General features: G+C 40.7%; 3 protein-coding genes and 1 long non-coding RNA gene across 15 annotated transcripts in view; all 4 read right to left on the bottom strand.

The window, feature by feature from the left end:
- The window catches only part of LOC308388736 (uncharacterized protein), a 13,465-nt gene extending 11,885 nt beyond the window's left edge, over positions 1-1,580 (bottom strand). For both annotated transcript variants that reach the window (XM_080869612.1, XM_080869613.1), the window contains exon 1: positions 1,465-1,580. The gene's annotated coding sequence lies outside the window, so the exon portion shown is untranslated. The remainder of the gene's footprint in view (positions 1-1,464) is intronic.
- Positions 1,581-15,716: 14,136 nt separating this feature from the next.
- On the bottom strand, positions 15,717-71,487 carry LOC308388529 (uncharacterized protein). 11 transcript variants are annotated; one of them, XM_080869302.1, is made up of 12 exons: positions 71,057-71,487; positions 68,798-68,877; positions 52,091-52,126; positions 51,544-51,810; positions 50,767-51,033; positions 47,400-47,507; positions 47,237-47,252; positions 16,930-16,988; positions 16,720-16,770; positions 16,582-16,638; positions 16,057-16,116; positions 15,717-15,922 (listed from the first exon to the last, which is right to left on the bottom strand). In XM_080869302.1, the coding sequence occupies exons 2-12, from the start codon at positions 68,832-68,834 to the stop codon at positions 15,840-15,842; spliced, it is 1,041 nt and encodes a 346-aa protein (XP_080725428.1). In that variant the 5' UTR covers positions 68,835-68,877; positions 71,057-71,487; the 3' UTR covers positions 15,717-15,839. The 11 variants fall into 11 exon arrangements, 1 of the variants encoding a protein (XP_080725428.1); XR_013970114.1 differs by lacking the exons at positions 15,717-15,922; positions 16,057-16,116; positions 16,582-16,638; positions 16,720-16,770; positions 16,930-16,988 and adding exons at positions 44,458-45,756; positions 45,877-45,957; positions 46,694-46,750; positions 46,832-46,882 and having other exon boundaries at positions 47,051-47,252; positions 71,057-71,453; XR_013970115.1 differs by lacking the exons at positions 15,717-15,922; positions 16,057-16,116; positions 16,582-16,638; positions 16,720-16,770; positions 16,930-16,988 and adding exons at positions 44,458-45,957; positions 46,694-46,747; positions 46,832-46,882 and having other exon boundaries at positions 47,051-47,252; positions 71,057-71,453.
- Positions 27,610-31,255, bottom strand: LOC308405054 (uncharacterized protein). Its single transcript, XM_080895456.1, has 8 exons — positions 30,898-31,255; positions 30,310-30,393; positions 30,088-30,186; positions 28,357-28,629; positions 28,172-28,276; positions 28,082-28,097; positions 27,934-28,001; positions 27,610-27,810 (listed from the first exon to the last, which is right to left on the bottom strand). The coding sequence occupies exons 1-8, from the start codon at positions 30,965-30,967 to the stop codon at positions 27,734-27,736; spliced, it is 792 nt and encodes a 263-aa protein (XP_080751582.1). The 5' UTR covers positions 30,968-31,255; the 3' UTR covers positions 27,610-27,733.
- Positions 36,353-40,506, bottom strand: LOC308407417. Its single transcript, XR_013973670.1, has 3 exons — positions 40,372-40,506; positions 37,135-37,346; positions 36,353-36,427 (listed from the first exon to the last, which is right to left on the bottom strand). It is a non-coding gene; the product is annotated as an uncharacterized lncRNA (long non-coding RNA).
- Positions 71,488-72,089: the final 602 nt, after the last annotated feature.

Genomic DNA, 72,089 nt, shown 5'->3' with positions numbered 1-72,089 from the left:
TATATAAGTGCATGAAACTGCGTAAAACTCAAAACACACCTTTTCTCTTTGGCGTTTAACCCAGTGTGAGTTGTCATCTGTGTTAAACTTCTTATCTTTTGTGTGACCCTTGTATTCTTGTTCTCTTATTTTTTTCTTTTTGTACAACACTTTGGTCAGCTGTTAGTTTGTTTTAAAGTGCTTTAGAAACAAAGTGAAAGTTTGTCTGCATGGATTTTAGTTTTGACAGCATTTCTTAGACCACATTTTTTACAACTGTATATACTTTATATTCTGTGTATTTATTATTTCACTCCTATTGCCTGTTCTTATTGACCTTATCTTCAACGTATGCTGTCTGGTTGCTTGTTAATTGTCCCTTGGGAAATAAAATAAAGTCTTCTTTTTCTGAATCTGATCCTCATTTTAGATTCGACAGCATTTCTAGTAGAAATTGGCAGATGAGTTAAGGATGAATTTAGGCTGTGTATCATCTCTGTGGGCGTGTCTTGATTTCCAGATTACATACGATCAATTAGTACTCAATGTTGAGGAAGTACCAAGTGTTAAGGAAAGGCACAGTAATACTACACAGCTGTGAACAACACATATTTCAAAATAAAACTCAATAAAACAGCATTATTAAAATTCATTGTGCTCATATGTAAATTAAACAGATTAATCAATTAATTAATGCATTTATTAAAGACAGTGTTACTGGGCTAATAACATAACACTGTTATGTTTGCACACTTTGCGGTTTCAAATACTGATCTGAAAAATGGTTACTCATCACATGTCATAAAAAAGAAGAACAAAAACCCTCCAAAACAGTTAGTCTACATGACGAATAGGTCACCCAGGTCATTATTAACTCAGGAAAAGACTCTGGTTTAACATTTTAACATTAGTAGGCCTATTAAGAGGAATATCAGGAATTAGCAGCTTAAAGGTTTACCAGGAAGCAACCAGTGTTGGAAAGGTTACTTTAAAATGTATTCCACTACAGATTACACAATACATGCCCCAAAATGTATTTTGTAATGTATTTTGTTACGTTACTCAATGAGAGTAACGTATTCTGATTCTGATTACTTAATATATTATCATGCTTTTTACAACTACATGAATGTGCTATTGCTGTGTGATTTATTACTATTCATGAAGGTTATTCCCCATACTAATACCAACTAGATTTTAAATAAAATGAGTGACATTAGGTAAGGCTGCACTTTTAGCAGTGATCTTGTATAGAAAACTATTCCGCGCTTATATAAAACAGGTCGGCGGCTCCTAAGGGACCTCTGGCTAATACGTCGGGTTCTGTGTCGGGCTCGTCACCGAAAACTAGCTTTACTTTGTTGTCTGTGTCAACTTTGCTAGCGAGAGACAGAGAGAGGCGTTGAAAGGCTGCTCCAACGGGACTTATTGTTTCGGAGGAAAACACAAACACAGTGTACAGTCGAGTCTTAACAGCTTACTTACACTCGTCAGGCACTCTTTTTGGCTGCAGTGGTTATTATTATATTTACATGGTCCCATCTGTTTCTTGTCAGTGACAACTTGTACTTTCCGAAAACGTTCCGACCTTTTTCTCCCTCCCTCGCACGCAGACATCGGGTGTGGCAGTTTATGCTCCCTGCAGCACGGACTACACTGCCCATGAGGCTACATTCTTTAGGGCTGTGCCTGTAACACTCTGCCTATTGCCTTCATATTAAATCATATTTTGAATAATATTTTTTAAAAATATTTCTGCACAGTAGAGGTGATCTGGTCCGCGAGATTGAGACACAGGCACTAGAGCCTCTTAATGCGAATTACCAAAAATAAAGAGGGCATAGCCTAACATATGAAACAGGAAAAGACTGCCATGTAATCTATTTATTTCAACTGAGTAACAAAGCGAAAATATAAATGTGCCTGTTTGATGACTTTGTTTAAAAGTCAAATTATGTAAATTAAATGTTATTTAACTAGTGTATTGTGCCAAGTTTGGTGGTGTTTTAGTACTTTGTCTTGTTTCTGCACATAAAATGAACTTGTCTTTTTGTGTATGTATGTGTGTTTTTCAGCATCAGTCACTACTGAAACAGCAGCAGAGATCCAACCACAGCAGATAAGTCTACAGCACGAGGATGAAGATCAGCTGTAGTGTAAAATGTGTTCTCCAAGGGTAAAAGAAACAGCGCACCTGCTGGAAGAAAACCAAAAACTGAAACAAGAACTGCCCAAAAAGAAATTAGACAAGGACTTCCTGAAAGACAACAACTCTAAAGTAAAGTTCTACACAGGGCTGCCATATTTTGCTTAACTAATGGGGGTGCTACAACAAATTAGCCCCAGTTTACCAGATACTGACAGAAGAATTTCTCATGTTTAGATGCTCTTGTTGACTCTCATACGTTTAAGACTAAACCTACCTTAAAAAAAAAAAAAAAAAAAAAAAGACTAAACCTACCACTTGAACATGTTGCAAACCTCTTTGATATTAGCTGGACAACCACATCCACTGTGTTTAACATTACTGTGAATGTACTGTACGCCCACCTCAGCCCATTGGTGCACTGGCCTGGAAGACATTGCATACAGGCCAGTACGCCACACCAGTTTGTTGAGATGTTTGGTGACCATGTGACAGTTATTATTGACTGTTTTGAACTTTTCATAGAGAGAGCACAAAATGTACGCGCTAAGACAGAGACATACTCCACATACAAAAGTAGGCACACAATGACATATCTCACAGGCATCACACCACAAGGGACCATCTCTTTCATTTCTAAAGGATGGGGAGGGTGTACCAGTAATAAACGTATAGCTAAAACATCTGGCTTTCTACAGAAGCTTTCACCTGGGGACATAGTGCTTGCAGACTGGGGTTTTGATATTAAGGAAAGTGTTGCCTTAATGGGTTCCATTTAAAAAATCCCAGCGTTTACCCAGGGTCGTAGTCAGCTACAAGCAAAAGATGTGGAAGAGACACGAAAACTTGCACATGTCAGGATCCATGTTGAACGAGTTATAGGTTGTCTACGTTCAAAGTACTCCATACTGAATGACACCATAAGTCTAGGTTTAGTGGTGCCGTGTGAAGGTGAAAAAATGACTTTGCTGGATAAGATAGTCGCTGTTTCATGTGCGCTCACAAATATGTGCCCAAGGGTTGTATTGAAGAAATCAAGTGATGAATAACTGTTTTCCAATATGTTGTTTTGAAATGTTTTTATTTTATGTTTTTGCATTGTTGATTTGTTTTTCACCGAAGCAGCTAATAAAGCATGATGGAATACAATTTAGCCTCTTTGTTGTAAGATTCTATAATAAAATGAAACAATAATGCCAGTTATAAATAAAGACAATAAATGGAATGAATTATGAAACACTTATTTCATTTCTATTGAATCTGAAAATGTTGTGTAACACTACAACCTGAAAAGACGAATAGATTGCGTTGGCCTGTACAGGAGAAAACATTTTAACGACAGCTGTAAAATGAAATAGTCCAAATCAGAAAATAGATACAGCAAAGTAAACTGGTCCTGGGCTTGTTGCAGGGATCTGAAGTTACTAAACACTCACACTTAGGACCATATAATTATAAATACGAGCGTGATGAAAGTCGGGCAGCACGCTAACGTCTTTAACCCACTCTGTATGCTCGTATGCGTCTGACCCTTTCACTCCTTTGATTTTTTTTTCCTCGTATCTTTTTTTTGCCTTTTCGTCAAGTCTGTCTTTGTACGGACCTGCCGTGTTCTCCGTTGTTTTGTACATAACTGTTTTGGGGGAAAATAAGTAGGGATTAAAACCGTAGAATTAATGATTACCGGTGCTGGAAATGCTAGCGCTTGATGCAGTGTTTTGATTTTGCTGCCACTCGTACCTACAATGCAGCGCGCAAGTCACGTGGTCTGTCGATCTCTATTATGAATACCACCTTTTTAAACAGTAACTGTAACAGAATAGAGATACTCATATTTTGTATTTTAAATACGTAACGCCGGGACATGTATTGTGTTACTTCCCAACACTGGAAGCAACAATAGGAATCAATCATGATCCCATTTTTTTCACCGTGCAGACTGCATTCTGGAGTCTTGTACGATCAACTCAGCCCAATAAGTGACAGTAGCTGTATCCCAATTCAGGGTCTGCAGCCTTAAAGGCTGCATTTTAAGGCCAATTACGTCACAGTGGCGCGCCGAAGGCTGTCCCAATTTAAAGGCTGCTTGAAATGCAGCCCTCAAATGCGTCCTTCATTTCCCTGAATTTTAAGGCTGTGGCGGTGTAGACTTCGTGGCCCCAACATATCCCAGCGCGGCAGTCGGTGTGGATAATTTTGCCACAGACAACAGAAGTGTAGCGGCCGAAGAGTAAAGTAAGTACTGAATATTATGCCACTTATTTATGTGCAAATGTTTAATAATGGGGAACATTAAAACATTACTGTTGGCCACATGTCGGCAAAGTTATTTGCCATTAGCGATGTTTGTACTTTCAGCGTTTACTTGGTTTTAAAGCCTTTAAAATAGAATAATACAATAGCTGACCTTAATCTCACAGGGAATGTGATGATTTATGGATAATTAAAGTCAGTCATATATCCACAAACACAACAAGCTGAAAGTCAGTGATGCTGCGCGGTTTGCAGTCCTGAATATCATGGCACAAGCAGGATTCACTGCACTGTTAATGTGACTCTGTTATATTGCTGCCTCTGTTCGGTGGTGTCGAGGCAAATGGGCTTTAATGTGTGTTTGAACGAGCTGACGGTTCACTCGTTAAGCTGAAAGACAGATGCTTTAATCACAGGAGTCACACATGTGTCCACTGTACCATCTGGGTACAGTGAAATATGCAAATGAAGAGAGAGGTTTAACATGGTAAATGGCCAGTCTTTTCTAGTCTAGTCCCTAAGGACCCCAAAGCGCTTCACACTACATTCAGTCATTCAACCATTCACACACTGGCGATGGCAAGCTACATTGTAGCCACAGCTGCCCTGGGGCGCACTGACAGAGGCGAGGCTGCCGGACACTGGCGCCTCTGACCACCACCAGTAGGCAAACATGGGGTTAGTATCTTGCCCAAGGATATTTGGCATGCAGCCAGGAGGCAGCCTGGGATCGAACCACCGACCTTCTGATTAGTGGCTGACCTGCTCTGCCACCTGAGCTACAGCCACCCCACAATAACACAAACACTAAATCCTCCTTTGCATCCTCCCATATTTAAACCTAGTGGGGGGTTACTCCCACTAGGTTTAACCTAGTGGGGGGTTACTCCCACTAGGTTTAAATCTGGGACTCTCCACCATTTGACCTTAGAACTGAAGAAGCTTCTCGGATGAGAGGTGAAACGTCTTCAAACAACTTAAAGAAGTCCAGACGCTTTTCTTTGCAAGCTCCTTTGACTACGATGACCTGGATGACTGAGAACCTTCACAGACATATTGCCATACATTTTGGGAGGAACACCCTTCAACTGGTGCAGGAGTATGAAAGCGAATCAAGGAATCTAGCAGATTATAGGAACCATCTCTGTTTCAACCTAAGATGCAGACAAAGCAGAGTTGTTCCTAAGAGCCTGCGCCTTGGATCCACTGTCAAGGGATACAGAGCAGACTTGATTCTACAGAGAGCACAAAATCACCTTTTAAGTGAAAGGATAAGACAGGTCCATTTCACTACAGATGCCCTCCAGATCAAGATCAGCCAGACTCTGCAGGAACTGGAAATCCTTCTAGCCTCTCCAATCTTAGAAGAGGTTTACAAGTTTGTGGACAAGGCTCAGCGGGCCCAACACTCTAAAGGAAAAGAAAGACAACGCAGGAAATTTCACACTTTGCTTTCAAAAACACACACTCCTCATTCTGAACCTACACAACCCAGAGAAGAAAACACACCTGAAGACCATCAGGAGAAATGGGTGAAGAACTTTTCAGACCGGAATCTCACTGAACCTGAAAAGAGAGTATTAGCCAAAGAACTCAATTTTGCCATTTTGCCAAGGACAAAATCATTGACCGCCTTACATATCACCGCCTTTACCCAGGGGATGCCATACCCTGCATTTACAGACTTCCTAAAATCCACAAGGAAGCTGTCCCATTCAGACCCATAGTCAGTAGCATAAACTCAGCCACTTATAACATTGCTAAACACCTTGCTACCATCCTTGCTCCTCTCGTGGGGAGCACCCCACACCACATCAAGAACTCCACCGACTTCACTGTCAAGGTCCAGAAACTTACCCTGGATCCAGATGAAACCATGGTGTCCTTTGATCTAGTCTCTCTCTTCACTTGCATACCCACCACGGAGGCCGTGGAGACTGTCAGAAAACGACTACCTTGGAGGACAGGACCAACTTCACACCCGATCAGATTTGCACCCTGTTAGACCTCTGCCTCACCACTACATATTTCAAATACAACGAAGGCTTTTACAGACAAAAACATGGCTGTGCCATGGGCTCCCCCGTGTCACCTATTGTAGCCAACCTTTACATGGAGGAAGTAGAAAGGAAGGCTCTTGGCTCTTTCAAAGGAAGAGTACCCAGCCACTGGTACAGATATGTAGACGACACCTGGGTCAAAATCAAGACACAAGAAGTGGAATCCTTCACTGCGCACATTAACGCTGTGGATAAAAACATCAAGTTCACCAGGGAAGACACAAAGGACAACTGTTTGCCTTTCCTGGACTGCGCTGTACACATTGAAGAGAATGGCAACCTCAACATCGAAGTTTACCGGAAGCCCACACATACGGTGCTCCCCACCATTTGACCTTAGAACTGAAGAAGCTTCTCGGATGAGAGGTGAAACGTCTTCAAGCAACTTAAAGAAGTTCAGACACTTTTCTTTGCAAGCTCCTTTGACAATCTTTACTGAAGCTCAGTATTAGACACAGAGTTCAATCACATGTGCTGTACCAGTGTACCTGCACATGTGATGTGACAATAGAAGTGATTTGATTTGAGAGTTCAAACTCACTGCTGTAATAACTAATAATGATTAATATAATAACTATAATATTGGCCATATCATATTTTCACTGACTTTAGTCTCATGAACAACATTAACTAATTGTTATTTACTAGCTAATCTTATATGACTGTTCAGTACAGATATGAAGCCCAACAATCATGTTTTACATTCCTGTGGTCTCAGCCTCAGATGCTTATTAAATCACACAAAGCTCATGTAGAAACAAACAAACAAACAAAATATGTTCTCCTTCATTTCTGTCAACCACCGTCCCATTTCACAAGCCTCGCACTTCCGGCCTTAGCGGTCTTTGAGTACGCGGCCCTTGAGGACCGTTGAGGCTGTGTACTTTAAGGCTGCAGACCCTGAATTCGGATACAGCTAGCGACAAACCAACTTCTTGGATTTAACTGCAGAAGAAGAAAAAGAAGAAGAACTGTTAATGCAGTAGTTCTTGTCTTCAGTGCCCTCTGCTGGATCAGCAATTATCATATAAACATGGATAAAAAGAAACCCAATCCGTTTGAAAGCAACAAATGTCACCACACACTTTTGTTATGCCTGAATGGCAACATTAATTATATTAAGACTGACAGCAAAGTAAGTTATTTGCTGTACTGTGCAAAAGTCTTGAGCCACCTCTCATTTGTGTATCATAAGAAAAGTAGAAATAGGTGAAGCGATTTATTTAAACATGTTCAAACATACAAAGAAATAGTGTATATGAGACAAAAACAAAGCATTAGCATTTTTTTTACCATTTAAATTTTTATTGGATTTTCAACTTGAAGAATTGATAGAAAAAATGAATAAATATAAATTAAACGTGATCTGTTGGCACAGGGTTCAGGGTGATTGCTTTAAAATAATCCTGTAAGCTGTAACTAGACCAACCATAATAACACAAAGTGTTCTTTAAGATACATTCAGTATTGGGGTCTCTCTCTTTCCTGAAAACATACATCAGGAGTCAGGGGGATTGTTTTGCCTAAGCAATTACTCAAGCAATACTATTTTAGCCCATAACAGATGAACACATTCGCAGTCTCATATAGTGCAGAAATGTTCCTAATTCTAATTTACATTTCCACCACATGTTGTCCTTCATCAGTTATGTTCTATGTAATCACACAGTATCTGTGTATGATTTTGTGTTGTGTAAACTTCCCTCTTGCCTCTATAACAGGAGCTGGGAGCCAGGTCTTCGGTGCCGAAACATACATGTGTGTCCTTTCAATAGAAGTTTCCCAGCATAAACTATCACAGTGTGTTGGGTCAATTTCTACACTGCCAGCCAATTTTCTTATCCCATGTTTATTCCGAGGTCTTTTTGCCACAGTTTAATACTAGTGGATTCGTCACCAGCTAAAAGTTTTGTTAATTTATAAAAATGTTATTGTGGTAATTTCCAGTAGTCTAAAATGGGATTTTCAAGGCAAATCTGGGCACTGTTTCTGATTTGTAAATATTTCAGTGTTGTTTACCCTCTAATTAATATTTACTCATTAATTCTTCATAAGATTAAAATGGTCAATTTTTGTATAGCTCTCTAATGGTAGATATACCACTAGACTGCCACTGCTTTCAATATAATGGTGTTTTCCCATTAAAAATGGTGGGATTCAACCACACAGGGGGCATACCTCTGTGAGTGGTGTGATAATTTTGTACATTTGATGTACTTTGGCCCGTAATGAGGATGGGGTTTTTCAATTAAATTTGATTTATACAACAACAGTCGCCTCAAGGCACTTTATATTGTACAATAGATCCTACAATAATAGATACAGAGAAAAACCCAATAATCATATGACCCCCACTTTGGCGACAGTGGGAAGGAAAAACTCCCTTTTAACAGGAAGAAACCTCCGGTAGAACCAGGCTCAGGGAGGGGCGGCCATCTGGGTGAGGGAGAAAGGGTTTTACTCAGAGTAAATGTGGAAGTGGAGTCGTACTTGGAGCTGTCTGGAGATGAGGTGGAGGAGGCTCAGATATTAGAACAGGAAGGTAAAAATTCAGATGGAGGACATACCAGGTTGTGAGGACACTGACATAGGGCTCTGAAGCTGTGGGATTTGGTTTATTCTACAGGACACTGACCTGTGAAGGGAATCTTTCTGTGGCAGCCTTGTTACATGTTGGGAGCATTCTCACTTTCCAGAGGGCTTTATTCTTTCCCTTCTTATCAGAGACATCACAATAGTTTCTTACTTTAATGGACAGCCTGATCTCAAATAATCAGTCTTATCTTGTTGAATCAGCTAAAACCAGAAACCAGTAGATTCAGATCTTGAGTTTCTGAATCATGTGGTGGCCAAATATCTGCTGAACAATGTTTCACTTCCAGATTATTTTTAGTTTTACTGCCAGCTTCAGATGTCCGGTTCATTCTTTTTAGTTAACTGATTTATTTATTTCTAAAACATGGTTGCCTATTTTCTGTTTGATGGTTTTGAACAGCTGTATCCTGCTTTCATGTTTTATGCTAAAAAACAATTTCAATTTATTTTTAAAGTTAAAACTGAAGTGATAAGGATGGGAAATGTACAGTTTAATGCACTTTTAGCAGTATTAAATACAATTAAAAAGATAAAAGGAGAACCTTTAAACTTGTAGCTGCTGTGTGTGTATGTGTGTGTGTGTGTGTGTGTGTGTGTGTGTGTGTTTAGTCAAGTGAAAATGTTCTTATTTCCACTTCTAGATATCATAATGACTAAAAACATCAGAGCCCTACATTAATCAATCCTTATTATGGACAGTTGGTGTCATCAAGTTTTGTTTTTGAAGAGGAAAAATGTCTGCAATTTCAATAGACTTGTGCTCTCTACAGGAAAGGGCAGAGCAGGTACCTGCTGCGGAGACTCAGGTTTTGGAGTGAAGAGCTCACTGCTGAAGACCTTCTATGACTCTGTGGTGGCCTCAGCCATGTTTTATGGTGTGGTCTGCTGGGGTGGCAGCATCTCTGCCGACAGGAAGAGACTGAACAGGTTGATCAGAAGGGCCAGCTCTGTTCTAGTATGCCCTCTGGACCCAGTGGAGGTGGTGAGTGACAGGAGAATGGCGGCTAAGCTGTCATCCCTGTTGGACAATATCTCCCACCCCATGCAGGAGACTCTGACAGCACTGAGCAGCTCCTTCAGTGGCAGGCTGCGGCACCCACGGTGTGGGACGGAGAGATTTCGCAGGTCTTTCCTTCCTACTGCTGTCAGACTCCACAACAAAGACTTTTGCAGCTGATCAAACACACAAATGTGCAATAAGGCTGCTATATGTGCAATTCTTTTTCTGACAAAGTTGTACTTTTGTATTTTCTTACTCAGTTGTATATAGCATTTGTATTCTATTTTATTCTATTGTATATAGTATTCTATTTTATTCTATTGCATTCCAGTGTTTTATAATTTCTGCTACATAACTTTGCACTTTTGCTGTAATGAAACAAATTTCCCACCTGTGGGACTAATAAAGGTCATCTTATCTTATCTCTGTTAGCCAAATTTGGCATCAATAGAGAGCCCAGGATGTCCCCATGACAGCACAGCAGGAGTCATAGATAGCATGCCTGGTGCTTGATGTAGTGCTTGCAGACTGCTATCCCCAATAGGGGACAAAAATTAATTACTGGGACTTATGAGGATATGTGTGAAAAGTTGAAAATATAAAGACTTGACACCACCAGAAGGAGCCTTCTGTTTATATCATACTGGGGAGCTAAAAAAAAGTTTTTATGGGTTAATAAAAGTCTAATTTGTTTGAACTATGGAAACCTACTTTAGAAGAGCATAAAAAATATTCACAGATTCTCTTTAATCAAAACACATGATCTCTATAGTTTGCAACAAGCTCACCAATCAAAAAATTGAGCCTACCATAGCATAATAAAAAATTTGAATAGGTATAATGTGAAGAAAAGTACTTTTAGGCTCTTCAATTAAATAATGAACCTTTAAAACATTTACTATAGTTTTCACTAGTCATGTTGACAGTGGATTTGAACTAAATAAGCAGATGTGAGAGAAGTGTTTCCCTCGAAGATTCAAAAGAAAATCCAACCAGGTCAACCAACATGAAACAGACACAGGCTTTCATACCATTTCATACATTGAAAATGGTGTTAATCTTTAAAGCAGCAATGAGCTGTTTGTAATTATACACTTAAATCATCCTGTTTTAAAAAAAAATAGGATTTGACATAAAAATCACATTTAATTTAAGACATCAAAAAAATACCACAGATATGCAGAACTGCAGCTCGTCTAGTCTGATTTGATGAACTGTATTTGTGATCCAGCTGAAATACAATAAGAACAGTTTGAGAATGTCACAAATGAAATTCTTGAAATCGAAGAGTTCCCATTTGTAACTTTCATGGCTCATCATTGTCATACTGTACCTGGTCCAGCATCTTCAGATCCTCTAACTGTCTCATTTCACTAACTGTCATGTCTGCTGTGGCAGATGGTGTGGAGTGGAGAGAGTGTGGACCCAAATGCAAAAAATGTAGACGGAGAGGAATGTTAAGAGAAAGCAAAGAAAAGCTGATGGGAGAATGTGATAAACTAACAAAAACCTAAACTGGGGAAAGTTAAACATAAAGACATGAGGTGCAGCAGGAGTCATAGATAAAAACTGTAAAAACCTGGGACTTGGGAAACATGAGGGAGGTAACATGGATAAGGAGGGGATGGGGAAAAGTAGGGAACATGGACATGAGACTATAACTGACTCGATGTGACACATGGTACACAGGAGAGGCACCACAATAAAACCTAAAGACTAGAAATCACAAAATCCTAAAGATAACTTAGGATTACAAAGCTAGAATTAGAAATACTAAACCATGAAAAACACAAAATCAAGGAATATGAAAACCACTGAGTCCCCAGACCCAGGACCATGACACTGACTTTTTGTGACACAGACCTGTAAAAAACAAAACAAAACAGAAAATATTATGAAATTCAGAGATTAGGAGAACATTTTAGTAGCATTAACAAGAAATCTTACCCTTTGACTTTATGCAGTAAAGCAGAAAGAGCAACAGAACAGTGATCAATACTCCAGTAAACAGCCCAGCAATGAACATGAGAAGAGAAGAAGAACAGCTGTCCTCTGAAATCACAAACAGTAATAATTACTTATATAAACAGAGCAGTTACATTGTATTCACAACCTCAGTCACTCTCCACATACCTGTTTTATTTGTGTCTGTGTCTTTGCTGCACTTCACAGTTTGAAATGCAGACTTCTCACTGACATGATTGGAAACTGTACAGGTGACACTGGTCTCTCCATCCTGCTCCCTGATGATGTATTGTTGCCTGGGACCAGTTAGTGTTTGTTTTCCTACAGTCCACTTGTAGCTGACATCACCAATCTCCAGCAGAACTTTACATGATTCATTTGAGGGAATCCAGGTAGAACTGATTTTTATGACAGGCTGTTTAGTTATGGGCTCTAATGAGAAAACAGAAGGAGAGAGAGAGTCTGTGTCAGGTCAGGTGTTGCATCACAGTAGATGTTTGTGCAGAATTCAGCAAATTTATTATATAAAATTAGGCCAATTAACAATAACAAAGACAAGTATTTGACTCCAGGTATCTTGGTTTTGTTATATTTATCATGCCTGTCTGATGTTTCTGTGCCCTTATTCCAACTTGCTTTTCTCTTCTTGTGTCCAGTTGGTATTTCTGTTCCTGTGTTCTGTTTCTACCTGTTGTATTTTAGTGTCTTGTGTCTAGTTCTACTTCCTTTGTTTTGATGTGCTCCTACCTATTTCCTTTCCATGTGTTATACTGTGTGTATATATTCAGATTTTCCTTGCCCTTTGTTGTGTTCTGCCTCAAGTTGTTTGTGCTTTTCTTGTACGTTTGTCAGATTTTTCACTCCTTGCTAATGTCAAGTTCATTCATTTTCATTTCATTTATTTATTTATAAAGCACATTTGGTGGCTTTTTGAGTTGCAACTGTGACATTTACTAGTCGCATCATTGTTCTGACACACAAAACAAAGGTATCGACTAGGCTACAAACTAACTACACAACACATTTACTTAAGACTCCAAATAAGCTATAAGTCACAAATCTCTGACATCTCAAAACTCTCAATCTGTCTCTCTTTTGCTCTCTCTATGTCACTGCGAAACATTGAAACGGTCGAAAACACTTACGTTCCAGTCCTGCGCATGTGCAAAAGCGAGTGAGAATTAAAGAATTTGAAGAAAAGCTATCTGGAGCATGTACAAACTGCTATTAATCTTTTTTAGGGCTGTCAAAATTGAGAGCAATCAAAACAACTGCTGTATAATGCACTCCGCTATCTTTATTTAATTGGTCACATGACTGCATCACATGACTAAAATCCATCATTGTTTTAGAAAGTCTGCGTTTTCGAACGTCCACACTGTGACGGGACAGCTCCATTTTGAAATGTATGCATTTTCGAGAGCGTTTTCAAAACACAGCGTTTTTCCTTGAGGAAAACGCTGTCTCAGTGTGGACGGGAGGCCAAAACGGAGGCTGGGGAGAGTTCCACAGCTCGGGAAAACCTCCTTTGTTATACCAGTGCCAAAGACTCCACGTCCCAAGGACCTCAACTGCTACAGGTCGGTGGCTCTGACATGCCACCTGATGAAGACCCTGGAGCGGTTGGTCCTGACTCAGCTTCGGCCCCTGATGAGCTCTTCACTGGACCCACTTCAGTTTGCCTACCAGCCTGGCATTGGAGTGGATGATGCCGTCATTCACCTCTCTCACCTGGAGACCGCTGGGGGCACTGTGAGAATCATGTTCTTTGAGCTCTCCTGTGCCTTTAACACCATTCTTCCCACAGTTCTGAAGGACAACCTGGATAATTCAGAACTGTTCCTCTTCAACATTTACACCACGGACTTCTGCCTCAACTGTGCCCAGTGCTTCCTGCAGAGGTTCTCTGATGACTTCCTGATGACTCTACAATAGTCGACCTCATCATTGATGGGGGCAACAGGGAATACAGAGAACTGACCCAAGACTTTGTGGACTGGTGCCAGCAGAACTACCTCCAGATCAACGCTAGTAAAATCAAGGACCTGGTGGTAGACTTCCGCAGCAACCACTTAACATCCAAGGTATGGACATTGAGGGTGTGGATTATTACAGGTACCTTGGTGTTTATCTGAACAATAAGCTGTACTGGACTCACAATTCAGATCCTCTCTACACAAAAGGGCAGAGCAGGCTGTACCTGATGAGGAAGCTTAGATCTTTTGGAGTGAAGGGCCAACTCCTGAAGACCTTCAACGACTCTGTGGCAGCCTCAGCCATCTTTTACGGTGTGCCTTGCTGGAATAGCAGGATCTGTGCTGAGGACAGGAAGAGACTGAACAGGTTGATCCGAGGGCCAGCTCTGTTCTAGGATGCTCTCTGGACCCAGTGCAGGTGGTGAGTGACAGGAGAATGGTGGCTAAGCTGTCATCCCTGTTGGACAACATCTCCCACCCCATGCAGGACACTCTGACAGCACTGAGCGGAGGAGAGGATTACATAGGATCAAAATTCATGATGCAGGGGAAAACCACAAAAGGTGACACTTTCATTTGTGGTAAAAACAAAGTACAGCTCGCTGAACTATAAATCCCAAACAAAAGGAGCAAGAATTGAAGGCGTGTCCATGAGCCCGCTAAGGTCTGCTGAGGTCTGTGCGAAGTAAACTTCATCATCAGATGGTGAGTCCATGCAAATGTCCTGCCTGCATAGATAAGTCTGTGGAGAATTCACATTGCAGTACAACAACTATGAATGCACCCCGAGAAGGGGACTTCAAAGAAGTATCACAGGAATGACTACTCCAGCTTTCTATTTACAATTTAGTGTAATCAGGCCTTATAAATAAGAAGATAAGTAAAGATTTTTTTTCAGTTGTAGCCCTGCTTCTACACTGTTTCCAAAATAAGTAATGAAGATGTGAAGCTTGGATAATAAAAAAGGCATTTTAGTTTCTTTATTTGTCCTCCTTCATTCGTAAAAGCACAGAAACTTCAAACACAAATGAGTAGAAGTCAAAACTAGAATGAAGGCTCCAAATTTGATCTTATTTCACTTTGAATCTGGTGAAACTTTAGTCCCAAGGAAAGCTGCACTATATATAAAGACACAGGGGGACGCTGTTTACTAAGCATTTAAAGACACGCTAACACTTAACGCTTCTAAAGGGCTCAGTAAGTCTGCACATAACTTCACTCATGCTGTAACTACCACCACAAAACAACTGTAAGTGAAAACAACATTGCAGCATTGGCAGGGACAGCAATAACAGTTACATAAACATAAAAAATACAGTAATCACAGCTTAAAACTCAACATTAAACACACTGTTCCACAGGCACAGCAGGGAACTACACTCCAGCCACTCCCAACATGTCACAGTATATAAAGTGTATTTATATGGCACACAGAATCAGATAACACAATGAAAAATCTGCCTGCAGTTTTATAAAGTTTTATAAAATTAAAAAAATAATTTTTTTCAAATGATACTTAATCCATTCAGGATATAGAAAACATCAGTACAGATACTGAACTGAACTCAAAGCCACATCATCAGATAAAGCTCATTCATAATGAAATGGCAGCTTTTTAAAAAAACAGGCATGTTTTCTTCTCATTTCTTCTTTCAATGCTTTGTAAAATTCATATGAATTGATTCTGAACAAGGATAAGCAGAAGCGAATGGATGGATGTATAAAGTAAATTCTGTCCTGCATTCAACTGCTTTTGTTTGTTATTAATCTGGAAGAACATAATCATGATTATTTAATGGTTAAAGGTGATTTGGTAATGAATTTACTCAATTTAAAACCTATTTGATAATCATTACAGTCACAGGTCACAACATGAAAATTCCTTGTGTTTCTTGTGGTTTGATTTCAGAATAGACCGCTTTGTCAGTTGCTTCAGTGGCTGATTTTCCTGCAAATAAAAAACATTTTTAGTAACATCTTACTTCAAACTGACAACTTTACCCATTTATATAGTTTTCCCTGACGGATAAATGAAATGTAAAAGAGAAGAAAATATGGTACCTATTTTATTGCTTTGCTTACTTTTGTTACTGTTGCATTCAGCCTTACTGTAGGTGGCATCTGCGTACAACAGGCTGTCATCTATGAGAGGATGGACAGATCATCAGGGTACAATAGGATGACATTCTTACCTTTACAGTTACAAATCCACTTCCAACAGATCTGGGGCTCTGTACAAAGCTTAATGATAATAGCACCATCGCTCAAAAAATTTGGTATAGGGGCAAAATAAAGCTGGAAAAGGAAGAGTTGCAAAAAAAAAGCTAATCTTAGACAGGTACGATTTCAAAAGTTCACCAATCTGCAAATAAATTGTATTGGAAATTTTATTTTATTCTCTGTCATACTGCAGGCTTACTGGTGATTCATCAGATATTTAAAAGTCGAATGGAAAGCAGAGCCTTCAGCTTTCAGATCATCTGATTGTTGTGGTTTTCTCTGTATTACTGTAGGGCCTTTATCTCACAATAAAAAGCACATGAGTCAATTGTAATTTAGCCCTATATAAATAAAATTGGATTGAACTGAATTAACTTGAATTCTTACCTTTCTTAGTGAAGTTTTTAAGCTCAATCAAAGAATATGTGAAATCCCTGCATTCTGCTAAAATGAAGAATTAATACATAAAAATGAAACATAATCACAATGAGTCTGCATACTTATATGAAACTATAAATGCGTTACCCTTTTCTCTGTCATCGTAGTCTCTGATTGATTCATATATACAAGCATCACCTGCAAAAACAAGTCAGTGCTAGATTAATAATGAAATTTCTATATATGAATTTGATTATCTTTTAAATAAAAAAACTGCAAATATCTGAGTCAAAGTATAAAATAAATAAATTAATAAATAAAGCAACAATAGCAAAACTTGTCATAGTTAAGGCTGACCATGGAGATATTTATTTTGGCTGTGTTGAGCTTCATCCTGGTTGATCCTGTGTTGAGTCCTGGTGAAGCATAAAATGTAGTAAAACGTTTGATTTAATAAGAAACACAGGTTGTAATTCTACTATGCAAAAATGTGAAGTGGGAGATTTGAACCAACCTGATAAAAGATTTATCTGTAAAAAAGACAAGTACATGTTTTTCTTTTAATTGTTCTGGTGCTGTGACATTACATGGAGTGTTCAGGATACATCTGTGACTCTGAATAATTACATAATAATGGGATCATAATAAATCTCGTATCAGAAGGAAAAAGTCTCACCTTTTAACAGTTTGATGTGACACAGCAGCAGAAGAAGAAGAAGAATCAGTAAAATTCCACAAAGAAGTCCAGCGATCAACAGAGTAGGAAACGTTTCAGTCCTGGACTGTGCTGTAAGAAAGAATAACATTAATTATGAGGTGAGGTGCAACCAGGTAGAGTCAGATGGACTAAAGCATAATGTCTCTTATAATATTATAAAATAGAGCCTCACAAACAAGTGGAATAATCACAGTATGCATATGTAAGTGTTAAAAGCTTCTTTAGGCTGCTCCCTTGTCACAAAGACTCACTTGACATTGCAGAAATTTTTGAAGAGTCAGTTTAATATGATGGATACTTTGTAGTGTTTATGCCACAATATCCATGTTTGTGAAGCCCTGAAATCTGACCTGGTGCTTTGTGATAACTTATCCATGCTTATTTTGAATGAAGAAGGTTCAGCTTTAAGTTAAAGTACCCTCTGACTTCAGCTGCTCAGTATTTCAGAGTCGGTCTTAATCCCTCCTACAAACTTGACATATATTTTACTATTCTCCTAATGTTAAATTAGTTCTGTTTGCATCTTGTATGATCTAAATTACTTCATATTTTCTGTTCTGAAGGTAGTTCAGATCTACAGTGATCTATAATTTGTGTGGTTTCTAGTTATAATCTGGATTGTTTTATGTTGTAATGTAATATATTAAGCTCCATAAATTTGTCCTGTTTTGTTATTGTTGTTGTAAAGTGTTGGTAGGTGTTGTAAAGGCGGTGTGTAGTGGGCCGCCATGTAGTGATGAAAGGTGAGGCAAGTAAGCAGGAAGGAACAGTTTTCTGACCGTCATTGTGATAGTTGTTTCAGATATAATATCATAGAAATGTAAACGGAGCTACTACTGGAGACATATGTTTTCTACTTTTCGGGTTTGCTACCAAAAGGCATACAAGTGATCTAAGAAAAGGACGAGTCAGAAACTTTACGTCCTGCAGAAGTGGCAAAGAAGGACCGAAGATTGCCGCTACACCATCTATGGCTAGTGTAAACCAAGGGTTTTACAACAGTGTGGTCACCATAAGATTGCACTGGCCTGATGTTGTGAGCATTCAACATCAGTATACCTCTATGTAGGTTTCCAACAACATATAAGAAGCAATAAGACCAAACTGCTATGCTATGAGAACATCCTTCTTTTTGCTAAGCACAGAACGGTAAAAGGGTCCAAGCTGTATTAATACTGATGTAATTCACTTTCCTCCACTCTGTCCTCTCACACAGGCTCATAGTGCATTTTATCCTTTCAGTGCATACATTTTTTGCTCAATTGCATTATGATGCTTTATGTTATTTGTAAATTACTCCTTTCCATTATTTTGTGTGATGTCTCCTGGTTCCGACGACAACAACAGATTCACAAGAAGACAGAAGGCTTTTCATAATAGATACAAACAGAAACATGAAATCAGCAGAGAAAACTTAACACAGTATATTGATAATCATGAGTGAATGTATATTTCAAACTAAATTACTGAACTCACAGGTTATCTCAATGGTGACTTCATAACTTCTATAAGTGTAGTAAACGGGGTTTCCTCTTGTTCCTATGCAGCTGTAGATTCCTCCTTGAGATACTCTGATATCTCTGTTTTGTTGATCTTTGATTTGAACTTCAGAGGTTGTTTGGGTTCGTCTGACCCACTCATATTTCCATCCATCAGAGCTCTGCACAGAGCAGGTCAGTGTCACACTGCCCCCTACTGGTATGATTGTTGTTGCTGCTGTCAGTGTGGCCCTGGGTCTATATGCTGTTATGAAAAAGGATGAAACACAATGATGCATTAAATGTCTCTTCGTCATTTTTTGGTTTAGATAACAGAAACATCTTCACTTTAAACTTCATGAAGCTTTTGATGTTTCTTATGTTTCTTCTTTTCCTTTAGAAATGTAATTAAATTTAATTTCATTCATAATTGCTGTTGTTAAAACTCACACACCTGCTAATGATAGATTACAGAGTCTGTGAGTATTGTTGCACTGACTTTACTGTGAACGAAGTAACAGGTACAGTGATCTTGGTTAAAATTCAAGTTCAATGACAAATTTAATTAAATGTTCTCTATTTTATAATTCAGTTGAGTATTTGAACAGGGAACATATATTTGTGCTGTCGGTCACTGAAGACTTACCTAATACAGTTATGAACACAGTATTACTGTTCTTTATATGATGTGAGCTCACCCTGCTACCAGAGCACTGATATTCACCACTGTAACCTGTAGATTTAATTTCAAATCTGTAGTCTTTGTCTGTGTTGTAGGGCACAAATTCTAGACTGTCCTTCTTGATTTCGTAATACCAGTCAGTGTCTTCTCCTTCATTCATGTCACATTTGAAGGTAACAAACTCTCCAATGAAAAAACTGGACGAGCTGGGTTCAATAGTTAGCACAGCATCTAGAATCCAACACAACCACACAGTTAACAATCTGATACACTTTTATGCACGACACAATCTGTGACAGTACGTTCATACACCGTTCATATATATAATTTACTATTCAAAACACAAACTGTGTTTATATTCATAAAATTATAAATATAGTGATGAAGAATGAAATAAAAACAAAAATGTGAGGTGCTTAAGACTGATACAGTAGTTAAGATCAATATTTATTGAATAAATAAAAAAAGTTAAACTTTTCAGTCACCTTGAGTGTTTCCAGTGCAGAGGAGGATACAGAGCACTACAATAAAGACAGAAACTTCAGACATCAAACTAAAGGCACTCACATATGTCTGTGTAGGTTGTCAGTCATGCAGATCATGTATTTATGCTATATCTGAGTGTCTAAGGAGCTCGGTGAGAAACTGATTGGAAATCTTTAGGTTTCCTGAAGGTGTTTCATATCTCTGCTGAGAAGCTTCTTCAGTTCTAAAACCAAATGGTGGAGAATCCCAGGCATTTAAACCCTAGTGGTGGAATCCCTTAAGAAATCTGAATTCTTATCTGTTTATTTCTTCATATCTATTTGTGTTATTTCAGCTGTTACATTATATACGGTACACAGCACCTGGAACACAAAAATATGAAAATGCACAGAAACATTAATAAACAATCTTAATGTGGTGTATGTGTGTGTGTGTGTGAGAGAGAGAGAGGATGTCAAGTCTGAGTGTGTATGTGTCTTAGTCATGAAATGTACTTGATAATGAGGGTGGCAAGTTGCAATAACAGACAGACAGAGATGGATCGGGGAGAAGTGGGCCATTTGCAGCCCTCAATAGTACCAAAGACTTAAAAGGTTTCAAAATTATTTTAAGACCTTGCGTCACCCTATACATGTGGCCTACTGACATCACCTGATGCAAAATGTTAGTAGGGATTGAGGATCCCAAGGAGGGATCTTTGAACTGCATTGTAGGTGGCAGACAGTAAAGAAAACCACCACTAGGGTTTAAATATCTTCATTCTCAATCTATTGGTTTTAGAACTGTAGATGAGAGGAGGAGTGTCTTCACAAAACTTCAAGAAGTAAAGTTATCTTCTGTCCAAGCTCTGTAGACACTCAAATAGCTCATAAAAAACACATGTGGTTGTACCAGTGTCTACTATGATTTATATACATCAAATTATCACTGATGGAGAAACAAACCTTTCTTAGATAAACTAAAGCAGCTCCACTCTGATCTGAGTCAGTGCACTACAAGCTAATCCAGGCTACAAACAAACATGTTGGTAACAAACATGAGAGTCCTCTGATCACATGACCTGCAATGGTACAAATGACTGATGCTCTGTTCTTCTTACATGTTTATGGATCAGTATGAATCAAACAATAGGAGTCAGTGATGTACTCACAGAATAGGCCCAGCTCACAGAGCAAAGTGGCTCCCATCCTCACATCCAGCAGTGACACGTCTGAAAACTTCTACAACTTTCTGTAAAGAGAGAGAGTGAAGCAACAGCACAGCAGATACCAAAGAGCTGAGAAGGAAACAAAGATTTTTTTCAACTTCTTCTCTCTGCTTCCTTCCTTTTCTCACTGACATGACATACTTAACAGGATCTGACCACAGCATGACATGTTTATACTCTTTTATATTCATTTCAATTTTCATCTGTCCAGGGTGTACCCCACCTCTCATCCTAAAACAGCTAAGTCAGGCTCCAATCCACCTGAGAACCAGAACTTCATAAACAATTAAGAAAATAGATTCATAGAATAATAAAGTTTTAACTGATGCTGATAAACAGAGATGTCAATATAAAACTAAAACTACATCTGAACTGACAAAGCTGAGCTTGACTCATTTAGTATTTCATTACACTAATGCAGATTTTTTTTAACATGAAATTGTGGTTTGGTGATAAATTCACCCACATGTCGTGAGCAAGCTCAAGCTAAACAGAAATAGTGTCGTTAACCAGAAGTGGGCGTGAGGCAAGAGGAAGTCCTGCCCCCTCTCTCAGATTAGAACGCTATGACCTTAAAAGTGCTGCTGTGTTTATGGTGATGTCAGCTGGGCTAAGTTCCTGAGGCTCATGGGTAACTTGAAAATTGTTGGCCACATCAGTGTGACAAAGTTTCACACTTTGTACTTTATTTTTTGCAGAAGAATAGGAAGAAAATAAAAAGTAGAAACACAAAGTTGCTTCACCCACAGTTACACCTGTTTATTTTTATTTATATTTATTCTTAAATGGGCACCTGCTACACACAGAGCTTAATACAAACAGGACAACTCACTGGCAGTGAGTGTTTTCCCTTTTCTGGCTTCTGCAAACCCTCAAAGTGACAGAAGCTTTAATTTCATTTGAAAAAAAAAACCTCACAAGAGATACCACAGAGTGGGTTTTTTTTGCAGAACTTTTCTAGTTTTAATGACTATTAAAAGTTAAAAACGTAAGCCACATTTAAAAAGCTGTTTATTCTGTACAGTTTAAGTACTTTAAATTTCACTGCAATTCTATGATCACCATATAATGATGCATGTCGGTGGACAAATATGTGATGCAGATGAGCTAAATGGCTTCTGTTGAGGAGCTAAATAAAGGCCTATTATAACTTTTATCTGGATCAGTCATATCAGATAGAAACTGCTACATCAACAGTTTTGTAGCAGATAAATTCTTTGCTGTTTTTTTGCTTTTGGCAGAACAGGAAGTCTTTAATGTGCAGGAGTATACTGAGTGTTAACAGGGCAAATTTGTCTAAACTAGCTGCTGGGGCAGTGCAGTGCAGTGCAGTATGCATCCCGGGTATTTGGATAGAAGGTCCAGAGTTGTACTGTCCCTGTATTGGTCCCTGTGCTGCCTGGCTGGCCTTGTGTGGCTACATGCGTTTTGGTTTTCTCTCTCTCCTCTCTCCTGCTAGGTGCTGCCTGGGCGGAGCTCATTGTGGGCTCCAGCCCTAGGCCCTCACACCTGCAAGCAATCACCTGTGGTTCATCAACTTGTCTGCTCTCACTACTTAAGGCAGAGGCTGGGAGCACCTGCCACTAGGCTATTGTGTAATGTTTGTTTGTGTAGCTCTGGCCTTAACAAAAGTTTTGAGCTCTCTCTGTGTTTTCTCTTGGTGTTAATTATTCTATTCTTGTATATAGATCTTTCGTGCTTTGTCTGGAACCCTGGTGACTGGAATCTGTACGGTTGTGCCGCGATCAAGTGTGGCATATGTGAGGAAGGAGATTCCTGTGTGAAGTGAGCCGACAGTGAGGAGCTGTGTGAGAGAATTACTCTGTTTCCCTGATTCTCCCATGGAACCCTGGCAATTCTGGACCCCCCCCCCCCCCTCACCTGCATTTAGTGTGCTGGAAATGTGAAAATAAATAATTGTTCATTGCAATTGTGATTGTCTGCCTCTGAGTCCATCCCACTTTGTTGTGACAATCCCATGTTTTAAAGTCTGCATACCGCTATAAAGTTGGGTGAGTGGATTCCAGATTATCATTGTCAACACTTCTGTTCTCCTCAAATTTTACACCTTTTCAACACTAAAACCATATTTTTAATCTCTCTACTACTGCAGTATAAAACCATTTAATTCAATTCAGGTATGTATATTTTTATTACATTAAATTTAAAGAGTGAAATGGTAGTATTTCTAAAGTTATTTATTGATATTTATATTATGAAAAGCAGGTTTTTGACATTTTAGGTCTTTTAAGTTTTTAGGTAAAATAAGCACACACAAAACAAAAGCAAACAACAAGAACACAAAGCTGGCAAACCCACCCGATTGACCAAAATCAACTCAAAATACTCCCACACACAACAGAACCTCTCTTCCTCCGTATCTCTGAATAGAATGATCAGTGGTTTGCTGTCTCTCACCATCAAAACACTCCACAAATCCCACAAATGATACACTCCCTTATAAACCATTGAATCAGGTACTAAAGCTTCGGACATCACTGATCACGTGACTCTGGCCAAATGAGTCAAGCCTTGACACTGTGCTTCGGAAGCAGTGGGTTGGTTTCTTTTGGTCACATGCGCTGGAGCGTCAGCTTCAAGCGGGCCATCACTAACAGGAAGGAACCTCTGGCAGAACCAGGCTCAGGGAGGGGCGCCCATCTGCTGCGACCGGTTGGGGTGAGAAGGAGGAGAGGATAGAAGACATGCTGTGGAAGAGAGACAGAGATTAATAACAGATATGATTCAATGCAGAGAGGTCTATTGACACATGATGAGTGAGAAAGGTGACTGAAAAGGAAAAACTCAATGCATCATGAGAATCCCGCAGCAGCCTACGTCTATTGCAGCATAACTAACCCTAACTATATGCTTTAGCAAAATGTTTTAAGCCTAATCTTAAAAGTAGAGATAGTGTCTGTCTCCTGAATCCAAACTGGAAGCTGGTTCCACAGAAGAGGGGCCTGAAAACTGAAGGCTCTCCCTCCCATTCTACTTTTAAATACTCTAGGAACAACAAGTAGGCCTGCAGAGTGAGAGCGAAGTGCTCTAATAGGGTGATATGGTACTACAAGGTCATTAAGATAAGATGGGGCCTGATTATTTAAGACCTTGTATGTGAGGAGCAGGATTTTGCATTCAATTCTGGATTTAACAGGAAGCCAATGAAGGGAAGCCAAAACAGGAGAAATATGCTCTCTCTTTCTAGTCCCTGTCAGCACTCTTGTTGCAGCATTTTGGATTAGTTGAAGGCTTTTCAGTGAGTTTTTTTGGACATCCTGATAATAATGAATTACAGTAGTCCAGCCTGGAAGTAATAAATGCATGAACTAGTTTTTCAGCATCACTCTGAGACAGGATATTTCTAATTTTAGAGATGTTGTGTAACTGGAAGAAAGTAGTTCTACATATTTGTTTAATATGTGCGTTGAAGGACATATCCTGGTCAAAAATGACTCCAGGGTTCCTGACAGTGTTACTGGAGGCCAAGGTAATGCCATCCAGAGTAAGAATCTGGTTAGATACCATATTTCTAAGCTTTTCAGGGCCGAGTGCAATAACCTCAGTTTTATCTGAATTAGAAGCAGAAAGTTAGCGGCCATCCAGGTCTTTATGTCTTTAAGACATTCCTGCAGTTTAACTAATCGTGTGTGTTATCTGGCTTTATGGATAGATAGAGCTGGGTGTCATCTGCATAGCAGTGAAAATGTATGCTATGTCTTCTAATGATGCTGCCTAAGGGAAGCATGTATAATGTAAACAGAATTGGTCCTAGCACTGAACCCTGTGGAACTCCATAATTAACCTCAGTTTGTGAAAAGGACTCTCCATTTACATGTACACATTGGAGTCTATTAGATATGATACAAACCACTGCAGCCTGTAATACCTACAGCATGTTCTAATCGCTCTAATAGGATATTATGGTCGACAGTATCGAACGCTGCACTAAAGTCTAACAGGACAAGCACAGAGATGAGTCCACTGTCAGAGGCCATAAGAAGATCATTTGTAACCTTCACTAAAGCTGTTTCTGTGCTGTGATGAGCTCTGAAACCTGACTGTAACTCTTCAAATAAACCATTCCTCTGCAGATGATCTGTTAGCTGTTTGACAACTACTCTTTTTGATATGAAAGGAAGGTTGGAGATTGGCCTATAACAGGGGTCGGCAACCCTGGGCACGTGTGCCACAGCTGGCACGCAAAGGGTTAACTGTTGGCACGACCGAGACGGCCGCCGCTCCGAGTGTCAGGTGAACTAAACTTCAGGTAAGAAGTTATGACCTGCAATCTATCTGGGTCAGATATAAACCAAGTTTAGGTGGAGTTTATTTTCGTTGTGCTGACTTTTTACAGTCAGTTACAATAACTCGTACTGCGTACTAGCTAGCATGACAGAGTTTCTATACAGCTGGGTGGATGCTATGATGTTACTGATAGTGAACTTTATTTAATTCATAAGGTTAGTTAGTAGAGTTGCCAACCGTCCCGTAAAAAACAGAATCGTTCCGCATTCAGAGAAATTATTACGCGTTTCGTACTGATCTGAAAAGGAACACAGTTTGTCCTGTACTTCAGCTAGAATGAAAAAGACACAAAGCTGGAGTTATTCTGTCTTTTCACTGTCAGCTGCTTCTTTTTCTCTCTCTCTCTCTCCCTCTCTCTCCTGTTGCTACTTCAATCACTGAAACAAGCAGACAAGAATATTACAGTAATATGTAAAAACTATCGGTCGCTGTTAATAGCACAAGTAATCTACTGAAGCGCCTGACACGAGAGCATAGACGAACACTTCTGAGTGATCCTTGTTCATCATCCATGGATAACACCGCGGCAACTCCTGCCAAGCAGGCAAAACGTGATTTTACTTCAGCAGCACAGAAAGCGTCTGAAGGTGAGCTTAAAAAAGAATTGCAGGCTACATTGTGGCAGAGATGCTACCGCTGCGTACTGTAGAGTCTCCGTCTTTAAAAAAAAATTATTTATTTAAAGAGTTTAATTTCTATTGTTTGTCCATTCAAGGTTCATAGGGATTTTAAGAAGTATTTAGTTAAATTACTTATTTAGTAATTAAGTTACTTTTCTGACACAGTAATTAGATAAGTATTTTAAATACAATATTGACTAAGTAATTAGTAATTACTAATTAATTACTTTTTTAAAGTAACTTACCCAACACTGATTATAAATGACACCAAATGACAATCTGATGAGACAGCATGGCGTTTTAATTTTTTTATAGGCCTGATGTTGAGGAAAATCTCCAGGCAAGACTGCAGTTGTGACACAAGTTTGTATTTATGTATGTTAAATGTAAAACACTGCCAGGGTGTTTTTGTATTTGCTCTTTCATACATATTTGAAAAAAAGGCAATTTGATTGAAAACATTAATGCAGTGCTGGATAGTATTCACAACAGTGAGTGATCTAGAGTTGCGTAGATTCAGCAAGATCCTTTCCCCATTTTGCAGACATTTTGCTTTATTTTGATATGACAGCATCACACAGTTGCTGTAGATTTGTTGGCTGCTCATCCAAATTTCCCCTTCAACCACACCACAAAGTAGTCTACTTCACTGAGATCTGGTGACTGTGGATGCTGCTGGAGTACAGCATTTTTTCCCCAGTCTTCTATCGTCCAACTTTCCAAGTGAGATGTAGTCTGAGTTTCCTGTTATCTCACATGAGTCTCATCAGGTGTGGTCTCCTGCTGTTGTAGCACATCTGCTTCAAGGACCGCTGTCTACTAGGTATTTTCTCTTTTCCAGACCACTCCTTTTCAATCCTAGAGATGGCTGTGTGGGAAATGTCTGAAATACCGAGCCCAGCCTGCCTGGCACCAATAACCAAACAACTTCCATTGATCCTTCTTCCTGATGCCCAGTTTGAATTTCAGCAGGAAGTTTTGACCATGTCTACATGCCTGAATGCTTTAAACTGCTGACTCATGTTTGGATGATTAGATATTTGCATTAATGAACCATTGAACAAGCCTACTAATTCAACTGCTACTAAATGTATGTAGCATGAATTTAGTGGACTATAGTTTACTGATGCATTTAGTTTTGTGGATACACGACTGATATGTATTGTATGTATTTATTATAACTAGACCTCTTTTGAGAACATGTTCATGTTTGTTTCAACCGAAAAGCAATTTGATTGCTATCACTGACAGCATGTTACTGACAGAACGCACAAATGCAATGCTGGACAGTAAGTGAGTTGTGACTCGCAAAAGTACAAAAGGTTTTGATGAGGTGTCGGATTTAGATGAAGAATGCATCAACAGATATCTTTAGCAGTGAAGTAAGTGTAGAAACAAAAGCTGTGTGCACAAAAACAATGGGAAAGTCTAATGAATGTGGGGAAATTGCATTACGGATTTGAGAACTCCCTTATTATTGGTGAGAGTGAATTTTCTGATGTCAGACTTGCACCAAAGCAGTTGAGGATGCTAAAGTAACAGCAGTGAAATACTGCAGCACCTCATATCTGACTTAATGTTACTGCATTTTTGATCTACCTGAAATTAAAAACATTTCAAATAAATTGAATTACGTGAAATCCCAGAGTCATTCCGCTACTTTCATGGCTCATCATTGTCATACTTTACTTGGCCCAGCATCTTCAGAGGCCTCATTGTCTCATAAACACAACGGTCACCTGAAAGATAATAACAGTGGAGATTCAGTCACAATAATTAGCATTGATAAATGATCTAACATTTAATAATTTTTAACAGTATAATATTACTGATGAAAGCACATAAACAGTGTTAGACCTGACCGTGGGAAAGAGCTGTGTACACATGTTGTTGATTTTCTTCCTGGTTGATTGTTTCAGTATGTGTGAGTCTGAAACAATTAAAATATGTTATTACTACTAGAAAAAAAAATATTTGTATATATTACTGCAGCTGATGAGTTTCACTCACCTTTTGGGACGTAGACCTGTAGAAAAAGAAAGTATTATGAGATTAGGAGATTAAGAGAACATTTTTAATAGTAACAACAAAAGCTCTTACCCTTTGACTTTATGCAGTAAAGTAGAAAGAGCAACAGAACAGTGATCAATGCTCCAGTAAACAGCCCAGCAATGAACATGAGAAGAGAAGAAGAAGAGCTGTCCTCTGAAATCACAAACAGTAATAATAAATTATATAAACAGAGCAGTTACATGTATTCACAACCTCAGTCACTCTCCACATACCTGTTTCTTTTCTGTGTGAATGATCTTTGCTGCACTTCACTGTTTGAAATGCAGACTTCTCACTGACATAATTGGAAACTGTGCAGGTGACACTGGTCTCTCCATCCTGCTCCCTGATGATGTATTGTTGCCTGGGACCAGTTAGTGTTTGGTTTCCCACAATCCACTTGTAGCTGACATCACCAGTTGTGCTGCACTCCAGCAGAACTTTACATGATTCATTTGAGGGAATCCAGGTAGAACTGATTTTTATGTCAGGCTTAGTTATGGGCTCTAATGAGAAAACAGGAGACAGGAAGCGTGTCAGGTCACCTTTGGAATCACAGATGAAAGTAGATGTTTGTGCAGAGTTCAGCAAATGCATTATGTAAATTTAGGCCACTAAACAATAACTAACATCATTAAGTGCAGATGACTATTGTTCACTACTGTGTCATGTCGTCATGCTCGCTGGGTCATGGACTGAGGGTTGTGAGTTTACTTGTGTGATTCCTATTCTTCCTGTGTCACTATTATCTCCTCCAGTCTGTTTATACTTAATTTAATTCCGTTTTACTTATATAGCTACAAACAACAACAGTCGCCTCAATGTGCTTAATATTGTAGGGTTTTGTAAGTTTTTCTTCTCTGGTTAAATTCTAGGTAAGTCCAGGTATCTTGGTTTTATTATATTTATCGTGTCTGTCTAATGTTTCTGATGTGTCCTCTTTCCACATTTGTTTGCCTTTTTGTGTTTGTGTCCAGTTGGTGTTTCTGTTTCTTCCTATTTTATCTTAGTGTCTGTTCTTCTTCGTGTCTTGTCTCTAGTTCTAATTCCTCTGTTTCGTTATCTATAATTAGCCCTGGATGTACTCCCACGTGTTTCTTTTCCCCTCATTATACTGTGTGTATATATTGCCAATATTAATTTTCTTCCACTTTGCTGTGTGCTTCTCTTGTAAGTACCTGTTTTTCAGGGTATTAGCTCCTGCCTTTAATGAAGTTTATTCTTTAAGTTCCCAGCAGTAAAGCTGCTTGTAAGATTACTTCTTGTCATGAATCGCTGTGCGGCAGGCAGGAGTTGGACCCAAAATGCAGGCACTCAGGCATGAGGTTTAAACACAAAGAACTCAGCTTTATTCGCTGGCAGGAGAAAGTCATACAACGCAAACTAAACCGACAGAGAGACACAGGGCGATCCACACAGCATGAGGGATGACGCGACACTGACTCAGAGAAACACAGGGTTTAAATACACTGGGAAGTAACGAGGGGAATGAGACACAGAAGGAGGGCACAGCTGGGAGAAATCAGGACTGACGAGACAAGCAAAGCAGGACGCATTCACATAAGACACGGACCTTCAAAGTAAAACAGGAAGGATCACACATAGACGCGAACTTGACAGTGGAGACAGCAACTAAGAAACACAGAGACATAAAGCATAAGGCAGAGGACTCTAAGAACCGAGAGACACAGAGGGGAACTCAAACATGCAGACACAGACTACACAGAACAGAGGGGACACAGAGAAACATGAAGGGCAAGAGATCGAAACTAGAAACCATAGAATAACTCACACAAGTACAATAATACAAACATCACAAAGAACTAAAAACGCTGGGTCAGGAGAACCAGGACCGTGACACTTCTCTTTTTCTAAAGGAGAAAGACAAGCTCTTAGGCTCACAGGGTTTCTTTTCATTAACAGTAATCAGGAACCTTTTTTAAAAGAAAAACAATGTCTCTTACCATGAACTTGCAGAGTGATGCTGACCGAAGGCCTTTGCTTGAAAAACACCGCTGAGACAAAAATGAAATCACCAGAATCTTGAAGAGTCAGTTTTCTCACTGTTAAAGTAAAGTCTTCAGGGTTAAGCTGTGACCTGTCCTTAAATGGAGATCCTTTAAGAACACCCACATATTTGTCTGCAATATTTATTCCCCCATATTTCCACATTGCTTCAGTCACACCTAGAGTTGGTAAGCCTGACGAAAACTCCACAGTCTCGCCAACTATTTTGTGAATGACATGTTTTCCACTGGAAGTCTTAACATCTGAAAAACATACAACAAAATGAAAGTTTCAACATGTTAGTGGGTCTAAATTGCCTGAAACCGTATCGTCAAAGTGTGATAATTAACCTAACAACAATCAAATCAGACAAAAAACAAAATGTTTTTACACAATGAGAAGATCATCATACATAAGTGACATTTCTGATATGACTGCCTTGGCACAACAAAAATTTAAGCATAGCAAAAATATTTTTCTGTGGACAAACATGAAATCATAATTTTGTAATTTTCATATAAATAGAAAAGCAAATGAATAAAAATAAATAAATAAAATGTCAGAAGCTGTTTCTCAAGAATTCAAAGAACATGTCTGCTATAGATAATTGTTTTTTTTTGTAGCAGTTAGAATAATAATAAATACTTTAGCACAACAATACTCTAAAATGGCAACGCTGCAGCTATCTTCTGAACTCACTTATGTACCAGAGTTCATGAGGCAACAAATACAACACATGCCACAAACATCAGCAGAGGTGTACTTACTATGGAGACAGACCCAGAGCAGCAGCACAATGCTGTGCATGAAGCTACGGTAACGTCGTCCAGCAGCCATCTCTGTGGGGAGAGGAACAACCTCTGTTTCCTCTTTTCATCTGTCAAACTGTGTCTTCACAAGTAACCACAAAAAAAACCCTAAAAATAACTGAGATTGGGGGAGGTTTCAGTCAAAATAGAAGCAGAAGAAGCGGTCATAAGCTAAACATTTAAAGAAGCCCCAGTTTTGCTCTGTCATACAAGAGGAATCATCAAGCACTGGCTACAGCTGACATGTTTGTGGTGAATAAAGTCACTTTCACCACAGTCACCACTCTGCATGTACTGTACACAGTGTTGGGGAGTAACGGAATACATGTACCGCCGTTACGTATTTAAAATACAAAATATGAGTAACTGTATTCCGTTACAGTTACCGTTTAAAAATGTGGTATTCAGAATACAGTTACTTTGTTGAAATAAATGGATTACACTGCGGTACTTTCCTGTTTCATTTTGTCGCGGGTCAGGACTGTTTGGGTTTTGTTTGACAGCTACGTTCTGTTGTTCCAGGCGGCAGCGTTACGGTTGCCATGGTTACAGGGCGACGCTCTCTCTCTCTCTCTGCGACTGTGTGTTTCCTGGGTGAGAGAGCGCCTTTTCGTTGTTGTTGTTGTTGTGCTAAGCTAACAGGCAGAACGCTACAAGCATAGCTCTAAAGAATGTAGCATCATGGGCAGTGTAGTCCATGTTGCAGGGAGAATGGACTGCCATACACGTTATGGGTCTGTGAGCGCGAGGAGGGAGAAAAAGGGGAGTGGAAAGGTACGAGCTGTCATCGAGGAAAAACGGGAGCTGGAAGCATGTAAATATAATAATAACCACTTCAGCCAAGAAGAGTGCCTGACGAGCCCAGTTGTAAGTAAGCTATTAAGACTCGACTGTACACCGTGTTCGTGTTTTCCTCCGAAAACAATAAGTTCTGTTGGAGCAGCCTTTCAACGCCTCTCTCTGTCTCTCGCAAGAAAAGTTGACCCACACAACAAAGTAAAGCTATTTTTCGGCTACGAGCCGACAGGGACCCCGCCGTATTAGTCAGAGGTCCCTTTACTACAGTTCGGAGTCGCGGACCTTCAGTAATAGTAATAAATCACACAGCAATAGTACATTCATGTTGTTGTAAAAAGCATGATAATATATTAAGTAATCCAAAGTATTCAGAATACGTTACTATCATTGAGTAACGTAACGGAATACGTTACAGAATACATTTTGGGGCATGTATTCTGTATTCTGTAATGGAATACATTTTAAAAGTAACTTTCCCAACACTGACTGTACATGAATACTGAGATGCACAGATGCTGAAAAGAGCAGACCATGATCAGTCCTGTTTTTAAAGGAAATGGTTTTGGTCTAGAGCGATAGACTAGAGTGAAACTTTGTTCAGTGGATTGTCAAATCTGTTTACAGTATCTTCGTGCTGCTTCTTCATAGCTCTATATAGTATATAAATAAAATGTGCACATTTTCTTTTTTCATCTACACTACATTCGAGGAAAAGGATGACTTTGCTGACCTAATGAGCTGACTCCACTAGTCCATGCACTAGTCCAAATCCATTTATTTCACATAACAAACTGACTTTGGAAAAAAAGTCAATTTTACTTGAACAAACAAGCAACTCAAACACACTGACAACATAAACTAAGATTGTGAATATAGTTAAATGTTCTGGGGTTCTTTAGCTTGGGATTTTTCAGATATTATGAAACTTTTTTTCCCTAAATATGAGGAAGTGGAGACAGCATTTCTTTCTGCTCATACCATGAACACTCATCATTCAGCAGAATCAGCTGAGCTGTTTGGACGCTCATTCAGGCCTTTCAGGGAAACACATGTCATGAAACCCTGAGACATCACAGCAACATATTTGGTGACATTTCAAAAGAAGTCATGCAATCCTAGTGACGCCATGCTGACCGGCCAAGCTTTAAAGACACAGAGCGAAAGACAGACATTTTTAAGTACACTCCAGATGACAGGAAGTGATACAGCACTGATAACGTATGACTGAACAGTGCGTCAAGAAACAGAACAAGTACAGGGCACATTCACAGTCACCCGCCTGCTTGTCCAGGACGTCAACAGTCGCCTGCGTCATTCAGGGCCAGAGAGGGTCTTTGCGGAGATTCGCGGTCACCCCACCGCTTTGTATGAGAGAGACAATGGGCAGGGACTTTTCTGCTCCAGATTACCTGCAGGGAGTTGGTCATTCCTTGAGAAGTGTGCGTTAATGAGCAAAGTAAGTTTGTGATGTGTGAGTATAAGTGATAATAAGATGTTTTTGGGACTGTTCCTGAGTTTAGTGGGGAAATGACTATGTTTTCGTGCAGCTAATGGGTGCTAAACTAAGCTAAGCTAACTCTCCTGTCATGTGGTTGGGTATAACCGTGTACCGTGTTAGTTTTCTCAGTGAGTCTATACGTGAGGCGTGGGTAATATGGCCTATAGTATTAAAGGGGATGTTACTTTATTTCTCACCTGTGTTTATGTTGGTGTATTCTTGAGTTATTGATATGAACACCTTAATAATATAGTATTTTCTTTCTGTTCTTTTCAGCGACCCCCCCCCCCCCCACACACACACACACACACCTAAACCTGTATACATACCTGTTTCTATGACAATACCACTGTCACTCCCACCTGTGTAAAATCAATACAAGAGTCTGCACTATCCTCGGTGTCTTCACACCACTCAAGGGCCTTGAGTGGTGTGTTCTGGCCGACACTCCGGGGAGTGGTAGCGGCAAATCTGAACTAGCACCTTACAGTCCTCCCAGTCCAAGCTATCTACCCAACAGATACAGTTACAGTCATCAACCTTCACCGACAAGTCAAATATGATCGAACCACCGACCTTCTGATTAGTGGCTGACCTGCTCTGCCACCTGAGCTACAGCCACCCATAATGACAAAACTAAAACTATATATTACATCTATGAAAACGGCATGCCTCTTTTCACCAACGGAAAATATTTCATACAAGATAAAAAGAAAACTATAACAAACAAAATTATTGAGCAGTTTTGACACTATAATATTGTAGTAAATAAAAATGGGACAACATCCTTCTCCCAAAAGTCCAGAAACTGGTCTCCATAGTTCCCAGACATTTATGGACTGTTAATAAAACAAAGCAATATTAGTGGGCACGACTCATGTGGATACAATAGTTCTAACTCATAGTTCCTCTTGCAAATACATGTTCCTACAGTAGCATTACTTATACACGTTTACACATTAGATTTGGGGCCATATAGACCACCATAATTTAACATGTTAGCATTGTTATAATATTTATTTTTCACTATTATATGAAAAAACATGAGGCTGATTGATAATACAACCATTTTCACAAACTGCACTGGAGAATAATTTTTTTTAAATTTCTTTTTTTTTTCTTAGACATTTTCATCTTGTTGTCTTTCTTCAATAACAAGATTGAAGCTCTATTCTCCCCATCAATGGTCCACCTGAAATGAAATATTTTTAAATTTAATATGTAATGTTTATGTAATAAGGATAAGCAGCAGAAAATGGATGGATGTTTATTTAATTTTTAATATAATGTAATCTATACCTAGTCCAGCATACTCAGGGCCTGATATGGGTTCTTAATCATCACTACAGTCATTACCTACAAGTCAGAATAAAATATATAAACTATAAATATATAAATATATATCACAATAAATACTTTATCTTTCAAAACAACGTTATGATTTCAATTTCATGAGTTGTTTGTAATTATACTCTTAAATCTTAACATTTAATTTGAAATATTTAGTAATGTATTGTTCAGTGTATTAAAAAACAGCAAAGCAAAGAAAGCTCTACAGCACCAAGAAACTGTCAGTCAGTATCACTGATCACAACTTATCCTGCTGTTCCTCTTCCTCTTACAATCAAAGTTTAGTCTGTTGACACATCATGGAAAGAAGATAGATCAATAACCTTCTAATCCTGTGGCATATGTCATACTTTTTGTGCTTTTTTTGTCAGTTAGGGTTTGATAAACATCGTCATGAATTCCCTCTCACTTTGGCAGTTTTGCTGCCACCACGATAAAAATCACACTTCCTGCACTGCTCTTTCTCAGTGTACTTCAAGAGTCAAAAATCTCTATTTTCTGTATTATTTGCTTGCTTATTACACACCAGTTTACCTTTGTGCATAGTGAAATTTCAGTTTTTACAAATGATGCCAAATTGCAAAACACTTAGCTGTGTCTCTAATAAAACCTCTGTAACTTTGCTCTGCTTCACTTCAGCAGAATTGGGGGATTTTCATATGTTGTTTCATGGTTTTCTTCCATTGTTGATCTACGGCAGAATATTTTTAAGGCGGTACTATAAAAAGCCAGGTGAGGAAAATCTCCCTTATATTTTTCTGTGTTTTATCCTCAATGACTTTGACATGAAGGCATCTGCTGTGATACTTACACCTCTGATGAAGTCTCACAAGTGTCAGCTTTGCTTTTATAGCCTACATAGATATAAAAATAAGGATATGTACTGATAAATGATCATAATTATAGTATTTCTGAGTCAAAACGGAATTGAATCAAATCGAGACCTTGTGAATCAGAATTGAATCAGCAATAGAAGTCAGTGACGATACCCAGCCCTACATCCCTTAAAAGGAATTTGTAGAATTTCCTGTAAATTGTGGGTGGACAGTGGCCACCTGATTTCCTTTCCATAGCAAACAGATGCATTAAATTCCACATATCACGTGTACGCATCCGAAGTCACAGCACATTCTTTCACACATAACGGTAAAACTATGGTGGAAATTAAAGGCCATGTGACCAGGGTAACTAAAACAAGTAGACAATATATAAGAACATGTCAACCATCAAAGTATGAATAATTTTTAGCACAAGGTTAATATTTAACAGATTTATTCAACTGAAGGCTATTTCCAGGTTTATGTGCTACAACTTCAAAATCCTGTTTGTCACTTAATTTGATCAGATGATTTGAGAGGCTCACTGTTGAGGAAGGTTGTTCTGATATGAAAGCATTAGAAAGACATTTTGTGCTTTGTAACTACTTCGTACATTTTGAAAAATAATTCTAAGTTTCACTGTTAGGCGATGAAGGAAGGCAAGAATAGCAGTGCTGCACAATTGCTGTTGGCTATTAATGCTATTACACATTATGTGTCACATATTACTGCCAAAGGACATCCTACGTACTACCTGAAGCATCAGAACATTCTCAAAGAGCTATGCAACCTTTATTTTTACATGTCAGAATCTTTTTTTGACTCTGTTTCTTGACAAAATCTTAAATCTAATTGATGTTTTTGCATTTAGTTGATAGTTCAACTAAAATAAAAATGTTATCCACATATATGCAAAAGCTTTTACAGATCAACAGTTTCATACTATACCTGGTTTAGCATCTCCAGAGCAGAACTCCAGTAAACAGCCCAACAATGACAGTGACAGGGGAAGAAGAGCTGGACTCTGTAATCATAAATAGTAATAATATATTAAATAAAGATAAAACCCTAAATCCATGTTTATCACTGTGTAGCATCCCCTCTTCTTTTAACAACAGTCCAATAACATCTGGGAACTGAGGAGACCAGCGGCTGCACCTTTTGCCTGTGTGGGAGCATATGTTGTACTTTATGTTAAACATGACAATGTTATTGAACTGTTCACAAATTAGCTAAATTAGGTGAGCTGAAACGGGGTGAGATGGAGGAAGGTGATTGGCTGTCGTCACCCCTAAAGGGCGCAGCCAAAAGAAAAGGGAGAAGTTGCAATGCTCCTCCAGTTTTTCTTATTATCACTCACTCTTCCAGCCTTTTGTTAAACTAATATTTCTAATAAAATATTAACATCTCTCAACTGAATCTTTTGACATGCTTCTATGTTCTGTTATTAAGAATATGATAATAAACCCATATTCTATAACCCATATAGAATATGGGTTTATTAATTTTTCAAACTGCCTAATTTGTTTTAACTTAAGTTTTAAACAGGATCCCGAGTTTCTTGGAATTGCAGTTGCTTATTACGTCTCATCTATCATTGTCAGTTCTGATCATTAAAAATATGATTAAAAGTGAAAAAAAAAAGATGCAAGGATTCAAAACTATAATCATGCTGCACATAACATTATCTTTGCTGCACGTCATGGTTTCAAATGCAGACTTCTCACTGACATGATTGGAAACTTTGCATGTGAAAGGGGTTTCTCCATCCTCCTTCTTCATAATGTGATGCAGCCTGGGCCCCGTTTGTGTTTGACTCCCTACAGTCCAGTTGAAGGTGACACTGCCGGTTGAGCTACACTCTAGCAGAACAATGCAAAATTTGTTTGAAGCCTTCTGGGTGAAATTTAGGATTTCCATAAGAGGCTGCTTAGTTATGGGCTCTAAGATAGGAAGAGAAAGAGGACAAGAGTTTAACAGTCAGGTCAAGTTTAGTAAATAAAAAGAACACACAATATTTTGAAAAATAACATTCATTTGCAATAAGCAGTCAAGAGGTCAAAGATCAAAATATAAAATATCACATTAATACCTTTTTAATCTGTGTATTATATCAGGGTATATTTATAAAATTAATGAGGATTTACAGAAAACACAAGCCAACCTCCTGAGCTTGTAGGTTATCATTTATTGATCACTCACTTAATGTCATCAGGATGTTTGTTTAATGACCTTACCCTGTGTCTTACCCTGAACTTGCAGTGTGACCCTCACTTTGCAAGCATAGACACCAGTAGTTTTCCCTCACTGTCGTGTCCTCGTGTGACGGATTGTTTTCATCTTCATCTAAACTAAGCACTGGTTGACTATTTTCATTCTCTCTCTCGGATTGCTCTGGTTCAAACTGGAAAGGTTGAACAGAAGCCATTTCCAGTGCTCTGCTAACTGTGAACTCGATGCGGTGCAACCGTGTGACGTCACTACCCAGAGTGCATTGAGAAGTAAATAACAATGGCGGCCTACTGGTAAATCAGTTTTATATAAAATGCGCTTAAAAGGAAAACATATGTCATATTTTGATACCACATATATGTTTTTGAAAGCACAGTGCATATTTTAGTGCAAACATGTCTTAACAGCCGGTGTTCCCTTCAAAGTAAAATCTTTAGGGTTCAGCTCTGATCTGTCCTTAAATGGAGAATGTTTAGAAGCCTCCACATCTTAAAAATTCAGAATAATAGATACAACAAATACAAAAAACCCTCCCTTTATGAAGGTTTGTTGCTAAATTAATTTTTAACACAGCATGCTAATGGTTTAACCTTTACCTTCAGTTCAGTTCAAATTTAGGTCAAACACGCCAAATTTTATTATTTTCGGCCTGAAATTTTCTCAAAGAGACTCAAAATACAGAAACATGTTTTTATTTATTAAGTATAATTTTTTGTACTGTTGCACAGGTGCTACAAAGTTTGCATACTGAGGCTGTTTTGGTCCAATCTGAGAAATATCATCTGAGATAGATTTTGTATTCATCAGTGTGGATCATATCAAGGAAAACCTTCAGAGAATCTTAAACTGTGAAATTGTCTATGCCATATTTCTGTTTGTTTTTTAGGATTGTGGTGACAGATTTCAAGGGGTATTTTGACACTGAGAGTGTAAGATGTACTGATGATAGTTCAAGCATAAATCTATGCATATGCTTTTAAGGTTTGTTGCCATCTGCTGGTCACTTTTTAAAGTTTAGTCACAAGTCATCCCCAGTGGAGTTCATAACAATGCATAAACTGTGTTGCTGCAGACAAACAAATGAAGATTTTCATATTTCAAACCTTGTTATTGGGGTCAAACTTGGTTTGCTGGGTAACAGCAACATCATTCGCCAATTTTTTAAACTCTTACTTGTGGCTTTTGTGCTAGTAAAGTTATTTATTTCATACAGTACAGTGCATCCCTTTCATGACAGGTTGAGTGATGTATGGCTGTGGATAACATCACATGAGCTAAAGTTTAACTGTATTATGTTTAAGAAGCTGCTTTTTTGCCACTTTGATACAAATTTGTTGTAGCTATATTTAGTTTATGCACTAGTTAGTGATGACTTGGGTGGCCTGATTATTCAGGGGTTTCCTTCACCTTTCAATGTGACTTTAAGCAGTGCATTGTGTGAAGGCAGTCTCTGTATTATGGACAGGCACTGGTGTTGCATGCTCATTCAAAAAGGTCAGTGGGCCCTCTCAACTGAATTCTACCAACAATGAAGTCATACAGTTCAGTAAAGAAAATGTTAATTATTCGGATAAAAGCAGCTTAGAGAATCTGCATCTATTATAGCAGCATCAGGAGGACACTGATGAATCTCATGGGCCTATTTCAGACGTTGGTAGTTGGCTCTCTTATTGTATATATCTGGTTGGAACTAAAAAATGCCATCATGAACTCGTGAGGCTGTCTTTAAAACATGATTGGATGTAAGGTGTGCTTATGATTATTATGCATAATGGTTCAAGATGTGGTTTCAAATGGGTTGTTTATGTTTGAACTGGTTGTGCAGGCTCACGGAGGTCTGACAACTGACCAGCTGCCTGCACAAAAATACTTTCATCCCCCGTGTTGGAGCACCATCTTGTGAAACTTTTAAGAATTGTCGTATATCATTCTGTAGAATGAAATTAGACAGATTCAAATCCTTAAGAGGATTGAAATGTGGTTGTTTGAGGCCAGTTAAGTTATGCAACTTATTTACTTATTTCTTGTAATGGTCTTTTGTTCCTTTTGCACAAACTGCATCACATCTACTCTTCATGTACCATCACATTGAATATAAAATGAACTGCATCTCTTGCAACACAATCCCTGGATGTCAGCAGGGTTCAGGGCAGTTGTAACTTTTGTATTTCAGAGGGAGAGATGGGATATTTTGTAGCTTAAAACTGACAACTAACAAGAGACAGAAACACAAACTGATTCCCCCTGAGGTGGTATAAATTCTCAGAAATTCTGAGCACCATCTGGTATGGCATAATAATAATAATGGATTGAATTTATATAGCACTTTTTAAGACCCTCGCTGCACTATTCATTCCCTCTCATATTCACACACTAGTGGAGGCAAGCTACAGTTGTGGCCACAGCTGCCCTGGGGCAGACTGACTGGCTGCCATATCGCGCCACTCTGGCCAACACCAGTAAGCAGTAGGTGAAGTGTCTTGCCCAAGGACACAACAACCATGACAGAGAGCAGGGGATTGAACCAGTCATGCTTCAATCATGAGAAAACTGTTGGTGTTCTGAATTCATTTACACTTATTTTTAATTTTAGAAGTCCGTGTATTTTTTTCAAATGATACTAATGGTGCTATTAATTAGCTTGCATTTGCAAACACAGGAAAAACAAAAAAACAAAAACAAAACAAAAACCCCTCTTCATCTATACTTTTTCAAGTTTTTGCAAGTTGCACATACCCTGGAGGCAGTCCCCGAGAAACAGCACCACACAGTATCTGAGGAAGGCGCTCTGGCAGTAAAGAACACCAACAACCATCTCCACGGGAAGAGGAACAATGACTGTTTCCACTTCTGATGTGTGATTGTGTGTTGACATGATAACACAGACAAAAAATAAAAAAAATAAAATAGAAGGTGGAGAGTGCGTGAGGGTTCTGTCGGATAAAAAAGCAGAAGTGGTCAGACATGATGAACAGTGAGATAAGATATGCCAATACATTCTTTCATATTTGAAAAAGGCCAAAGCAAAACAGTTTCTTCACATACTTTTGAAGCACAATAAGCTGAATACTAATCGACTGTTAGGAGCAACTTTTGATTTCTCCACAAACCATTATTCCACGACAACACTAAAACACAGTAATCAGTCTTTCTTTCAAATGAAAAGTCTGATTAGCAACAAGAAGAGACTTTCTGAAAAAAAAAATAATCAAGCTTCTTCAGTGAAAAGAAACCTTCATAAAACATTTCTTTATTTCATGCCAGAAGTCATACAAATATTATACGGACGCCAGCTTAGACATATAGCTGAATGCAGTTTAAGAATGCAAGTGCGGACAGACATTTTACAGCACTAATGTGTAACACCATATAACACGCTCAGCTTTATTTCACTCAAAATACTGCCTGTGAGCCCATCATCATCCATTGCAGCATAGAAAGCATCGGTTTGACAGTTAAATAAAATGACTTGAATAAGTTTGTGACTGACAATAGATAACATGCTGCAGTTATCTTGTGTAGACCAAGACAAGGAAAGAACAAATTTATCTAACAAAGAGAAAATGATTGAATGGCTTTTTCATCTAAAGTCATAGTACGCACTTTCACATTGTTTGTTAAATTTTACACCATAAATGCTCTTCGAACTGCAAGTGCAAATGCACAAATACAGGAAGAGAAACTAAAAGTGCACAGCACTGACAAGAGGCCAACAACATAAAGTTGAAGGAGCTGAGCAAATCAGCTGTATGTAAATCACAAATAAAACAATAATAAAACTTCATCAAAGTTTTCATTATGCTTGGTGCATACAGTTTATGTATGGGTCTTCTGTAGCAGGCTTGAAAAGGAAAACTTACAGTTAAATATGACAGATTAATTTACAAAATGTATTTTCTAAATATTGAAAACAGAAAAAAATGAAAATAGGGTTTTATTTACTCACATTTGTGTTTGACTATCAGCTTAATCCTGAAACAAAAAAACAAACAACAACAATAAATCAAACAGCTTTGTCACCTGCAAGTCAGCCAGTCAGTAGTTCCACTCAGCATGTGTGCAGTTCCTCTACAAGAGCTTTGCTGCTGTGACAGGCAAACGTGTTGAGACCACAGTACACTCTGAGGCTGCAAAGTGGACAAACGCTGACCAACTGTTGTGTTGTGTGTTTGACGTAACATAAACAACCACAGAGTTTAATTTACACACTAAGTTAAAAATGAAGGCATCAGGGCCTCATCGACACTGCTGCTACTGCACTACTGTAACACCAAAACTAAAGCGAATGAAATAAACAAATAATTCTCCCAGTTTGTTTTTTCAATGAACATACTGAATGATAATAAAATAATTAATTAATTACTTTAAAAATGTTTCTTCTTGGTTGGACATTTTCTCCATGCTAATTGTTAACTGGACTATCAGACTATGTTGCTTTCACAGGCAGAAGTCTACCACAGTAGACATGAGCCAACCTGCACTCTGACACAGTCCAGCACACAGCAGGAGGCAGGAAGTAATAATGTGTTTTACTGCAGATCATAGGAGGAGATGACCAAAATGATGATCATGATGCAGACTAAAACCACAAAAGATGACACTTTCATTTAGGATGAAGTCCGGCTCACTGAACCATGAATCCCAAATACAAGAAACAAGAACTGAAGCCGTGTCAATGAGCCTGTAAATTTCATCATCAGACGGTGAGTCCGTGCAGATGTCCTGCCTGCATGGATAAGTCTGTGGAGAATTCACATTAAACTAAAACAACTATGCATGCGCCCCAAGCAGGGGAGAAGAATGACTTTTCCAGCTTTCTGTGTTTGCAATTTAATGTAATTAAGGCCTTATAAATCATTAAACAATAAAACCTAGAGAGCGACCCAATCTCAAATATAAATACACAAACACAGAAAAACCCAACAACCGTGACACTGTGGCAGCCACAACTGACAGGCATGACCAAATCACTATAGGAACATCTGATTCAGATATAGATTACAAGTCCACGTGTGAAATGGAAGTGGTTGCAGACTGAAGTGCATCCGATAGGTCTTATAATCACAATCAGAGACAGAGCCCTAAAAATGGTTCACAGTAACTCACCCGAAACTCTGGCTGATTGGGACCCACACCCAGTTTCACACCTTGGCTCAGGCGATTAGAGGATCATCAGGGGGTCCTTTTGTCCCTCTGTGGGGGGTCACTCCCACTAGGTTTATATCTGGGACTCTCCACCATTTGACCTTAGAACTGAAGAAGCTTCTCGGATGAGAGGTGAAACGTCTTCAAGTAACTTAAAGAAGTCCAGACGCTTTTCTTTGCAAGCTCCTTTGACTACGATGACCTGGATGACTGAGAACCTTCACAGACTTCACAGTAAACACTAACCTTTAGTGACCTGTTTAATGTTTAAATTCAAATCATAACAGTTTTGGTTTTTTGGAGCTACAAACACTTTTCATTTTGTAAAGAAGTTTTGGTAAGTCGAATATCTTCACAGAGTTCAGTTATTTGTTTCGGTGTTTTTTATGCTTACAAAAATTAATTTCTCTTTATGGACCTGAAACAAACTCATAATAAACATCTGCAAAACAGGCTCATAGTGCTGACGATATATCTTTATATGTTTCTCTATATATGTTTCTTTTACTGAAACCTTTGCTTTACAGCACAGATTAGCAAAAGATGCCATAAAATAATCAAAAAGATGCTGAAGAAATGCAGAAAGACATTATTTTTTATGTTTGAGGCTTCAGCACTGCACTCACTTTTGTTGTTTTCCAAGACTTTTCCAAGTAAAATAGTTTGCAGTTTTGTGCATGTTTAAACTTCAGATGTCTCTCAAAGTTCATACAACCTTGTCATCAGTGACAATCACATTAATGAATCACAACACTAAGTTTTTGTAAGATACAAAGAGCTTAAGTGAAACAAAGTGTTAAAAACAGTGAAAAACATCCACTGCATTTTTTTGTTCACTGTTTCCGATTTCATGGCGGTCACTGCCTTCCCTGTTCTGGCCCACTTGTTAAACAATAAGGATTGATCAGATGGATACAGTGGTGTGAAACAGTGTTTGCCCAGTTTCCTGATTTCCTTTTTTTTTTAAATTGTATGTCTGTCACACTTAAATACTTCAGATCATCAAGGTAAAAAAAAAACCCACAGCTACAGCCGCACATTGATCCAAAACACAGCAGCAAGTCCACCTCTGCATGGAAAAACAAAATGAAGACTTTGGAGTGGCCCCATCAAAGTCCTGACTTGAATCCGATTGAGGCGCCTTAAAAACGTGTTTCATGTTCAAAAAACCCAACAATATGGCTGAATTACAACAGTTCTGCAAAGATGAGTGGGCCAAAATTCCTCCACAGTGCTGAGAGAGACTCCCTGCCAGTTATCGCAAACACTTGATTCTAGTCGGGGCTTGATGAGAGATTTTTTAATTTTGTGATTATGCTTAGATTGTAGCTTCATTTAAAAGAAGAGCTTGTGAATTGGAGCCAACACAGGAGGAAAGATTGAAGCCATATGTGTAGAGGAATGCGGTGACATACGACACTTCCTGTCATTCTTACAGACAAACTGGCTTTCTCTCTCTCTCTCCCCTTATATGGGAATGTCTGCATTTCTATACATACCAAGTTATCTTCTGTTTCAGCTACTGACAAGCTAATGGCCTCTTTCTCCTTTTATGGAAATGTTTTTGCCACTCCTACTTCCTTGAAAACTTGTATAAATAAAGCAAGTTCTGGATGCCCTGGGCGGTCTTTCCTCTGTCTCACATTTGTCCTGCACACATCCAGTGCAGGATGGATCGGGCCATGAGGGGGGATCGTCCATGTGTGCACATGTATTAAGATATCTTGAGTCTGAGTTCCTTTGCCTTCTACAATTTCTCTTCACAGGGCTGCTAAGGGTGGCCTAAAGAGTTCTTAGGTTTACGGGGCAATCATCATAAATTCTAAAAATAAATCTATTTTCTTAAAACAATCTTTTTTCTGATTTGTTTTAATGTTTGGTTTAGTACAGATTTTTCTTTTTTTTTGCCCTGCTTCTACACTGTTTGTGAGTTTTGAGTAATGAAGATGTGAAGCTTGGATAATAATAAAAACACTATGAATTCTTTTAGTTTCTTTATTTGTCCTCCTTCATTTATACATGAACAGAAATGTGAAACATAAATGAGTAGAAGTCAAAAATAGAACGAAGGCTGCAAATTTAATCTTATTTAACTTTGAATGAAGTGAAACTTTAGTCCCATGGACAGCTGCACTATATATGAAGACAAAGGGGGACACGATTTTATTAAGCATTTAAAGACACTCAAACTTTGCCTCTAAAGGGCTCTAACTCTGCACATAACTTCACCCATGATGTAACATCTCTATTCCACCAACCCAACAACAATAACTGTAAGTGAAAACAAGATTGCAACAATAGCAGCTTTATTACTATAACAAATACAGTAAACACAGCTTCTTTAAAACTCAATGTGAAACACACTGTTCCAGAAGCACAGCGGGGGACTCCATTCACCTGATCCCAACATGTCACAGTATATAAAGTGTGTGTTTATATGGCACACATAATCAGATAACACAATGAAAAACCTGCCTGCAGTTTAGAAGTTTGTAAAACTAAAAAAAATTTTTTTTTTCAAATGATACTTAATCCATTTGGGGAAACAAAAATATTTAGAAAAGACATAGAAAACATCAGCATATATACATATATTAATAATGCAGTTTAATAACTGCTCATGTGAAAGTGAAAAAAAAAGTGAACTCAAAGCCACATCATCACTTTTAGATAAAGCTCATTTAAACTGATTTATAAAAAAAAGGGGAAAAACTTTTTTCCTCTCATTTCTTTTTTCAATGCTTTGTAAAATTCATGTGAAATAAAGTAAATTCTGTCCTGCATTCGTCTGCTTTTGCTTGTTTTGAAAGTACATAATCATGATTATTAAATGGTTAAAGGTGATTTGGTAATGCATTTACTTTCTTTAAAACCTATTTGATAACCATTACAGTCACAACATGAAAGTTCCTTGTGTTTCTTGTGGTTTGATTTCAGAATAAACCCCTTCGTCAGCTGCTTCAGTGGCTGATTCTCCTGCCCATAAAAAAACAACATGACTTTTAGTAACATCTTACTTTAAACTGACAACTTTACCCATTTATATCATTTTCCTTGATGGATAAATGAAATGTAAAAGAGAAGAAAATATGGTACCCATTTTATTGCTTTGCCTACTTTTGTCACTGTTACATTCAGCCTTACTGTAGGTGGCATCTGCGTACAACAGGCTGTCATCTATGAGAGGATGGACAGTTCATCACGGTAAAATAGGATGACATTCTTACCTTTACACTTACAAATTCACTTCCACAGGATCTGGGGCTCTGTACAAAGCCCACACACCTGCCTATCCCTGCCACTACTTAAGCTGAAGAAATGAAGCTACTCATCGCTGGGTCGTTGTATGACTCGTGTCAGTGTAGCCCCAGCTCAAGTCTGTTCATAGTTCTTGTTGATTCTTTGCCCTCGTACTAGTTTGTATATTCTTGTTCTTGTAGATATAGATATATTCTTATAGATTATCTGGACTTGTCCCTGTTTTCCCAGAGTGGATTTTCATGAGCGAGTGGAGAGTGGCTGGCAGTCTATGTTGTGTGGCTGAAGAGGAGCAAGAGTGATTTCACTGTTTTCTTCCTCCCTTGGATTTCTTAGAGTCCCTACCCATGCACTCCTGTATAAAACACCTACCCTTGCACTATTGTGCATACACTTGGAACATTATAAATAAATTCTCTGTATTCTTCCAAGCATTGGAGTCCTGCACTTGAGTCCTCAGTTTACTGTGACAACAGGCTTACTTGTCGCTCCTACAATATTTAAAAGTAGAACGGAAGGCAGAGCCTTTGGCTTTCAGATCATCTGATTGTTGGGGTTTTCTCTGTTTTACTGTAGGGTCAATGAGTCAGTTGTTGTTGTGATTTAGCCCTATATAAATAAAATTGAATTGAACTGAATTAACTTGAATTCTTACCTTTCTTAGTGAAGTTTTTAAGCTCAATCAAAGAATATGTGAAATCCCTGCATTCTGCTAAAATGGAGAATTAATATATAAAAATGGAACATAATCACAATGAGTCTGCATACTTATATGAAACTATAAATGCATTACCCTTTTCTCTGTCATCGTAGTCTCCGATTGATTCATATATACAAGCATCACCTGCAAAAAACAAGTCAGTGATAGATTAAACATTAACATTTCAATATATGATTTTGATCATCTTTTAAATAAAAAAACTGCAAATATCAGAGTCAAAGTTCACAATTTGACAATAAATAAATGAATAAATAAAGTAACAATAGCAAAATTGTTATGGTTAAAGCTGACCTTGGAGAGAAGTGTTTTGGCTGTGTTGAGCTTCACCCTGGTTGATCCTGTGTTTCATAGCAGAGCTCTGGTTTGTGCTCTGAGTCCTAATATAGTAATAAAATATAGTAAAACATTCAATTTGATAAGAAACACAGGTTGTAATTCTGGTTTGTTGAAAATGTGAAGTGGGAGATTTGAACCAACCTGATAAAAGATTTATCTGTAAAAAAGACAAGTACATGTTTTTCTTTTTACTTTTTCTGGTGCTGTGACATTACATGGAGTGTTCAGGATACATCTGTGATTCTGAATAATTACATAATAACGAGATCATAATCAATCTCGTATCGGAAAGAAAAAGTCTCACCTTTTAACAGCTTTATGTAACACAGCAGCAGAAGAAGAAGAATCAGTAAAATTCCACAAAGAAGTCCAGCGATCAACAGAGTAGGAAACGTTTCAGTCCTGGACTGTGCTGTAAGAAAGAATAACATTAATTATGAGGTGAGGTGCAACCAGGTAGCGTCAGATGGACTAAAGCATAATGTCTCTTATAATATTATAAAATAGAGCCTCACAAACAAGTGGAATAATCACAAAGTATGCATATGTAAGTGTTAAAAGCTTCTTTAGGCTGCTCCCTTGTCACAAAGACTCGCCTGATATTGCATAATTTTTTGAAGAGTCAGTTTAATATGATGGATACTTTGTAGTGTTTATGCCACAATATCCATGTTTGTGAAGCCCTGAAATCTGACCTGGTGCTTTGTGATAACTTATCCATGCTTATTTTGAATGAAGAAGGTTCAGCTTTAAGTTAAAGTACCCTCTGACTTCAGCTGCTCAGTATTTCACTGTCAATCTTAATCTCTCCTACAAACTTAGACTCTGGTCGGACATATATTTCACTATTCTCCTAATGTTAAGTTAGTTCTGTTTGCATCTTGTATGTTCTGAATTACTTCATATTTTCTGTTCTGAAGATAGTGGATAGAAACTTGTGGAGAGAGACACAATATCACCCAAAAATCCATAACCCCTGCCACATTACATAAATGTTATTGATTGACTTTGCATGTTACTCAGTGAAACATGTATTTGATCCCTAAGTAAACTGTGACTAAATACTTGGTGGAGAAACGGTTGTGGGCAAATGTAAAGGTATGTAGATTGTGGGGGTTGCCATATAGTGCCTTGAATGGCTTGTCTGAGAAAGGCAAGAGAAAATCAAAGAGAAGACAGAGAACCCGCACGCGCTCGTTTGTGCGTGTGGAGCCAAGGAGAGGAGAAGTAGCCGTCTTGCGCATGTTGTCACGGTCAGCCACATTAAGGAAGCGTCACGTTTCGGCTGAGCCCAAAAGGGGGATCCGAGAGGTCAGTCAAAATTAAGTTGCTTGTACGAAGCTTGGCTTTTTCTAGCCGCTAGCCACAACATGTGGTGCTGCAGGCCATCGCCGACAGCGTGGTGGTGGGAAGTCGGAGCGAAAGTTAACCTTAGCTGCACTGTTCTTTAAGACCCACCTCCGTTTCCAGTTGGATTAGGCCGAGTTCGGCCGTTAAGTGAATGTTCGGAGCTAACGAGTCTCTGCGAGGGCTTTAGCGACCTCACTTAATGTTGCCAGTTACTGGCCTGAGTTTGGGCTCATTCTAAGAAACAAACACAAGAACAATGTGAGTCAGCGGTGAATAGGGTATGTGTTTCGTTCGGCTGTCTGTGAAAGCGTTGCCGTTGCGTAGCCTGGTGATTTTCCCACGCAGTGTCACCCAGAGACAAAGGTATGGTTTCTATTTTCTTTGCTTTTGTGGACCCCAAACTCTATTGCTCACTCCGGCTGCTGTATCTTTGGTCAGCTTAACAGACTAGGATCCCACTGTCGTCTCCTGTTCACTACAGTTACACCTTCAAAGAAGACACTGTATATGGTTTCATATCCAAAGGACATTTTTGTTGGGACTGACTTGTAGAAACTGGGACCATTTCCTTATGAACATTGTAAATTGTGTTATGTTGATGATACAGTGTTAATCATTCGAGAGGGGACAGTGAATTGATGTAATCTGGAAACCCTTGGTTTTAAAGGAGGGTTTCTGTAAGCGCTCTAAGGAGAATTAGTTCCTTTTATTTCTATTATGTTGTTCGTGTTGTGATTTTTGGACCCCATCTATTGGAGCATAGACAATTCAGGCCAATATTTACTCAACTATATCGGGTCATATTTAAGCATTTTGTTATGACGTAAAACTTGTGTAAATTCTAGTTATAATCTGGATTGTTTTATGTTGTAATGTAATATATTAAGCTCCATGAATTTGTCCTGTTTTGTTGTGTTGTTTTAAAGTGTTGGTAGGTGTCGTAAAGGCGGTGTGTAGTGGGCCACCATGTGGTGATGAAAGGTGAGGCTAGTACGCAGGGCATGGAGGAACAGTTTTCTGATCATTGCTGTGATAGTTATTTCAGATATAATATCATAGAAATGTAAATGGAGCTCCTACTTGAGACATTTGTTTTGTACTTTTCGAGTTTGTGTAGAATAAATAAATGTTTTTCCTTTTTTTACATTTTCCTCATTTTTTGCTACTGAAAGGCATACAAGTACCGTAGTTTTCGGTAAGCTGCTACTTTTTCCCCACACTGTGAACACTGCGGCTTATACTGACGTGTGGCTAATGCATATTTTTTTCATGCGGCCAAAAACATTTTGCCTGGTAACAGTAGACCAATCAAAATGATAAGTAGTATATATACGCTATATATTTTTATCGGTTGTTAAGAGATGTTGTAATGTTGTTTGTGCACTGTTACATAAAAAAACCATAAGCAACGTAATTTGTGTGTTACCAACACATACGTATACTTAAAGGTAGTCGTGTTACAGGTGCTGTTCGAGGAAAAAAAGCATTTGCAGTATGTATTTTTGTATGTTACCATAACGTTTATGTTACCACGTTGATGTTACCTTACGGATAAAATTAAACGTTAAAAATCCTCACGTGTAATATTTCTGTGTAAATATCTCATATTACAAGTGAAATGCATACGGCTTAAAATCCGGTGCGGCCTGTACAAGTACAAAATAGATTTTCTTTCTATAATTAGAGCATGCGGCTTTTAATCAGGTGCGCTCTGTAGTCCGGGATTTACGGTAATCTAACAAAAGCACAAGTCAGAAACTTTACGTCCTGCAGAAGTGGCAAAGAAGGACCAAAGATTGCCGCTACACCATCTATAGCTAGTCTAAACCAAGGGGTTTAAAACAGTGTGGTCACCATAGGATTGCACTGCCCTGATGTTGTGAGCATTCAACATCAGTATACCTCTATGTAGGTTTCCAACAACATATAAGAAGCAATAAGACCAAACTGCCATGCTATGAGAACATCCTTCTTTTTGCTAAGCACAGGAGGGGAAAAGGGTCCAAGCTGTATTAATACTGATGTAATTCACTTTCCTCCACTCTGTCCTCTTACATAGGCTCATAGTGCATTTTATCCTTTCAGTGCATACATTGTTTTTGCTCTAATTCATTATGATGTTTTATTTTATTTGTAAATTACGCCTTTCCATTATTTGTTGTGATGTCTCCTTGCTCCGACCACAACAACAGATTCACAAGAAGACAGAAGACTTCTCATAATAGATACAAATAGAAACATAAAATCAACAGAGAAAACTTAACACAGTATATTGATAATCATGAGTGAATGTATATTTCAAACTAAATGACTGAACTCACAGGTTATCTCAATGGTGACAACATCACTTATATCAGTGTAGTAAACTGGGTTTTCTCTTGTTCCTCTGCAGCGGTAGATTCCTCCTTCAGATACTCTGATATCTCTGTTTTGTTGATCTCTGATTTGACCTTCAGAGGTTGTTTGGGTTCGTCTGAACCACTCATATTTCCATCCATCAGAGCTCTGCACAGAGCAGGTCAGTGTCACACTGCCCCCTACAGGTATGATTGTTGTTCCTGCTGTCAGTGTGGCCCTGGGTCTATGTGCTGTTATGAAAGAGGAAGAAAAATAAATAAATATCTGTGATTCGTTATAACAACATATGAACACTGAAAAACAATAAAGTTTATATTTTTATTAGTTGATCTCTAAATGACCACAGCATAAATGTTTGTCTATTCTCTGTTGAAGGAAACACAATGATGCATTAAAATGTCTCTTCCTCATTTTTTGGTTTAGATAACAGAAACATCTTCACTTCAAACTTCATGAAGCTTTTGATGTTTCTTCTTTTCCTTTAGAAATGTAATTAAGTTGAATTTCATCCATAATTGCTGTTGTTAAAACTCACACACCTGCTAATGATAGATTACAGAGTCTGTGAGTATTGTAGCACTGACTTTACTGTGAACGAAGTAACAGGTACAGTGATCTTGGTTAAAGTTCAAATTTCAGTGACAAATTGAATTAAATGTTCTCTATTTTATAATTCAGTTGAGCATTTGAACAGGGATCTACAGCATCTACATTTATGCTGTCAGTCACTGAAGACTTACCTAATACAGTTATAGAGAGAGTATTACTGTTCTTTATATGACCTGAGCTCACCCTGCTACCAAAGCACTGATATTCACCACTGTAACCTGTAGATGTAATTTCTAATCTAAAGTCTTTGTCTGCGTTGTAGGGCACAAATTCTCGACCGTCCTTCTTGATTTCGTAATACCAGTCAGTGTCTTCTCCTTCATTCATGTCACATTTGAAGGTAACAAACTCTCCAATGAAAAAACTGGACGAGCTGGGTTCAATAGTTAGCACAGCATCTAGAATCCAACACAACCACAAAGTTTACAATCTGAAACACTTTTATGCACGACACAATCTGTGACAGTACGTTCATACACTGTTCATATATTGTCCATATATATATTTTACTATTCAAAACACAAACTGTGTTTATATTCATAAAATTATAAATATAGTGATGAACAATGAAATAAAAACAACAATGTGAAGTGCTTAAGACTGATAAAGCAGGTAAGATGAATCTTTACTGAATAAATAAAAAAGAAAGAAACAAGAAAAGTAAAACTTTTCAGTCACCTTGAACATGTCCAGTGCAGAGTAGCGTACAGAGCACTACAATAAAAGAAAAAATGTCAGACATTATCAAATAAAAGACACTCAATATGTGTGTGTAGTTTGTCAATCATACAGATCATGTTAGTGTGTTTATGTCATACTTGAGTGTCTAAGGAGCTCGGTGAGAAAGTGACTGGACTTCTTTAGGTTTCCTGAAGGTGTTTCATATCTTTTCTGAGAAGCTTCTTCAGTTCTAAAACCAAATGGTGGAGAATCCCAGGTATTTAAACCCTAGTGGTGGAATCCCTTAAGAAGGCCGTTAACTCAATATTGATCCTGTGCCTCATCACATGAGCCAAGGTGTGAACAACAGTGTGGGTCATTGTCACTGGAGGTTTGACTTTTTTTGTTAACACTAGAATTACTGAGCCTTTTTTTTCCCTGGTGCAAGTCCCTACTACTAGATTTACTAGCCCTGCGCAGATTTGCATAAATTCCCCCGACCCTAACACCTCTTGGCACCCCGCTGAGATTTTCACAGGTCTTCAGCTCCATTGTTCCCTGCAAGGCTACTTTCCTTCTTTACCTGCAGCGTACACACGCACATCTATATCTACATACACACACACACACACACACACACACACACACACACACACATATATTTTATATATATATATATATATATATATATATATATATATATATATATATATATATATATATATATATATATATATATATATATATACACACACACACACACAGTGTTGGGGAGTAACGGAATACATGTACCGCCGTTACGTATTTAAAATACAAAATATGAGTAACTGAGCGAGGAGGGAGAAAAAGGAGAGTGGAAAGTGTAGAATAAGGAGGGGATGTTTTTCTCATTATCATTTAATATTTTAATATCGCGTACCGTCAGGTAGAGAAGACATGACAACTCGTGTGATTTCTACTCCCACCAGCTCTGTTGCATCTTTTACAGGGCAGGAGGGGAGCGGGTCGTCGGAAGCTACACCAGAGGAGCACGAACCAAGGGAGAGGCGAGTAGTGTCGGTGGACTACACCACCCTGAAACCTCAGGATTTGATTGAACGCGCTACCGGGTTCAGTGACAGTAACATCTGGCTGGACTGGATAGCCCAAAATGCTAGAGAACAAAAAGTGGCTAATTGTGTAGCCTGCGCTTCGGCAAGGCCGCGTTTATTTATAGAGCCTGCACCTCTGCATCCAGAGGATCAGTGGGGCTATAATTGTATGTTGCAAATAACTAGAGGAGCTGTGAATATGGGGAACTGCACTGTGTTGTCCAGTCTATTTCCCCCTATTGGCAAGCTCACGCAAGTAGGGCCGTTTATGCCCCGGAAAGATAATTATACGTGCTTTAAGTTTACCACAGATAAAGTTAAATATCGGTTGGGGGAAATTGACCCCAGTTGGTGTTCGGTCACCCAGATCGGGAGGACCACCAACAATGTGAGTGATGCAGCCACCCTAATTGGGACTTGGGCTAGGAGCGGGCTGTATTACTATTGCGGGCACAGGACTCTACTGGTACGTGTTCCTCTTGGGAGCGTGGGGACGTGCGCGATGGTGAGACTAGGAGCGCCACTTATGCTAATCGGAAATAAGGTAAAATCAATTCCCTCACACAATACGCGCACTTTGACAGCCAGGCGCAAAAGACACATTTTAAGGAAGAGAGGAGTACATGACACAAATGTTTATGACCCTAGAATGAATTCCCCCACCTGGATCGACTCCATTGGAGTGCCCAGGGGGGTTCCAAATGAATTTAAACTTGTTGACCAAATAGCAGCCGGGTTTGAAAATATTCCAATAATTTCTGCTTTCTTTCCAGTGACTCCAAACAAGAATGTAGATAGGATTAATTATGTTCATTACAATGTACTGAGGCTCTCTAACCTGACCAGAGACGGCATGGAGGGGTTAGCGGAGCAGGTGGGTCCGACCTCGTTAATGGGAGTGCAGAATAGAATGGCCCTTGACATGTTGTTAGCGGAAAAGGGGGGCGTATGTGCTATGTTTGCCGACCAGTGTTGCACCTTTATTCCAAACAATACTGCAGATGGGTCGGTAACCAAGGCTCTGGAGGGCCTAAAGAGCCTTTCTGAAACTATGCATGATCACTCCGGTGTTGGTAATCCGTTAGAAGGCTGGCTGACCTCAGTGTTCGGACGGTGGAAGGGGGTCATCGCTTCGGTCATGTTTTCTTTGTCTGTTGTGGTGGGTATTATGATTATTTGTTGTTGTCTCATCCCTTGTGCCAGAAGAATGTTCAAAAGTATGTCTGTGAGGGCAGTGGACCCTGGAGTCATTACTCCAATGTCCATGATGCCAATGATGCATGTGGAACTGAATGTGTAAGCCAAGGAGGGACACAACTGTTTGTGACCTCTGGATTCTCCAGAGGTCAACAGAGGGAATTGTAGAATAAGGAGGGGATGTTTTTCTCATTATCATTTAATATTTTAATATGCCATTATTAGTTCATTAGAAGTATATAACCAGCTTTGCATTAAGCATAAATTGAAGTTTTTGATCTTACATTATTCTTTGCATTACAGTGATGGTGATAACTTTAGTTTGATCTTTTCTTACAGGTACCAGAATAATAACATGATTTTCCATTGCAGATGTAACCATGATCATTCCATACACATTGCAGTTTGTTGCTCATTCTAGAGTTGTGCTCAAGGTAATTAAAGGTTAAAAGCTACAGCCAGCGCGAGTCTGGCTGATCTATGGAGGGCAAAGGCTTTGAGCTTGGAAGGCCGCACGCGCTTACACAGCACTTATAAGATGTTATTCTTGATGATTTTGTGCTTAGTCATGTTTTAATATGTTTTAAGTAGAAGTAGCTGATCCAGCAATATTCATTTAATATTATATACTTGATTTAGAGCAATACACACTGATGGTCTTAATAAATGAAAGAGTCCTTGTAGCTGCCATGTTGTGTCTTAGCAGGGTACAGACGGTTCCAGGAGACGGGGGCAGTCAGCATCTGCCCTCGGGAAGGAGACAATGTTATTCTTTGTGTTAAATAAAATTGTCAACATTGATTGTATTACACCTGTCACTACGCATGAGGGGGCGTTCTAATACCCTGATTTCATAAAACTATGGTGATGTGTTTTTTGAGATGAGATCTGAGACTGTCTGCATACAGTGTCCATCTCCCACGTGTGTGATCATTAAATCATCGTTTGACTCAACCCGACCGGACCAGTGTTGTTATTGTGGGTTTTTCCTCTGGTGTCCATCTCCAATATTTTTGAACCATAACAAAAGGTACGAGTTGTCATCGAGGAAAAACGGGAGCTGGAAGCATGTAAATATAATAATAACCACTTCAGCCAAGAAGAGTGCCTGATGAGCCCAGTTGTAAGTAAGCTATTAAGACTCGACTGTACACCGTGTTCATGTTTTCCTCCGAAAACAATAAGTTCCGTTGGAGCAGCCTTTCAACGCCTCTCTTTGTCTCTCGCAAGAAAAGTTGACCCAGACAGCAAAGTAAAGCTATTTTTCGGCTACGAGCCGACAGGGACCCCGCCGTATTAGTCAGAGGTCCCTTTACTACAGTTCGGAGTCGCGGACCTTCAGTAATAGTAATAAATCACACAGCAATAGTACATTCACGTTGTTGTAAAAAGCATGATAATATATTAAGTAATCCAAAGTATTCAGAATACGTTACTGTCATTGAGTAACGTAACGGAATACGTTACAGAATACATTTTGGGGTAACCTTCCCAACACTGTATATTTTTATTTATATATATATATATATATATATATATATATATATATATATATATATATATATATATATATATATATATATATATATATATATATATATATATATATATATATACACATATACACAGGGAGTGCAGAATTATTAGGCAAGTTGTATTTTTGAGGAATAATTTTTTATTATTGAACAACAACCATGTTCTCAATGAACCCAAAAAACTCATTAATATCAAAGCTGAATGTTTTTGGAAGTAGTTTTTAGTTTGTTTTTAGTTTGAGCTATTTTAGGGGGATATCTGTGTGTGCAGGTGACTATTACTGTGCATAATTATTAGGCAACTTAACAAAAAACAAATATATACCCATTTCAATTATTTATTTTTACCAGTGACACCAATATAACATCTCCACATTCACAAATATACATTTCTGACATTCAAAAACAAAACAAAAACAAATCAGCGACCAATATAGCCACCTTTCTTTGCAAGGGCACTCAAAAGCCTGCCATCCATGGACTCTGTCAGTGTTTTGATCTGTTCACCATCAACATTGCGTGCAGCAGCAACCACAGCCTCCCAGACACTGTTCAGAGAGGTGTACTGTTGTCCCTCCTTGTAAATCTCACATTTGATGATGGACCACAGGTTCTCAATGGGGTTCAGATCAGGTGAACAAGGTGGCCATGTCATTAGTTTTTCTTCTTTTATACCCTTTCTTGCCAGCCACGCTGTGGAGTACTTGGACACGTGTGATGGAGCATTGTCCTGCATGAAAATATCGTTTTTCTTGAAGGATGCAGACTTCTTCCTGTACCACTGCTTGAAGAAGGTGTCTTCCAGAAACTGGCAGTAGGACTGGGAGTTGAGCTTGACTCCATCCTCAACCCGAAAAGGCCCCACAAGCTCATCTTTGATGATACCAGCCCAAACCAGTACTCCACCTCCACCTTGCTGGCGTCTGAGTCGGACTGGAGCTCTCTGCCCTTTACCAATCCAGCCACGGGCCCATCCATCTGGCACATCAAGACTCACTCTCATTTCATCAGTCCATAAAACCTTAGAAAAATCAGTCTTGAGATATTTCTTGGCCCAGTCTTGAGGTTTCAGCTTGTGTGTCTTGTTCAGTGGTGGTCGTCTTTCAGCCTTTCTTACCTTGGCCATGTCTCTGAGTATTGCACACCTTGTGCTTTTGGGCACTCCAGTGATGTTGCAGCTCTGAAATATGGCCAAACTGGTGGCAAGTGGCATCTTGGCAGCTGCACGCTTGACTTTTCTCAGTTCATGGGCAGTTATTTTGCGCCTTGGTTTTTCCACACGCTTCTTGCAACCCTGTTGACTATTTTGAATGAAACGCTTGATTGTTCGATGATCACGCTTCAGAAGCTTTGCAATTTTGAGACTGCTGCATCCCTCTGCAAGATATCTCACTATTTTTGACTTTTCTGAGCCCGTCAAGTCCTTCTTTTGACCCATTTTGCCAAAGGAAAGGACGTTGCCTAATAATTATGCACACCTGATATAGGGTGTTGATGTCATTAGACCACACCCCTTCTCATTACAGAGATGCACATAAACTAATATGCTTAATTGGTAGTAGGCTTTCGAGCCTATACAGCTTGGAGTAAAACAACATGCATGAAGAGGATGATGTGGACAAAATACTCATTTGCCTAATAATTCTGCACTCCCTGTATATATATATATATATATATATATATATATATATATATATATATATATATATATATACACACATACACACACACACACACATATATACATATGTATATATATACAGTGTTGGGAAGGTTACTTTTAAAATGTATTCCATTACAGAGTACAGAATACATGCCCCAAAATGTATTCTGTAACGTATTCCGTTACGTTACTCAATGACAGTAACGTATTCTGAATACTTTGGATTACTTAATATATTATCATGCTCTTTACAACAACGTGAATGTACTATTGCTGTGTGATTTATTACTATTACTGAAGGTCTGCGACTCCGAACTGTAGTAAAGGGACCTCTGACTAATATGGCGGGGTCCCTGTCGGCTCGTAGCCGAAAAATACCTTTACTTTGTTGTCTGGGTCAACTTTTCTTGCGAGAGACAGAGAGAGGCGTTGAAAGACTGCTCCAACGGAACTTATTGTTTCAGAGGAAAACACGAACACGGTGTACAGTCGAGTCTTAATAGCTTACTTACAACTGGGCTCGTCAGGCACTCTTCTTGGCTGAAGTGGTTATTATTATATTTACATGCTTCCAGCTCCCGTTTTTCCTCGATGACTGCTCGTACGTTTCCACTCTCCTTTTTCTCCCTCCTCACGCTCACAGACCCATGACGTGTATGGCAGTCCATTCTCCCTGCAACACGGACTACACTGCCCATGATGCTACATTCTTTAGAGCTATGCTTGTAGCATTCTGCCTGTTAGCTTAGCACAACAACAACAACGAAAAGGCGCTCTCTCACCTAGGAAACACACAGTCGCAGAGAGAGAGAGAGCGTCGCCCTGTAGCCATGGCAACCATAACGCTGCCGCCTGGAACAACAGAACGTAGCTGTCAAACAAAACCCAAACAGTCCTGACCCGCGACAATATGAAACAGGAAAGTACCGCAGTGTAATCTATTTATTTCAACAAAGTAACTGTATTCTGAATACCACCTTTTTAAATGGTAACTGTAACGGAATACAGTTACTCATATTTTGTATTTTAAATACGTATTCCGTTACTCCCCAACACTGTATATATATATATACACATGTATATGTGTGTACATTTTTATTTAGCTGCTTTTGTCTTGCACTGTCCACTTTTTTGCAATGACAATGCAGATTTTCCACTTGTGGGACAAATAAATTCAGATTTTCCACTTGTGTGTGTGTGTGTGTGTGTGTGTGTGTGTGCAACATTGGCATTTGTTTACTCAGATCCAAGGCAGGCCAAACCTCTGTGTTACAACCTACATACAAAAGACACACATTCACAATATATGGGTACACAAGTCTGTTTTATTTCAAGGTGTTTCAAACTTTACAGCATTTGCAGACCCAGTGTCCATCACCCCTGCATTTGGCACAGGTGAATTTCTGACATGTTGCACAGGTAAACCTGCTGCGATTCCTGTTGCAGCTCTCTTGCACCTGGCACTGTGTTGTCTTTACGGTCCCTGGCACAGCAGCTGCAGCAGCTTCAGCAGCCTGCCTCTGTGCTAATATTTCCTTGTGCTGCATGAATCGGCAACGAAGCTGCTAAGCTAGAAAACTCAGAAACAATCTTCTTTTGCCCAGTAATGTTGTTTTGCGCTGCAGCAGTCTGTGCGACAGTGAAGTAAAGAAATTGTCCGTTGTGACATTTCTCCCAACATCCAAAAATGGCTCCATCAGTTTCATGACCACGTTCTCTGCCAGCCTCTCTCCCTTCTGACAACTGGGGTCCTTTCCCAAGTAAGGAGATGCACTGCAGACATATTTGGTCTCCAAGTCTGTGGCCATCCAGAACTTGATCCCAAATTTGTCTGGCTTGGTTGCAATATACTGTGTGAATGGACAGCGAACCTTGGTAGGGAACAGCTGTTCATCTATGGTCATGTGTTCTCCTGGAGTGAAACTCTTAGCACAGTTCTCATTGAAGCGTGTCCAGATGTCGGAGATCGCCGCAAATTTGTCTGTCTTCACCCATTCTGCCCATGTGTCCCTGTCATCAAATCGAAGGTGTTGTATAATTGAAATGAATCTATCTCGGGGCATTGTCTCTTTGATTACTGGTACCAGAAATCTTTCTGACCAGCAATCCACAATGGCACCAACAGCACACATGCTTGCTCTTACAAACAGGATTGAAATGAATGCCATCAGTTCATGAACTGACAAATTCCAGTCCGGCTCTGTTCTGTGGGCTTGATGTACTGTGCACTCCCTGATGGTCTGCAGCATTCCCACGTCTAACAGGCAAAGGAAGCTTTGGAGCACACTTGTAATCTTACGCTGTCGGAAGATAAACAAATAGAGAATGGTAAATTTACATGAACCTCACTCTAAATGGGTTTATATAAATATCATATCTACTATGGCAGTGACAAACCTTAGCAGACTCTGTGGGTCCAGCTTGCGCAGTGAAGCACGAACGATTTGCTACTGCACTGGGCATTCCAATGTCCTCCTCTACCCACACAGTGCCGTCTTTTGCTGTGTGGCTCTGGCTTCTTCCGTGGAGGCATGTTGGGTTCTTGTTCCGTCTCCTTTTCAGATTCTTCTGAGGAGGTATCAGTGGCCTGCTGGACAAATGAAACCTCTCCGCCATCAGAATCTGCTTCGTCCATTTCCTGAAGCAAGGCCAAAGCCTGTGGTGCAGAGAGGTTCTTCCTGCGTGGCAGTGATACAGAGGCCATCCTGATGTGCATTCTTAGAAATGCGAACAAGAAATGATTCTCCCGCCTGGGTTGGTCTACTTTTATGCACAGCACTGTGCTGTAGTCAAGCAATGCCACTCCCTCACATACACAGTGACAATGGAACAATGGAAGATCTGTGCTGAGAGTCAAGGAAGGTGTGAATGTGTGTCTTTTATATTTGCAAGTCAGTCAATGTGTGGGATATTTTGTATAGATACGGCAGCAATTTCTGAAAGTTGTAACACAGAGGTTTGGCCTGACTTGGATCTGAGCAACTCTGAGTGAGCAAATGCAAATGTGCCAGGCCTCAAGGATAATGGGTGGTTTGCACAACAAAAGCTGGAGGAGAAACGAGCTGACGGCCTGTGAAAATCTCAGCAGGGGTGATTAACACCTCGGGACTTGCAGCAGAAAATAAACAAGCCAGTAATTCTAGGGGGCAGGCAAATGCAGGGGGGGGGGACTAGAGGGGCTTGAGCGCCCACCCATTTCCTGATGGGTGCCCAAAGTGCCCTTTTGTTGAGGCAGCTTTTTAAAAAAAATTTATTATTATTATTTTTTTTAATGTGTGTGTGCGTGCGGAGTCTTGTCTGTGCCCCTCAACAATAATATTTAACTATTAATCACAGTTTTGCTAAATAAAAGGATCTGGCTTGCATCAGTCACATGATCACATTTAATCAATGATCGCCCTTGACGGCAGAACGCGCTGGTTACGAGCCGGGAACGAGCTCACAAAGAGCACGCGCATTTTTTGCAGTTCGGAGCTGTAGGAGAAACACAAGTTAACTCAGAGACACAGACTGATGCAACAAAACCAGTAAGTAGGTGTACAGCGCACACTGTAGTGTGTAGCACCCAGGAGTATTAGCTTATTACGTACACGTTGGTATGTTGAAACAAACGAGCGTGCTGCGTGTGCAACAGCGCGACAAACATTACCTGTCCTTTTATTAACTGCACAAGTAGTGCTGGTCATAGCTGCTGGGTACCTGTGTAAGGCTGTCATGGGTCTGTAGCTCTGTCCACCGTTTTAGGGAACATATTTAGTTTTAAGGTAAGTTTCCGGGCTTTTCCTGCCTTTCTGGAGGGATTATATTTCACTAAAAAACGATCTAATATGCATGTCCACATAATTATGCATTATTATAATTATAATATATTAAAAAACACACGCTGTATTTTAAAGAACATACATTAAGAAGCAGATTATATTAGATTTATATTTTAAACAAGACAAAATTTGGATTTTACAGCAGTAAAATGATTGTATCTCTACAGTTTAAAAATGTAATAAGCTTTGCCCCTGCACAGAGTGGATAGTGAAACAAATGGAACACACGCCTCCGCTGCTTAAATAATGATAATATTAATGATATTATTTCATATTTATTACTTCCCCCTCCTCATTGCTTTATTATTGTAGCTCTAGTAATAAATAATAATGTAAGGATTCTGGATCAGCACCATGATGCCCATAGTATATACAGTATTCTGAAGAAGGTCTAAAATGTCACTGTGTGTGCGTGCATGTGTGTGTTTTATTTAGATGGATTTAAAAAAAAAAAAAAATTACTCATGATATAACATTGGAGGTGGAGGTGGTCAACAATTACAAGTACCTCGGGCTGTGGGTGGACAACAAACTGGACTGGTCATGCAACACAGAGCACCTGTATAAAAAAGCCCAAAGCCGACTGTACTTCCTCAGGAGGCTGAGGTCTTTTAACATCTGCAGGAAGCTCCTGAGGATGTTTTACCAGTCAATGGTTGCTGGAGTACTTTTCTATGCTGTGGCGTGCTGGGGGAGCAGCACAGCAAAGAAGGACTCATCCAGGCTGGAAAAACTGATCAGGAAGGCTAGCTCTGTGGTTGGCATGAAGCTGGACACTCTGGTGTCAGTGGCAGAGAAAAGGACACTAAAAAAACTGCTGGACATTATGAACAATGCTGGGCATCCTCTGCACACGGCCATTAACAACCAGAAGAGTCTGTTCAGTGACAGGTTGCTTCTCCCAAAGACAAGAACCAACAGACTTAAAAACTCCTTTGTCCCACACGCCATCAGACTGTTTAACGCCTCTCTGGAGGGGAGAGGGAGGGGAAACAGGAGGACAAAGGAGGGGGGAACGACTAAGCAGTAGTGCCTCTTCACTTCACTGTGCAATACCTTTTGTGCAATACTTTTGTTAATAGTCAACGGTGCAATAGACCTCAATACTTTAAATGTGCAATTCACTTGTATTTTTTATTTTTATTCCTATTTATTCTATTTATCCCTGTGGCGTGGGTGTGGTCCTTGGCCAGCTGCAGAGGAGGCGTGAAGCAGTGAGCTCCCGGGGCGGCGCAGGGGCGGGGTGAACAGGTGTGCTGGGATCTGACAGTGATTGTGTCTCTTTATATGTTGGCAGTGACAGACGGAGACGGAGGTGACAGCAGAGAAAGAGAGCGCGGAGTATATGAGTCCACGTACAACCCCGAGTTTAATAAAAGGTTTCTGCATTGTCAAAGTCGCTCCGGCTGGTATTTCTTGGGTCCACCGTTACACTGGTGCCGAAACCCACGCGTGATGTCCGGTCCCCTGCCGGCTCCCCCTGCTCCCCCGGCGGCGCCGCCGCCCGCCCCGCCGCCCGCCCAGCCGCTGCAGATCTTGGGCCAGATGATGGTGGACATGGCGGCGATGGCGGCTCGTCAGGCGGCCACGCAGGACCAACAGTTGGCGTTGCTTCGCCTGCAATCGGAGCAGCAGACCGCGGCTCTGGGGCGGCTGCTGGGGAATGCGGCCGCGCCGGCTCCCGCCCCTCCGCTGTCGGTGACGTTGCACCGGATGCGGGATGGGGAGGACCCGCTGGTTTTCATCGAGGCTTTCCAGGCCACGGCGGTGGCCTGTCGGTGGCCGGAGGAGGAGTGGGCCGCCCGGCTGCTGCCGCTTCTGTCGGGTGAGGCCCAGACGGCGGCGCTGAGCCTGCCCCCCGGCTCGCGGGGGGTGTTCGAGGACGTGTGCCGGGCGGTGCTGGATCGTTTGGGGCTCTCCCCGGAGGATTACCGCCGTCAGTTCCGGGCCAGCAGGATGTCGGGGGGGGAGCGGCCGTTTGCCTGGGCTCGGCAGCTGGAGGATGCGGCAGCGAGGTGGCTGCGACCGGGCCCCTCGGCTGGGGAGACGCGGATGCTGACCATGGTCGTCCTCGAGCAGTTCGTGGGAGGCCTGCCCGAGGCGACGGCTCGTTGGGTTCGCTGCCACCGCCCGGCGGATTTGACGGCGGCGGTGACGCTGGCAGAGGACCATCTGGCGGCCGACCCGGTACCGGGCCGTGAGGAGCCGCGGCGGGGCGCCCGTGTTCCGCCGCCCAGGCCACCGGCGGCGGCGTCGCAGAGGAGAGGCGGCGGCCCTGCGGGAACGGAGCAGGCAGCAGGGTGGAGCCCCAGGAACCCGTTCCGGCCGCTGCTTCCCGCCGGAACCCCGGCGGCCGCCGAGGTTGCCCCGGAGCCACGGGGAGCCGCACAGACGCCGGGGCCGGACTGTTGGAAGTGTGGGCGGCCGGGGCACCTGCGCCGAGACTGTCCGCTCATGGAGGTGGGGCAGGTGTTCCGCGTTGCCGGCGCTCCAGCGCCCGCCCCCGGTCCAGGAGTGACGTACCGCGTGCCGGTAAGGTGTCAAGGGGGTATTCGCCATGCTTTGGTGGACACGGGCTGCACGCAGACTCTGGTCCACCAAAGTTTGGTTCGCCCCGGGGCATTGTTGGAGGCTGACTGGGTGGAGGTTAAATGTGTGCACGGGGATATTCACAAGTACCCAGTAGTGTCACTGTTGCTGAAATTCAGGGGCAAAACGCATAGAGTGAAGGCGGCGGTTAGCCCGCGCCTGTCGCATCCCCTTATTTTGGGTACGAATTGGCCGGGGTTCCACAGCTTACTGGGGCAGTACGCGGGGATGCGATCGCGGTCTGTAAATTCGTGTGACGTTTGCGCGGCGCTCGGCGGTGACGCGGGGTCGACCGACGCTGACTCTGGGGGGGAGGAGGAGGCGGGGACTTCCACGGAAGCCCCGCCGCCTCCCGTTGTGTACCCCACGGAAGATTTTCCACTAGAGCAGTCTCGGGACGACACCCTACGCTCAGCCTATGACCAAGTGATGGATATTGATGGTCGCTCGGTGCGCCCCGATGCTGCGCGAACGTACCCTCATTTCCAATTGCGGAACGATCGGCTTTATAGAGTGAGCCGTGACACTCACACTAATGAAATCCGCACACAGTTATTGGTGCCGCAAAGCCGCCGGGAAATGATTTTCCAGGCGGCTCATTCGAACCCCATGGCAGGGCACTTGGGTGGCGAGAAAACTCTGGAGCGCATAATGGCCCGATTCTATTGGCCGGGCATTTGGGCCGACGTGCGCCGCTGGTGTGCGTCGTGCCCCGAATGCCAGCTGGTTAACCAGCCGGCCGTGCCAAAGGCGCCGTTGCGCCCATTACCGCTGATGGAGATCCCGTTTGAGCGTATTGGCATGGATCTCATCGGGCCATTGCACCGGAGTGCACGCGGCTATCGCTTTGTGCTGGTCCTGGTGGACTACGCAACGCGGTACCCGGAAGCAGTGCCGCTACGCACCATTTCAGCGAAGAGCGTGGCGCAGGCACTGTTTCAGGTCATCTCCCGAGTCGGTATTCCGAAAGAAATACTGACTGACCAGGGCACGTCGTTCATGTCGCGCACATTGCGGGAACTGTACGAATTACTGGGTATTAAATCTATTCGGACCAGCGTCTACCACCCTCAGACTGATGGGTTGGTGGAGAGGCTGAATAAGACTTTAAAATCCATGATTCGTAAGTTCATTCGCGAGGATGAACGCAATTGGGATCGCTGGTTAGACCCTCTGTTGTTTGCAGTGCGGGAGGTGCCCCAGGCCTCCACGGGATTTTCTCCCTTCGAGCTGTTATACGGCAGGAAGCCGCGGGGGGTGCTCGACCTGATTAAGGAAAACTGGGAGGAAGGTCCGAGCCCTGCGAAAAGTGAAATTCAGTACGTGCTGGACCTGCGAGCAAAGCTGCACACACTGGGGAGGCTCTCACGGGAGAATTTGCTCCAGGCCCAGCAGCGGCAGCGACGCCTGTATGACAGAGGGGCTAGACTCAGGCAATTTTCACCGGGAGATAAGGTGCTTGTGTTACTTCCTTCTTCCAGCTCTAAATTACTCGCCAAGTGGCAAGGACCCTTCGTGGTCACACAGCGAGTGGGGGACGTTGATTATGAAGTGGTATGGTCGGACAGGGGCGGGGCCACGCAGATTTACCACCTCAACCTCCTCAAAGCCTGGAGGGAGGCGGAGACCGCTTCTCTAGTGAGCTTGGTAAGAGGGAGAGATGAGTTGGGGCCGGAGGCGCCAAAGTCTAGCATCCCCGCCTCCCTCCATTGCAGTGACCATCTCACACAGGCCCAGAGGGCGGATGTTGCTGCATTGCAACAGCGCTTTGCCGACGTGTTCTCCCCCTTGCCCGGCCGTACTTCTCTCATAGAGCACCATTTTGAGACGCGGCCTGGCGTGACGGTGCGTTCACGGCCCTACAGGCTGCCGGAACATAGAAGGCAAATTGTTTTCCGGGAATTGAAGGAAATGCTGAGGCTGGGAGTAATAGAAGAGTCACACAGTGCTTGGTGTAGCCCCATCGTCCTTGTAGTAAAGAAGGATGGGTCTATACGGTTCTGTGTCGATTATCGCAGAGTGAATGAGGTGTCACGTTTTGATGCTTATCCCATGCCCCGGGTCGACGAGCTCCTGGACCGGTTGGGCACCGCTCGCTTTTTTACGACTCTGGATTTAACCAAGGGCTACTGGCAGATTCCCTTGTCTACAGAGTCCCGGGAAAAGACGGCCTTCTCCACTCCGTATGGGTTGTACCAATTCGTGACGCTTCCGTTCGGCTTGTTCGGCGCCCCTGCCACTTTTCAGCGCCTCATGGACCGGGTGCTGCGGCCCCACGCTGCCTATGCTGCCGCCTACCTAGACGACGTCATCATTTACAGTGACACGTGGGCGGGGCATGTGCGGTGTGTGGCCGCGGTGCTGGAGTCCCTGAGGCAGGCGGGGCTCACGGCCAACCCGAAGAAGTGTGCGGTTGGACGGAGGGAGGTACAGTATTTGGGGTACCACTTGGGGAGCGGGCAGGTGCGACCTCAAGTGGAGAAGACGGCGGCGATTGCATCCTGCCCGCGTCCCAAGACGAAAAAAGAGGTGAGACGGTTTCTGGGGCTGGCCGGCTATTACCGGCGGTTCGTCCCAGGGTTCGCGGACCTGACCAGCCCCCTGACTGGTCTCACCCACAAGGGTGCCCCAGATCTGGTCCAGTGGACGGAGCGGTGCCAGGCGGCGTTTGTGCAGGTGAAACGGGCTCTCTGTGGAGAGCCGCTGCTGTTCACACCTAACTTCTCCCTCCCTTTCTGTCTGCAGACTGACGCCTTGAGCAGAGGGCTGGGGGCCGTTTTGTCCCAGCAGGTGGGGGGAGTTGACCGGCCGGTCGCTTACATCAGCCGGAAGCTCACGGACCGCGAGTCACGGTACAGCACCGTGGAGAAGGAGTGCCTGGCGATCCGGTGGGCGGTCGACTCCCTTCGCTACTACCTCCTGGGCCGCCCGTTCACCCTCTGCTCGGACCACGCCCCGCTGCAGTGGCTCCACCGCATGAAGGATGCCAACGCCCGGATCACTCGGTGGTATCTGGCCATGCAGCCCTTTAAGTTCAAGGTGATCCATAGGCCGGGTGCGCAGATGGTCGTGGCCGATTTCCTCTCTCGCTCGCGGGGGGGGGAGTAGGTTCGGCCGGATGGGCCCCGGCCTCAGTCGGGCGGTGGGGATGTGTGGCGTGGGTGTGGTCCTTGGCCAGCTGCAGAGGAGGCGTGAAGCAGTGAGCTCCCGGGGCGGCGCAGGGGCGGGGTGAACAGGTGTGCTGGGATCTGACAGTGATTGTGTCTCTTTATATGTTGGCAGTGACAGACGGAGACGGAGGTGACAGCAGAGAAAGAGAGCGCGGAGTATATGTGTCCACGTACAACCCCGAGTTTAATAAAAGGTTTCTGCATTGTCAAAGTCGCTCCGGCTGGTATTTCTTGGGTCCACCGTTACAATCCCCTTCGTATATTTTATTTATATATGTCTCTGTATTTAAATATGTGTGTGTGTGTATATATATAATATTCTGCTCACGCTCTGTAACTTCTGTCGGTGCTGTGCTTTTGGAAACCGAATTTCCCAGAGGAACCCACCCGAGGGATTAATAAAGTTTTATCTTATCTCTTATCTTATCTTATCTTATCTTATTGTCCAGACATGCCTGGTAAGGACATGAGGAGGAAACAGCAGGAGCTGTGTGAGGCTACTAAAGGCAGTGCTATAACATTTTTCTGTCATCATTTTATTATAGATTAAGTGCAAGAGTTGTTAGGTGTGGATAATTAAATTATAGTTTATTGCAATAGCAAGTTGTGCCTTGTTCTCAGATAGACAGCAAGTGGAGAGTGATATATGAAATGATGGGATGGAAGGAAGAAGAGAAGCAAAGAGTGATTCACAGGCAGAGCCTAATTTATTTCTCACAGTTTTTTGTTGCCTTATGGTTCCAAGCGCTGTCACCAATCTTTGCATTTTGTTATTATCTCATGACACTTGTTTAATCAGCTACCATCTCTCCTGTGGACTTTTGAATGTCTACAGTCTCAGATCAACACAGCCCTGCCCTCCAGCACTATCCACAGCAACCCCTCAACAGCAACATTGTACCCATCAGGTAAAACATCGGCTACGTTTGCTTTGCCTTGTTGCCCATATTAGATTTTTGATGAATGTGTGTTGTTGTTATTCAGCCTGGTTCAATGTGCCCCTTTTTAACTTTGAGCACCCGCCCCTTTAAACCTCTCTGCACGGCCCTGCTAGGGGGTGTTGGGTTTAGGGAAGTTACGCAAATTTGCGCAGGTTTAGTAAACCTAGTGTTTGTTAATCCTGTCCTTTCTGAAAGTCTTTGCAATCAGAAATACAATCTGAATAAACACATACAATACAAATACATTTTCTACGGGCTCCTATGGTTCATATGTTTATCTGTTTTTTTTCTTCATATCTATTTGTGTTATTTCAGCAATAACATTATATGTAGCAGAACCTGGAACATAAAAATATGACAATGCACAGATACATTGATTAAAAAAATCTTAATATGAGTGTCGAGTCTGAGTCAAGAAATGTACTTGATAATGAAGGTGGGAAGCCGCAATAACAGGCAGACAGAGATGGATAAATTCATCAAATTATCACTGATGGAGAAACAAACCTTTCTTAGATAAACTAAAGCAGCTCACCTCTGATCTGAGTCAGTGCACTAAAATCTAATCCAGTCTACAAACAACCATGTTGGTAACAAACATGAGAGTCCTCTGATCACATGACCTGAAATGGTCAAATGACTGATGCTCTGTTCTTCTTACTAAAACATGTTTATGGATCAGTATGAATCAAACAATAGAAGTCAGTGATGTACTCACAGAATAGGCCCAGCTCACAGAGCAAAGTGGCTCCCATCCTCACATCCAGCAGTGACACGTCTGAAAACTTCTACAACTTTCTGTAAAGAGAGAGAGTGAAGCAGCAGCACAGCAGATACCAAAGAGCTGAGAAGGAAACAAAGAGGTTTTTTTTTTTTACTTCTCTCTGCTTCCTTCCTTTTCAACAGAACTAAAACTCTTTAACAAGATCTGACCACGGCATGACGTGTTTATACTCTTTTATATTTATTTCAATTTTCATCTCTCCAGGGTGTATCCCACGTCTCATCCTAAAACAGCTTTGATAGGCTCCAAATCATCTGAGACGCTCAACTTTATAAACAATTAAGAAAATAGATTCATAGAAGAATAAAGTTTTAACTGATGCTGATAAACAGAGATGTCAATATATAACTAAAAATACATATGAACTGACAAAGCTGAGCTTGACTCATTTAAAGTATTTCATTACACTAATGCAGATTTTTTTTAACATGCAATTGTGGTTTGCTGATAAATTCACCCACATGTCGTGAGCAAGCTCAAGCTAAACAGAAATAGTGTCGTTAACCAGAAGTGGACATGAGGCAAGAGGAAGTCTTTCCCCCTCTCTCAGATTATATCTCTGTTACTTTAAAAGTGCTGCTGTGTTTATGGTGATGTCAGCTGGGCTGAGTTGCTGAGGCTAATGGGTAATGGTTTTGAAATCAAATAAACTTTAAACATGTGACAAAGGTGTAAGTGTGGCATGCTGAACTTCAATGCCACATCAGTGCCACAGTTTCACACTTTGTACTTCATATTTTACAGAAGAAAAGGAAGAAAATGCAAACAAAAAACCAAATAGAGGTACAATGTCGCTTCACCTGCAGTTACACCCATTTACTTGTATTTATATTTATTTATTACTATTATTTTTAAATGGGTAACTACTATACACAGATCACAGCCACTTAGCAGTGGGTGTTTCCCCTTTTCACACTCTGGAAACCTTTTAAGAGACAAACGCTCATGTTGTCTTCACCTCAGTTTCACAAGAGATACCACAGAGTGAGATTTACACAGCACTTTTCTAGTTTTAATGACTGTTAAAAGTTAAAACTTCAAGCTACAAGCAGTTTATACTGTACAATTTAAGAACTTCAAATTTCACAGCAATTCTATTATCACCAGATAACCTGAGATGCACCTTCCTATTTTTATGCAGTACAAATATGATAGAGATGAGCTAAACAGCTTCTGTTGAGGAGCTAAATAAAGGCCTTTTATAACTTAGTTAAGCAGAGGCTGAAACACAGTTGATAATGTGTCTCAAACTGCCTGGATCAGTCATATCAGATAGACAAGTGCTACATTTAGAGTTTTGCAGCAGATAAATTCTTTGCTGTGTTTTTTTTTTTTTTTTGCTTTTGGCAGAAAAGGAAGTCTTTGACATGCAGGAGTATACTGAGTATACAGGAGAAGTTTGTCTAATCTAGCTACTGGGGACAGTATGCAGTGACTATGTATGCATCCCAAGTGTTTGCATAGATTCTATGCAAACACTTGGGATGCATACATAGAATGTCCCGAGTTGTACTGTCCCATGTCTTACAGTGTGTTCACACTGAACGCAATAGACGCGAACAAAACGCGCTAGACACCCTTAATTTGACGCGTGCACATTCGCACTTCGACGCGTGTCCAATGCGAATCAATCGCGCATCAAAATATGCAATACACACATGAAGATTAGTCACAGTTCTCACAAGTTGATTCTCAAAGTGCAAACCTTTGTAGATTGCAAAACGTAAAAGTATTATTATGCAGCGTTTTGTCTTCACATGCCTGCCACTTTCGTGCGCCTTCTTCCCTCCTGGTGCAGGTGTGTATTTCCAAATGAAGGTATTAGTTATGGATGTTTTTGTGCTGTTTTTTCTATTGGACGTGATGGTTATCAAAACCAAACATGATAAATTTGGCAAGCGCAGGAAACATGACACGGAGGAGGTTTGTCAACCAGGCTGCAGAATGCAATGCTGTATTGTGCAATAAAAAAATCAGCGAAAAAGCAAAGCAGTGACGGATGAACAGCGGAACCACTGTGTGCTGTTTATTAATAAACAATAAAATATATTCCTACATGACAACATCTTTCTGCTTTTATGCAAAAGCAGAAAGGTATTTGTACATCAGTGGCAAAATAGCGGTGGCTTGCTAGGTTTTGTGCGGCATCCCCAGGTCAGTCAAAAATTTCAAAAGGGATATGAATGAACTTACCAGGTTGCCCGATCTCTTCACATATCTTTCTCCAAGCTCGGTCCTTTTTATTCCTGTCTTGGTACACAAAGCAGCTGGTGTCGTACAGCTCCAGGTGGTTTGCTACAGTGCTGATTAGCCTTTCCTCCATATTGAATGAAGTATGAAGGGCTTTGGCTGGATCTGCCCCTTTGACCTAGGTAAGGGCCACGTCACCAGGCTCCTGATTGGTTGTCGCTGCGCGAATTGACGCTGGAGTTCAGATTTTTCCAACTCGAGCGGTAGACGCAAAACGTGCGAATGCACAAAATGCAACACAAAAACTGACGCGCTGCTTTGACGTGCTGCTTTGACGTGCGTTTCACGCGTTTTTGCATTTTCGCGACGCAAATCTGCTTCCGAATTTTCGCGGGACCCGCAATTGCGTGTCATCGCGCTTCTACATTGACTTTACATGTAAACCTGATGCTCTGATCGCGTCTATCGCCTTCGGTGTGAACACACCGTTAAAGTCTGCATACTGCTGAAAAGTCGGGTGAGTGGAGTCCAGATTATCGCCCCCGGTATCGGGGGCAAAAAGGAGGCGACCACGTTTAATCGGTTATAACACAGGGTGAGAAATATAAGTCCAGACATGTGTGGTATCCACAGAAACCTCTGAATCTCAGCTAAAATCTCATATAAACCATTTCTACAACCACCAAACACACCGAAAACAAGCCATGATTAAACGAGCAGTTACGTAAATGCGCAGAAGTCTGCTAAACAAACAAAACCGAACAAGAAATTCTTCAAACTTAATGTAATCGGCTAAAGAAAGGTTAGTTAGCTTCCAGAGCTATCACTGACTCCACACGCCAACTTTCACCACGCTCTGACCAAAATTCACTGAATGAGCCGCAAAAGAAGACCACAAAAACACATAGCGGCGCAAATGCGCTAAGACAGAAATTGGCTTACCATCCCAATTTCCTCCGTTATTTTCGCCAGTAGCTGGTAGCCACGTGATTATCAGTAGTTACCAAAGGAGCTTGCAAAGAAAAGCGTCTGGACT

Source organism: Rhamphochromis sp. 'chilingali', assembly GCF_963969265.1.
Source record: "Rhamphochromis sp. 'chilingali' genome assembly, chromosome: 1".
Lineage (NCBI taxonomy): Eukaryota > Metazoa > Chordata > Actinopteri > Cichliformes > Cichlidae > Rhamphochromis > Rhamphochromis sp. 'chilingali'.
Note: the sequence above shows the minus strand (reverse complement) of the source record. Positions and strands in the feature narration are given on the sequence as shown.

Excerpts from the sequence above, each read along its gene's own strand:
- LOC308388529 (XM_080869302.1), bottom strand. The coding sequence starts at position 68,834 with ATGGGAGCCACTTTGCTCTGTGAGCTGGGCCTATTCT. Across the intron at positions 52,127-68,797 it reads CTGTGAGCTGGGCCTATTCT|TGCTCTGTACGCTACTCTGC; the intron begins GTGAGTACATCA and ends CTTTTATTGTAG. Across the intron at positions 47,508-50,766 it reads TGTCACCATTGAGATAACCT|CACAGTCCAGGACTGAAACG; the intron begins GTGAGTTCAGTC and ends TCTTTCTTACAG.
- LOC308405054 (XM_080895456.1), bottom strand. The coding sequence starts at position 30,967 with ATGGCTGCTGGACGACGTTACCGTAGCTTCATGCACAGCATTGTGCTG. Across the intron at positions 30,394-30,897 it reads GCTCTGGGTCTGTCTCCATA|ATGTTAAGACTTCCAGTGGA; the intron begins GTAAGTACACCT and ends TATGTTTTTCAG. Across the intron at positions 30,187-30,309 it reads GTCAGGCTTACCAACTCTAG|TGAGAAAACTGACTCTTCAA; the intron begins GTGTGACTGAAG and ends TTACTTTAACAG.